At 48.9% G+C, this 71,226-nt stretch overlaps 1 protein-coding gene across 1 annotated transcript; it reads left to right on the top strand.

Annotated features, from left to right (window-relative positions):
- Window positions 1-33,258: 33,258 nt before the first annotated feature.
- On the top strand, window positions 33,259-47,926 carry ZC3H12A (zinc finger CCCH-type containing 12A). The gene is made up of 6 exons (XM_015410905.1): window positions 33,259-33,369; window positions 33,813-34,374; window positions 42,996-43,135; window positions 43,821-44,055; window positions 44,929-45,035; window positions 45,159-47,926. The coding sequence occupies exons 2-6, from the start codon at window positions 33,992-33,994 to the stop codon at window positions 46,163-46,165; spliced, it is 1,872 nt and encodes a 623-aa protein (XP_015266391.1). The 5' UTR covers window positions 33,259-33,369; window positions 33,813-33,991; the 3' UTR covers window positions 46,166-47,926.
- The last annotated feature ends 23,300 nt before the right edge of the window (window positions 47,927-71,226 follow it).

Below are 71,226 nucleotides of genomic sequence, written 5' to 3'. Positions count from 1 at the left end.
CGCGCCTTCTTGTAGGCCGCGGCCTCCCTGAGCGCCTTGTCTAGGTCCAGGTCGTCCTGGCTAACCAGTTTCCTCCGAAGTTTGGGATCCTGGAGACCCAAAAGGAACTGGTTTAGCAGGGCATCTGCCAGGTCAGGAAACGAGCACCTGGTGGCCGCCCGCCGGAGACCGGCCAAGAATCTGTAAGCTGGTTCATCTGGCCCCTTGACCCGCGCGAAGAAGTCCATGCGCTTGGCGAATTTCGTTGGCTTTGGGGCGAGATGGTCAGTCAGTGCTTTGACCAACATGGTATAGGACTCGTCCTTGGTCTGCTTAGGCGCAATTAAGTCCTTGAGCAGCAAGATGGTGTCTATGCCACAAGATCGGAGGAGGTGGGCCTTCTTCTTACCCGGGTCCACGATGTCATGGCAGTTGAAGTAGCTCTCCAGAATCTCGATCCAGGTCTCCCACTGTGCGGGGTGGGAGATGTCGAATGCGGCGATGCTTTCCTGCGAGGTTGCCATTGTTCTTTCCCAGGTTGTAGGTAGCTTGGGACGGAGGCAGCGGAGGCTAAAGAGAAGCGGGAAGTGCCGCTGCTCTCGCGGTCAGCATGCGAGGTACGGAGCGATGAATGGAGCGATGAGCGGCTACCGGAGACCAGGCTCGAAGCAGAGCGGCGGGCGGTCTCAGTGTCGGGGCTCGATTCGAGGCTCGAATCTGCGTCCAGGTCGTTGTTCATGGGAGGTAGAATCCCACCTTCGTCACCAGTGAAAAGTCCTTAGACTAACGCAGTGATTCAGCTCTAAGACTTTATTAAAGGTTCGGAACAAGACAAACTAACCAGCTCGCAGGCTGGTTTATATGTGCAACAACCCCACACCCAAAACACACCCACACACAAGTGATTGGCTATTTACAGTGGCCGAGAGTTCCATAGGCTCTCGGCTGGGAGCCTAGCCTACCAATAGGCGCCGGCTAGGATCCGCTTGTCCCATTGTTACTGCGAGCGAAGCTCAGCCGCTTCGCATGACCGCGTGGTGAATTGGCCACGCACGCGGTCTGAGATGGATACATTACAATAAATCAGGTATATGAATGAATAAATGAAAGGCACATCCATTGAATAGAGCAGGAGCTGGCAGGGCAGGAGCCAGCCTTCTTTGCTATTTGGGGGTGCTGCATTTTCAGCTGTGGCCACCCCCCAGCCCCCAATTAGCATGCAAGAGATGAGAAGCAGCAATCTCCTTGTTGCCTAAAGCAGAAGAGCCCACTTGATTAGAAGTGTTTGGACAGATGGCACGAGTTCTGGCTCGGGGACATCTTGGCCCCTCGTTCCCAGGTTCTCTGCTTCATTCGAAACAGCTAAATAAATTTCAGATCCTTTTTTCCCTCTTGTTTCTTTTCCCTGTGATTGCTGCAATCACCGCCTGGCTCTGAACTGCCTCCTGCATATGTAACTCCTGAATTTTTGCAGGCACGAAACCATCATCAATGAGAATGATTGGAGTTGATTCAGTCTCTTAGAGTAATTCAGGACAGTTTGGTGCAAATCCCCCACAGTGAGGCTAACAACTCCATCTAATTATGCTTAAGCTGCAGTTGAGCCCCAAGCCGCTGGAACATCAGTTTCCAAGGCAATGCGAAATACACAGGTGAGGAGGGTGGTTGCAAAGGGGTCCTCTGATTTTGCTTGGCCTCCTGCTCACCTCCTCGTTCTTAATCCTTTTTTTCTTGCAGTGCTCAGTTGGAGCCACATTTGTTTGGTTTTTTTAAAATGTACCAGATTGAATTGGCAATGAGACGTACATCCACACTGAGATATCGACTTGTGTCATCAACAAAAAAAAAAAGTGATAAAAATTCAGATTTACTGAGATACCACAAGATTCTGAAGAAGGCACACCAGCAAGCTGTTTTTACGTTATCCCCCTCTGCTATCCTTCAAGCAGTAAAGTGCAGAGAGAAAACTTTTGCTGTTTTTTCCCTAGTTTTGCCCCCAGTCTGAAAAAATATTGGCTCTCCCATAATCTCTTAGATGGGCCAGGGAAGGTGGAAGCCACTGCTTCTCGGAAAAGGCAGAGTAGCCGACTCTTTTAGGCTTGCTAACCTCCAGGTGGGCCTGGAGAGCTCCTGGGATTACAACTGATCTCCAGGCGACAGAGGAAATAGCGGCTGTGGAGTGTGAAATGCCTGCTGTGGAGGGTTGACACTTCTCCCCTGGCTGGTGGGGGGGCTAGGTTTGCCAGCTCCAGGTTGGGCAGTTCCTGGTAGGGCTGCCAAGCCGCGGCGGGGGATCTATGCGTCTTCACAGGATCCCTGCCGTGGGGGACAGCGATACGCGTTGCAACGTGTATCGCTGTCCCCCGCGGCAGGGATCCTGTGAAGACGCACGGATCCCCCGCCGCGGCTTGGCAGCCCTAGTTCCTCGAGATTTGGGGGTGGAGCCTGGGGAGGACAAGGATCTCAGTGAGGTACAGGGCCCTAGGCTAGAGCCCACCCTCCAAAGTGCCCATTCTCTCCAGGGGAACTGATCTCTATAGCTGGGACATTAACTGTAATACTGGCCTCCATACAGCTCCATACAGTGGATCCAATCACACATTTCCAAAGACATCAGAGCACCACCACCACCACCACTTCTTCTTCCTCTTCCCGGATGGCAGTTTCTGCTGATGAAGAAGAGTTGGTTTTATACCCCACCCTTCACTACCCGAAGGAGTCTCGGAGCGACTTACAATCTCCTTCCCTTCCTTCCCCCATAACAGACACCCTGTGAGATAGATGGGGCTGAGAGAGCTCTGAGAGAACTGCTCTTGAGAGAACAGCTCTGAGAGAACTTGTAACTGACCCAAGGTCACACCAGCATGTGGAGGAGTGGGGAAGTTCTCCGGAAGAGTCCGCTGCTCTTCACTACTACACCAACTTAACTACTACACCAAACTGATGCCCCTTCCCACCACAGCTCAGTGACTTCCTCCCCCTCCCCCAGGCTGTTCAGGAGGGTCAGCAGATCTGCAGAAAAGGCATAGTAGCCTTCTATAGCAGCAAGGAGGAGTGGAAGGAAATTGCCAGAAATCTCACTAAGCCATCATATGGACACTCTGTGAGGGGAAAGTTGGCATAGAAATGTCCGAAATAAAATGAGTAAGGGAGGCCATACAGGCAGGCCCGTAGCGCCAATAGGGGCCCGCCCCCATCCCCGCGGTTTTTATGGGCCCCCCTCTAATCCTCGGCTCCCCCTCCCGGGGAGACAAAGGGGGCTGGATGACGGGCGAAGGGGGGGACACATAGAGGCTGGGAGGGAGGGGAGGAGGGCAGCAGGCAGGCAGGGCAGGGGCTCAGCCTGTGCGGGGGCTCGGGTGGTGGCAGACGTGAGGTGGCTCTGTGGGGCTCGGTCACCGGGCCATGAGGGTGTCACACTCTGGGCCGCAGAGAGAGGGGAGGGGGGCTCCCTAGGCGCCCTGCAGACAACACAGCCGGGTCCCTCGTGGCCAGTCGCCGAGAGAGGTGGAGAGAGAGAGAGAGAGCCCCAGCGTGCTTGCAAGACCCAAGGGCTCGTCCACGGTGCCAGGGCTGTCCCTGCTGTTGGTGGCGGCACTCTCCTCCCCTGTTGGTTGCAGCTCAGGGCTGCCTTAGGAGTCCCAGCAACTAAATCGAAGTTAGGAGACCCAGCAACTAAATCGAAGCCCCCTCCCCAAAAACTCCTTAGCTATGGGGCTGCATACAGGTGAAAATATACTGTGTGGTGGGAAACCAGCATGGTGTAGTGGTCAAGAGTGGTGGATTCTAATCTGAAGTGCCAGGTTTGATTCCCTGCTCCTCCTCCACATGAAACCTGCTGGGTAACTTTGGGCCAGTCACGTTCTCTCAGAACTCTCTTGGCCCCACCTGCCTCACAAGATGCCTGTTGTGGGGAGAGGAAGGAAAGGCGATTGTAAGCTGCTCTGAGACTCCTCAAGGTCTCCTCAAGTGGGGTATTAAAACATGCTCTTCTTCTTTGTTGTTGTTGTTCAGTCGCACAGTCGAGTCCGACTCTCCGCGACCCCATGGACCAGATCACGCCAGGCCTTCCGGGCTTCCGCCGTCCTCTGAAGTTTGCTCAACTTCATTTTCGTTGCATCTATAACACTGTCTAACCATCTCATCCTTTGCCATCCCCGTCTTCTTCTTCTACTGAACTCCATATTCCAGGGCCATGGTTATGAGGGGGCACGTCGTGTCTTCACCAGTGACCCTCTGCTGGCGAGGCTAACTAGAAGTACCAAACTACAGCTCTTTTCTAATTTCCTCATGGAACCATTAATCTTTTTTTCCCCTCCCTTGTTCTGCCTTCATCATAAAGTTTCTTTATAGAATGCCAGCAGGTGTGTAGTGCTGGGGTGGAGGCGCTTTGAAAGGCTTTGAAAGAGATGCCTCTGTTCTCCCCTCCCTTTTCTCTCTTGGAACAAACCAGTCCTTCTCTCAGCATCCTCGCATTTAATTTTGCCACACACTGAATGTCAGTCTCCTGTTAATTGCTTTTCTGCTTGTCTTTGTGCATTCCATTACACCATAAAGAATGCCACACATACCATTTTAATTTTAAAAGCCAACTTGTTTGTTTTATATTGAAATTCTCCAGTCTGTTTCGGCCTACAGAAACAGCTGCATTTCCACTTCAGCTCTTAAAAAAAAAAAAACCTCCTTTGTGATGATAAAAAGGGACAGCAGTGAGATAAAGACTGCAAAGTGAAGGAAATTCCCCGTTCCATGAAAAGGAAAAGAGAAATCCTCTGAACCAGCTCTGTTCTCAGCCCAGTTGGTATTTTTTTTTACCTCATGTTCAACATTGGATTTTTGTTGCACAACGTAAGAATTTTGAGCTGAGGGGATAATTTTTTTTCAGTCAGCCCCAGATCTTGAGCCAGTGAGTGCAGTCCTCTGATGAGCTGCACCTCATTCACGAGCCCCCAACACCAGTCTGTGGAGGGGCTGTCTCAAGAGTCCCCAGACTCCCCAACTAGTCCAATCCTGTGGGTACCTTTGGAATTATGACACAGGGTGCTGGGTGCAATTACAAAATGGCTGCCTCCAGAGGCAAAGCCAACTGCAAAATGGCTGCCACAAGAAGGGGAGTCAACCAAAGAATGTCAGGGAGTTTATTTGATTCATTTATATATCCTGCCTTTCTCCCCAATTGGGTGCCCAAAGCACCTAAAATAATTCTCCTCTCCTTCATTTCATCCTCACATAGGGCTGCCAAGCCGCGGCGGGGGATCCACATGTCTTCCCAGGATCCCTGCCGCGGGGGACAGCGATACGCGTTGCACCGCCGTCGCCAGGATGTGACGCTACACGTCACTCTGGCAACGGGGCTGTAGCGTCACATCCTGGCGACGGCGGTGTAACGCGTATCGCTGTCCCCCGCGGCAGGGATCCTGTGAAGATGTGCGGATCCCCCGCCATGGCTTGGCAGCCCTATCCTCACAACAATCCTGTGAGGTAGGTTCGGCTGAGAGTGTGTGACTGGCCCAAGGTTACCCAACAAACTTCCATAGCACAAGTGGGGATTTGAACCTAGGTCTCTGAGATCCTAGTCCGAAACTCTTAACCACTACATCACTATGGCTCTCGTGAGGTCATGCATAACTCCAATAGTGACTCTTCAACATTTTAGGCAGAAGCTGTGTTTGACAAGACGCCTTTTTAAATGAATATTTTCTTGCATATACACATAGTAATGTAGTGAAGACCCTCATGCTGTGGTGGCAGCTGTTGCTGAAGCCAATCAGACTTCCAACGGCCAATCAGAAGCCCCACTGGGCAAAAGCCTCACCTCACCCCACCCACTTTTTAAAAACACTTGGCCGACACCAAGAAAGGTGTTGGCAGGCACCACATTGGGGCTATTATGAAGGTACAGAAAGAAGGAGAGCAGTCCTAGAGTCTGTGTCCCAGAAGTCCAAATGTCCTGCTCACCTCTCCGGGTCTGACACAGACCCCTGAGCACAGGGAAGTCACTGAATTCTATGCCCTTTGCCACAACACAGGGCAGGTAATATGCTACAAACAGCTACTCAAACAGCACACAACTAAACAAACTGTGCACGCAGAGCATCCTGCCCACCAGACACCCTTCCCTGATAATCTCCACAGTTTCCTCTTTGGGCTGCTCCTCTGTGCAACCGAGGAGACCATAATGGGCTGGTGTTTGATACCCTCATTTGTCTTCTTCTTGACGTAAAGCCCGTGTCCCCTCTCTTCTCCTGGTGGAGTTTCAGTATTCTTTTGAAACCTGAGCTGAATGACTGCTTAGTTCAGCAATGTTCCTCCCACCCACTGCCATTTTCAAAGGTCATTTAATTATTATTACAGAGAATTTGCTGAAAGACTGGAAACTGTCCACAAGTTATAAGCAAAAGAGGTTATGAAGGTGAGGTTATGAGTGCATCTTCTTCCCCAGAGATTCTTGTTTCTGTGTTCCTCTCTGCTCTCATTCTTCCTCCATCAAAATTTAGGTTGTAAGTTCTGTGGGGCAAAGTTCTCTTCTTCTATGTATGTTACACGAGCCCTGTTCAAAAGTTACAGTGGATGCCCACAGAGCCTGTGTAATGTATCCAGTCCAGACCGCGTGGCCAGCTCGGGCTCCACGTGGTCAGACACAAACGTCGAGCTTCGCTCCAAGAGACAATGGACTATGCGGATCCTAGCCCGCTCCAATCAGGGGGATAGGTTCCCGGCCGAGAGCCTATGGGACTCTTGGCCACTGTAAATAACCTATTGGGAAGTAGGGGTGTGTTTTGGGTGGCGGTTTCTCGGGGGATAGAAGCCGGCCTGCGAGCCGGCCAAAGTCATCTTGTTCCTAATTGAAGTACGCTTTGCTGAAATCACTCTCCATCTGCGTACTTTTCACTGGCGACGAAGGTGGGATTCATCTCCCTTGGAACAAACACCATGTCCCGGACATCGCCATGAGCCGCCGCGCCGAAATCGTCACCACCGCTGGCATTGACCGTCTTCGAGAAGCGCCACTCACCACACCGATCCCGAGCTCAAGCATCGCACCGCTGACCCCGAGAGCAGCACCGCACCGCTCCGTCTCTCCGCAACGCCAAGCATCGCCCTGCTGACCCTGAGAGCAGCAGCACTCCCTGCTTTGCTCCAACCGCCGCTGTTCCCAAGCTACTCACACCACGTGGCTGCAGCTCGATGGCGTCCTCCCAGGAAAGCATCGCCGCTTTCGACATCTCCCAACCCATGCAGTGAGAGACCTGGCTCGAGATCCTGGAAAGCTACTTCGACTGCCACGACATCGTAGACCCGTCTCCTCCGGTCCTGTGGCATAGGCACTGTCTTGCTGCTAAAGGACCTCATCGTGCCAAAGCAGACCAAGGACGAGTCCTATGGGGAGCTGGTGAAAGTGCTGACCAACCACCTTTCACCAAAGCCCACCAAGTTTGCTGAGCGCATGGACTTTTTTGTGCGAGTCCTGGCCCAGCACATTGAGGTTTCTGTCGATGCTCCAACAGACAGCATGACCGGGCCCCGAGAAGCAGTGCTGCCAGCACCACGGCCGCCAACTCCGCCCATCTCCCAGCCGAGTGCTACGGTGTCACCTTCCGCCCCGGTGCCAGCACCTCGCCGCTCAACGAGGCCCCGTAAAGCACCCTCCTATTTGCAGGACTTCATGTGTGGGTGACTTTTGGACCAAGGGGGGGAGGGGTGTAATGTATCCATCCCAGACCATGTGCGTGGCCATTTCACCACGTGGTCATGCGAAGAGGCCGAGCTTTGCTCTCAGTAACAATGGGACAAGCGGATCCTAGCCGGCACCTATCGGCAGGTTCCCTATGGAACTCTCGGCCATGGTAAATAGCCAATCACTTGTGTGTGGGTGTGTTTTGGGTGCAGGTTGTTGCACATATAAACCAGCCTGTGAGCTGGTTAGTTTGTCTTGTTCTGAGCTGAAATAAAGTATGAGAGCTGAAATCACTAGTAAGTCTCAGTACTTTTCACCCTTAAAGAACACTAGCAGGTTAGTGAGACAAGATCTTCCCTTACAGTACACATGCTGAGTGGCTTCTGGTTTATGGCGACACACAGGCAGACACATCTCCTGGACGTCCCGGGGATGTAAACTGCACCCCAGCGTGTGGGAGGGGGGTCCAACGGGTCACGACCCCCCTGGAGCCTTGGTAAAAGGCTCCCAGCCAGGGGGCTTTTGAGGGGCGATCTCTTCGATGGCCGAAAGCCGGAGAATTGAGGCGCCCCTACACCCTGAAGGTCCTGCTGCTGAGTGACCGCATGGTACAAGTGCTGCTGATCGGGACAAGTGTTGGAGATCGGGCGAAATAAATGATGACGAGCAAGGCCGAATGGCCAACAACAAACTGTGAATCAGGTTGAAGCGAACATAAAGATATAAAAAGTAGCTGCCCCCCCCCCAAGAGCGACGGGAAAGCGAGTGGGGGAGGGATCCCTCCCAAACGCATAGACGAAACACGGAAGGAAAGAGGGGGGAGCAGAAAAATAAGCAACTAAAACTGTTTTAAGAGACTTACCAGAGCGCAGAAAAGCATTTGGGTGAATATCAGAGACTTTAACAACTTTTTTGAAAAGTAAACAAATCCAAAAAGATGGCGGGGAAGAAACCGGAGAAAGAGAAGCTGCTGAAATCGAAACTAGGGGCCAGTCCTCGAACGGATGAGGTCACTGAGCTCTCAAAACTCTTGGCTGACTCCCTGCGCTCCCTGCTGGACGAGATCACTGGCATTAAACAATAACTGTCAGTAATTGGGCAGAGTGTGGCAGAGCAGCAGATGCACCTGACACAATCCTTAAAAGCAACAGAGCAAATGGGAGAAAAGGTGAAGGAAATGGACGTCACTACTAAAAAGTTAAGAAAAAGGTGTAAAAGCTGGAAATGAAGCAAGCTACAGAAGAGCTACGAATGGATAAAGCAAATTTAGTCCTCAAGGGGTCCCGGAAATTGAAGGAGAGAATGTGAAGCAACGGCTGAGTGAAGCAATACCCCAATGACAGATTTAACAGTGGAATACCTTTGCAGCGAGATGGATTTGGTCTACAGGTCCTATTCATCGTCATAATCTGCCTGGGGAAATAGTGGTCAGATTCTCGAAGAAACACATGAGAAACGCTATTTTAAAAGCAAATTCGGGAACACCCTTGAAAATTGGGGGCAATAATATCAGGATTTTAAAATATATTCCATTTGATATAAGACAGAAGAGAAAGAACTATAAAGAATTAATCCTTTTCTTACAAACAAATGGCATCAGTTATAGGTGGTTAACCCCAGAAGTCGTCATTTTCAAGATTAACTATAAAAAAGAAAAGATTGACTCTGTTTTTAAAGCACGTGAATTTCTGTGGACATCTGCGGACACAGCTTGGGGAACCAGAAGAGGGCAAAGAGGAGGAAAAAGAAAGCAAATCTGATGGTGAGTTCAGACAAGGACTCCCCCTCTGAAAAGGGGGTGGCTTCCCCCCAAAGCCCTTATAAACTGAGGATTAGAAAGGATAAGAATAAATAAGGGCTGAAGGACTCTGAGTTGTGCCTGAAAAAATGTTGAAATAACTTGGGGATGCTCTGGGAATTTCTTTAAACAGTTAAAGGGATGGTTAAACGATAATTAATCTAGCATAACCGACTAAATTCATTGTATTATTAGTAGCTTTTTGAAAATACCATGGTGTTAAGCTGATGTATGATCTCCTACTCTTGGGTTTTTAGTTAGTTGTGGGTCTTTTTTCTTTATTCTCTAGATGTAGTTCCCTTTCCTATATTTTCTGTTGTAGTTTTGTAGTCTGAAAAAAAACCCCAATAAAAACCTCCCAGGGGGTTGAAAAAAAATAAAAGAAGAACCCATGCTGAGTCTGCTTCAATAGGTTTTGTTCATCTATGTGCCTACTAATTCTTTCCTTAATAATGGTTTCCACCAATTTACCCGGTATCGACGTCAGACTGACTGGCCTGTAATTTCCCGGATCTCCTCTGGAACCCTTTTTAAAGATGGGAGTGACATTAGCTACCTTCCAGTCCTCAGGAATGGAGGCAGATTTTAAGGAAAGATTACATATTTTTGTCAGGAGATCCACAAGTTCACATTTGAGTTCTTTCAGAACTCTCGGATGTATGCCATCTGGGCCGGGTGATTTATCAGTTTTTAAGTTGTCTATCAGTTTTAGGACCTCCTCTCTCGTCGTCACCTCAATCTGAGTCAGGTCTTTCAACACCCCTCCCGAAATCAGCGGTTCTGGAGTGGGCAAGCACCTCTCATCTTCCACAGTGAAGACGGAGGCAAAAATGCATTTAGCTTCTCAGCCATTTCCCTATCATCCTTCAGTACTCCTTTTACCCCTTGGTAATCCAAGGGCCCCACTGCCTCCTTGGCTGGTTTCCAACAAAGAATAACTGAGCTGGTGCCTCAAAATGCAGTAACAGGCGTGTCGAATGCATTTCTTATGAGGGCTGGATCTGACATAAATGGGACTTTGTCGGGCCAGGCCATGTGTGTCATAAAATGTAATGCCAGGTACGAGAGATATAAACTTTATGAGTAGAGTCAGTGCCAGGCACTGAGTTGCAGGGAGCAGGGGCTCCAACAGAGAAGGCCTCAGGCCTTCCTGCCCCCCTGTCCTGCCCGACCTCTCTTCAGTACCTGAGCCACTCAGCCAAAGACAGCTGCAAGCTTCTGTGCAGCACAGCCAGTCTCTGCCACCACAAAGTCCCAGAGGGCTGAGCAGGCAGATAGGCCTTGGACTGCCTGGTGGTTTGAAATCAGACACAAGTTGGCCCCATCAGTTGCTTCATTTCTCCCTTCATTGAGCATCAGTAAGAAGCAAAGATTTCTGCGGCACACCAGAGGCACCCAGTGGTTCCTTTTGCCACTGCACATTCCTGGATCTGTCTACACTCTTCATCGCAAACCACATATTAATATCTTTGCCATTAGCAAGTGTGACAAGAAGAAGAAGAGATTGGATTTATACCCCACCCTTCACAACCCAAAGGTGTCTCAGAGCGGCTTACAAACTCCTTTCCCTTCCCCTCCCCACAACAGACACCCTGTGAGGTAGGTGGGGCTGAGAGAGCTCTTGACAGAAACTGCTCTTTTTTCAAGAACAGCTCTTATCAGAACTACGGCTTGCCCAAGGTCATCCAGCCAGGTGCAAGTGGAGGCGTGGGGAATCAAACCCGGTTCTCCCAGATTAGAGTCTGCGCACTTAACCACTACACCAAGTGGTACACCGAGTGGTTAAGTGGTAGACTGGGACCGAGAGAGGAAGAGGAGGAGGAGGAGGAGCAGCAGCAGCAGCAGCAGCAGCAGCAGCAGCAGCAGAAGAAGAAGAAGAAGAAGAAGAAGAAGAAGAAGAAGAAGAAGAAGAAGAAGAAGAAGAAGAAGAAGAACCAGCCTTCAAGTCACAACCCCATCCATGGGCCATTCCTGACATGAGCAGTAATTTGCCATCACCTTCCTTATTGTAGAAACCCCTGTTTACCTTGATGGTGTCCCATTGAAGTACTGACCATGGCTGACCCTGCTTAGCTTCTAAATTCTCACAAGCATGGTCTAAACTGGGCTATTCAGCCTGCTGGGACCAACGAAACACAGGCTCATATCCCTGCTTGCTGTGAGACATGCTGAACGACCTGGACCACTCTGTCAGCATAACCTGGCTCACAGTCTTCTTGTTAGGATACAATGGAGGACCATGTATGCCGTTCTGAGGTCTTTAGAGGGTAAAAAGATACTAATAAAATAATAAGTCGGTTTTGGCATGAACAAAGGCCGGGGAGCCATTTTTCAGTGTCACTTCCTTATTACTTTCTGGGTGGCGGGTAGGAAGTGTTTTCCTTCTTTGTGAAATCAACAAGCATTTTGCTTTTTTGCTTTCCAGCTGTATCTTTTCTGGGCACAGGTGGCCTGTTTTGGAACAGCATCTTGATGGCTGGTTTAAGTGAAGGACCCACCCGCTGAACTGAATGGAAGCTGCCAAGGTCCATGTGGAGCACACTCTTCCAGGTGACTCTTGTCAGACATGATTCAGAAGCCTCAGGCCTCTCATTCACTTTCCTGTATCATGTTGGATCAGGCCAGTGGCCCATCCAGTCCAGCACTCTGTCACACAGTGGCCAGAAATACCAGGTGCCGTCAGGAGGTCCAGCAGTGGGGCCAGGACACTTGGGGTGGTTGCTGGAGGAGGAAGGACTGGATACCCCGTAGCCTGCGTGAATGAAGGTAACTGTTTCCCAGCTGCTAATAAAGATGTCTGAGAACCGCTTAAGTGGATGAGTCTAACATTGCAGACCCATAGACAGATTATCCCTGCCCAGGTTGCTGCAGCCAGCGATCCTGCTGGTAAGCTGGATGCACCAACCCCACATGACAGACACCCCGAACTATTTGGGGAGGTTGCATTGCTGGTATTGTATGAAAGTAATCCCTCGCCCCAATCTGGGTAGCCCAGGCTAGCCTGATCCCATCAGATCTTGGAAGCTAAGCAGGGATGGCCCTGGTTCGTACTTGGATGGGAGACCACCAAGGAAGTGGAGGGTTGGTACGCAGAGGCAGGTCATTGCAAACTACCTCTGCTCCTCTCTTGCCTCGAAAACCCTACACAGTAGTTGTGAGTCAGCTGTGGTGATGGCAAGAAAACAAGGAGGGAGGGGTCCTGAATAGGTGGCAAAGAAATTTTCTGAGTAAATAAATAAGGCTATTAGAGTGTCTTCTTGCCTTCATTTTATCTTTTATTTAAACAACTATTAGCATTGTTAGCAATGACTTACAAGGGCATGATAACACCATCCATTAATTCTACATAGATAATTAAAGGAGAGCAATTACATGAGTAAAGTCATCAGGCAAGGAACCTCCTTCAAGAAGAAGATGGGAATCAGTTCAGACTGTGTGTCTACGTATATGTTTTCAAAACTACTTCTAACAATGGCTAACTGTCCCACTAGATATCTTAGAATAGAAGAAGAAGAGGAGATTGGATTTATGCCCCGCCCTTCACTCAGAGTCTCAGAGCAGTTTACAATCTCCTTCCCTTCCTCTCCCCACAACAGACACCCTGTGAGGTAGGTGGGGCTGAGAGAGCTCTGAGAGAACTGCTTTTGAGAGAACAGCTCTGAGAGAATTGTGGCTTGCCCAAGGTCACCCAGCAGCTGCGTCTGGAGGAGTGGGGAATCTGGTTCTCCCAGATTAGAGTCTGCGCTCCTAACCAGTACACCAAACTTCAAATACTATACATCTATGTTTACATATCTTCCAAAAACTTATCAATACATTGATCATAACCAAGAATATCAAAAATACTGGTTGCAAGTTTCTTATACATATGGTTATCAGCCCCCAACCCATAAACCCCATATTCGAACTACATCTTCACTTCTGTCTTTCACTGGACATTCTCAGATGCTTCTCACAGTTGGGCACCAATGCCTGTCTAGCGATATGAATTAGACTCTTTCTGAAACGATAGAGGACATCCTAGGGACAGAAGATGGCATGGTACAGCCAGATCTCATCAAATCTTGGAAGCCAGGCAGTCACTCTGCCATGAAAGAGTTAACCATTTTGTTTATGTAATGGTTAGCTGGTTAGCTTAGGGTCCATAAGCTGTTGTGTAGATCTTTCCTGCCAGAGAAGGGGAGTGTTATTCCTAATAACATGAGCTATCGAGTGACTATTGGCTGAATCAATGGTGCATGCTGTTTGTCACGTATTCTTTCATTCAGGGTTATACTCCAGAGTCTACACTCAGGAAGATGATCTGGATGAGCCAGGGTGTGCCTGGCAGGAAACGTAGGACTCACTGTGTGGAAGGGATCTGGCACACAGCTATGCCAATAGTCCCTTCCACTTCTATATTCTTTCTAATTCCCCTTGAAAAAAATGTGCAGCAAGCCACGGCCAGGGCAGTGGGTCATCCCATGGCAGCAACAAAGGATTCCAAAAAACCCAGAGCTGCAGCATTCTCTTCTGCAGGGCCATTTGTGGGTTCGGTGCCTTCTTTCTGTGTCCTTAGCAGGACACATTTTAAAAATAGTTTTGTCAAAGAGGTTCTGGAACTCTGTTCTGGCACATTTCCCCAGAAAAAAAGCCCCGGTGGCACAGAACCACCAATACTTGTTCACTAAAACGTTTTGGATGCATCCATATGAGTTCAGTACATCAGATGTGTCCATTTTCACAATTACAAACTACTTTCTTACCACTACCCAGCACCTGCTGCTGTTATTAAATCATCTCTAATTATTAAAAGACCCACAGTTAAAAGGGAAAAATACTGGAGATTTTTTAGTTGGACTTACCACTTAGGTGTAGTATCTGTGTGCCTTTACTGTATGCCTATGAAGCTAACTAAGCTTTTGACCAGCTCTTGCGATTGTGAACACATACAGAGATGTCAAAAGCACACAATGAATGCATCAGATTGCGCAGGCACAAAGAGGAGATTCTGTGCTTGAAAAGTAGGTCAATTTAATCACTTGGCCATGATCGAAGGAGGGACATGCTAGAGATAGCAGTTTTGTTCATGGAGTGTCCAAATGTGGTACACAAATTTATTATTACCAAAGGCACAAGTGCAGGTGCAAAGCTGTTTGGCATGGCACACCAGAAAAATTTCAACACAAAACAGTGAGTTGAACTGATAAGAAGCACCCCTGTTGTGTGATGAAGTTCAGTTAAAGTAAGTTCATCTGGAGAGCATTTCATGTTGAAATCCTCAGTTTCCCAAGATAGAACTTGTTTCAGGAAAGGAAAGGAAACCAGACAGAAAGCAGGACTCCTATAACAGGCAGCTGTGGGAAAGAAAGCACTCTGGCAGATTTTCATGGGGTGAGATGCAATACCAGGCCTAGTCCACGAGGTGGCAGCCTCCCAGTATACTGTGAGATTTTTAATTTCCTTGATTTTCAAAATGAAAAACTATTTATTTATTTATTTATTTGACTCCTAGCCCATCCTCCCCCACAAGCAGGCTCAGGGCAGGCTATACGGTTCCCAACCTCCAGGTGGGGCCTGGGGATCTCCCAGAATTACTGCATCTCCAGACTAGAGCAATTAGTTCTCCTGGAGAAAATGGCTGCTTTGAAAGCTGGATTCTGTGGCATTATATCCTGCTGAGGTTCCTCTCCAGGCTCCACCCCCCAATCCCCAGGAATTTCCCAACCCAGAGTTGGCAACCTTAGCAGGTTACAACAGTACAATAAATAACATAATCCAAATTTAAAATAGCATAACTATTTCTTTGCAAACATCAAGGACCTGTTCCCATGGGTTTTATCTTAAAGCAGAGTCATTGCCATTTAAAAAAAGAAAATCTGCACCTGTAAGTACAGCCTGACCCTCAGAAAAGGTACACAGAGGGTATTTTCCCCACATCTCCATGCCCCAGGAAAAGTATCACCTGCTTTAGTTCTTGTGCCATGATGTTGTTATTCAAGAGGCGATAAGAATCTTAGTTGCATACAGACATGTGCAAAAGGAAGCAAACCCTTTCATGTTAGCAGGGCCTCCTCCTGGTCTCAGCTTCACTGCAGAATTTAGATCCCCCAGAAGTTCACTTGGATCCACCATGAGTCGAGATGGGGGGATGCGTGTGTGCAGGTACCTTCTGTTTCTCTCCCAACAGCTGCAGCTCTTAAATCCCACCTTATTCCCCCCAACGATAGTTCTACTACACTGTCCCAAAGGCTGATGGAGCAGCAAGTGTGCGTGGTGGTGGTGGTGAGGGAATCCTCTTCTCTCCCCTTTTCCTGCAACTTTTTTGAACATGCAAGGGAAACCAGTAAGGAATGGAGCAGATGACAAAGATATGAGAAATCTCAGGGACACTAGAACTCAGCCCTTAGCCCTAGAAGAAGAAAATGAGCTGGGGAGTAGCACCTTTGAGCCTGGGCAAAGTGCAAGGCCCCAGAACCTGTTTGCTATGTCAGGGACTTAGCCCACAAAATGCTAAGGGGCTTTTCCCTCAAGTCAGCTGGCCACCCTGGCAAGGGCAGGTGGTGGTGGAAAGTGCCACCCAGGTGCAGCCAGTTTAAGGCAACTCTGCAGACTTTTTCAAGACAAGAGATGTTCAGAGGTGGCTTGCCATTGCCTTCCTTTGCATAGCAACCATGGAATCCCTTGGCGGTCTCCCGTCCAAGTACTAAAAAGCTCCTTAGCTTTTGAGATCAAGCTAGCCTGCTTCTTTATTACATGACTGATTCCTTCTGAAGAACTCTGTACCACAGATATACTGAATGATGCTGAACTAATCCCTTATTACTGTGTCACAATGTCTTATAATGACATAAACATGACAGAGTGCATATACACGTTTGTCTTCTACGTATCTGGCTTGCCTTACAGCTTGTGGGACCTGAAGCCATCTGCTTGCACAGTCTGAGCTCCCACATACTTCCTGCAGCATTTGGAGTGTGGACTGGGGTGGCCTTGCCCTTCTCTTCCAGACCCCACCCAGGGTAGGATTTAGGAGACCTGGTTTCAAATCCTCCCTGTGCCATGAAGCTCACTGGCAGTGCAATCCCAAAGAGAGTTACACCTTCTAATTCCAGTGAAGTCAGCAGGTTTATATTTAGGATTGTGCTTTAAATGACCTTGGGCCAGTAACTTTTTCTCAGTCTAACCTACCCCACAGGGTTGTTGTCAGGATTAAAAAAGAGGGTGGAAAAACAACATACACTTCCAAGAGTGGCTTACTGGAAAGGCAGGATAGAAACTGACAGAACAAATAATAATCCATTTATGCACAGGAGTGTATCTCCTAGGGGAGGGCCTGGGGCTCAGTGGCAGAGCACCAGCTTGGCCTGCAGAAGGTCCCAGGCTCAGCCCCTGGCATCTCCAGTTAAAAGGACCACACAGTAGGTGACGTGGAAGACCCCTGTCTGCCTGAGACCCTGGAGAGCCGCCATCAATCTGAGTAGACCATACTGACCCTGGTGGACCAAGGATCTGATTCAGTGTAAGGCAGCTTCATGTGTGTTCATCTGTGAATTGTTAGAGGGGTTTTTTTTGGGGGGATGAGCACTCTGTCAAGAGGTTTGCAAAACTGGAGGGTGCACGCAGCCAGCCCAATTGAATCTGATGATTTTGCCCCATTTGTAATGATAATTGGTGAAGGGGAGGAATGATGTTTGAATTCTCTGTCCCAGGAAGCAAGACGTAGTAGGCCAATCTGATTAGTCAGGATGGGAAAGTGTTGGGTGACCCTCAAGAATACTAGCTTTGCTAAAGAAGGGGCTCTTGGTTGAGGAGCAGGGGCCCCAGAGTCCCACCTTCCATCGCCACAGCTGTGCACTGCACGGTCCATGGAACTGGGCTGTTTGCACCTTGCTCAATTCTCCAGTCACCAGGCACCCCAGCTCAATGGGACACCTTCCACCCTCAACAGAACAGAGGCTGCCCTGGGACTGAGGCGCCGGCAGGTTGAAACACTATCCCGTGCTTTTTCCTGGGTCACTCAGAGCTACCCCTTCCAGGGTTGCCAGCCTCCAGGTGGGGCCTGCAGATCTCTCAGAATTATAACTCAGTTCTTGACTACAGAGATCAGTTCCCCCAGAGAAAATGGCTGCTTTGGAGGGTGGACTCTATGGCACTATGCCCTGTTGAGGTCTGTCCCTCTAAATCCAGCAATCAACAGGCTCTACCCCCAGAAATCTCCACAAATTTCATAACTCTGAGCTAGAAGAGGAGTTATTTTTTATACCCTGCTTTTCTCTACCCTGAGGAGGCTTACAATCACATTTCCTTCTCCTCCCTACAACATGCTGAGAGAGCTCTAAGGGAACTTGTGACTGACCCAAGGTTACCCAGCAGGCTTCAAACTCAGTTCTCCAGATTAGAGTCCTCTGGTCTTAAACACTATTCATTATTATTATTATCATCATCATCCCCTGGAGGACACGGGGCAGTGTACATCATAAATTAATCATGAACAATTAAAAACAATAAATAGAAAATAATACATGGTTAAGACAGATAAAACAGTATAATTCTTCCAGATAATAGATGGTGTGCCAGCAATGCTAGCAACTCTAGCTGGTGTTCCTTTGCATTCACTTCCCATTTTCTTGCACAGAGCTTGCAAACGCCCCACCCCCCAGGCTTGGATTTGTGACTTTGTGCTTTGAGATCAGTCCTTTTAAGCTTGCAATGCCAGTGGCACCGGGTTCTTCCTTGGCACTCTGTGATGCACTGGTACGGCTGGGCACTCTGTACATTGTACTGGTTCTGCTGGGCTTGCAAAAATGCCCCCTTGCTTGCTTGAGCTGGCATTGCCACATTGGCACTGGGATCTGGTGGGCACCAGTACATTACACGGGCTCTAGTGGGCTTCCACACTATCACTACCACTTGGATTGTAATTCTGTGCTTGACATCAGTCTTGTTGAGCTGGCATTGCCACATTGGTACTAGGTTCTGCTGGGCATTCTTTGATTGCACTGATACTGCTAGACTTACACACACACACACGGATTGTTATTCTGTGCTTGACATCAGTCCTGTTGAGCTGGCATTGCCACATTGGCACTAGGTTCTGCTGGGCACTCTTTGATTGCACTGGTACTGCTGGGCACTGTATGTTGCACTGGTTCTGGTGGATTTGTAAAAATACCCCCATTCAGTTTCTACTGCAGAGATTCTCTGGCTTGACCTTAGTCCTATTGGGTGTGCACTGCCACAGTGGCACTGGTTCTTCTGGGCACATTGCACTGGTTTTACGGGGCTTGCAAAAATGCCCCCCCCTTTCAGTTTCTACTGCAGAGATTATCTTGGACTTTGATTCTGTTCTGCTGGGCTTCTATTGCTCTTGTGGGGGTTTTTTTGCTGTCCCCCCCCTCCATTGGAAACGATGGAGGATGGGACATCTTTGGGGTGGGGCATAACTCGGACTGTTGATCCAATCCTCACCAGACTTGGAGGGCAGGTAGAGGAGAGTAATCAAACATCCTCTGTGAATTTGGTGACTGTAGCATCCTACTGCGTCATGAACCTCACAAGCCGAACCAGTTTGTTTGGGGGATAAAAGTTCATGATGGTTCATGGCTCACAAACCAGGCATATCACGAACCATGAACTGAAACAAACTGCATTTCCCAGGTTCCTGCCCATCCCTAGTTCTGTGTTTCAGTCTCTTCCTATGGATCTATTTATTTTACAGTTAGGGTTAGGGTTTTTAAAATGGAAATGACTGGATTTACTAATGTGAGCCATTTCGGGGGCTCCTAAAAGTGGCCCCCAATCGAGTAAATAAATAAGAGCAGGGCTTATGTGTGCATTCTGCAAAAGGGATTTCTTTCCAACAGCCTGGAGCTGATGAATGTAAACTGTCCTGTGCGGTGGGGCGAGGAGATGAAGAAAAAAGCAGGCTGCAAAGTCAGGAGGTGTTGCCTGCTACCCTGCAGGTGGGACTATCTGAAGAGGGTTGGGAGAAGAAGAGGCTATAGCCATTACTCTTTAAAAAAGGTTTTCTTACCCACAGTTCAGATCAGGAAACAGAACTGCTATAGATGTAGCAGACTGAATAGCCCAGTTTAGCCCAAGATTGTCAGAGTTTGGAAGCTAAACAGTGTTGGTGATTGCTAGTATTTGGATGGGAGACCATAAAGGAAGACTGAGGTCGTTATGCAGAGGAAGGCAATGGCAAACCACCTCTGCTAATCCCTGGCCCTGAAGCCCCGATGGTGGGGGTTTGCCATAAGTCAGTTGCAACTTGAGGGCACACTTTACCTTTGTTTACTACCTTGGATATCGATGCAGCTGATGTAGAACAAGGCATATCCTGTTCCAAAGGCCTCTGGTCTCTTTAAGAAGTACCACTGACATTCTTATCAGCTGGCCTGTAGGAGAGCCAGTGTGGTGCAGTGGTTAAGAGTGGCCGACTCTAATCTGGAGAACCAGGTTTGATTCCCCACTCCTCCATATGAAGCCTCTTGGGTGACCAGTCACCGTTCTCTCAGAACTCTCTCAGCCCCACCTACCTCACAAGGTGACTGCTGTGGAGATAGAAAAGGAAGCCACTTTGAGACTCCTTAGGTTCAGGGGTATAAACTATGGGGGGGGGGGCAGCAAGGCTTAAGACCTCCTTCCCCCAAGACCTCTCCCTTAAGACCTCCCTCCCTAAGTAGGGCTGACCCTGGCAAGTATTTGGATGGGAGACCTCCAGAGAATACCAGGGCCAGGAGGTCAGAGGCAGGCTATTGAGTAGGGTTGCCAGGTCCCATCTTCTCCCCAGTAGGGGGATTTGGGAGACATTCTGGGAGGGGGAGGGGCCATCCCCAATGTGATGATGTCGTGCAGAGTGATGTCATCGCATCGGAGACATAGCGTCATGCTGCATGCCTCCCACTTTCCCCCATCCATTTAAAGGGAACCTTTAATGGGGGAGAAGTGTGCCTGTGCACGCCTGCCCTGCAAGCCACAAATTCACAGTTTGCGAGGCAGGCGTGCATGGCACCTGCTGTTTTCAAGTGGGGATGTGGACAACTGTTGGGGGCAGGGCTTCACTCCTCTGGCCAGCTGGACGGCATCTGGGGGAGCCTCCAAAACCTGGGTATTATGTTCTGAGTTATTATGTTCTGAGTTATTTCTAAGATGTTATGGTTTGTGCTAAGGTATCCTAGCTTCCTCTGTTGTGATTGGCTGCATAATAAAGACCTTCTAGTGGTCCTAAAGCCATACAGAGTATCCTATCAGAAAGCTCTGCTTAGGTCCAATCAGACCTCACGAAAGTAGTTACATTGTATATAATTCAGTTTGGAACAGTATAAGTTTGGATGCCGCTCTTCACAGAGTCAGATTAGAGCTGAGTAATGTTCCGAATAAAAGCCTTGTATTGATAATCGTCTCCCGCCTTTCAATGGCTGAGACGTTGAATGCATTTTTTGCCTCTGTCTTCACTGTGGAAGATGAAAAGTGCTTGCCCACTCCAGAACCACTGATTTCGGGAGGGGTGTTGAAAGACCTGACTCAGATTGAGGTGATGAGAGAGGAGGTCCTAAAACTGATAGACAACTTAAAAACTGATAAATCACCAGGCCCAGATGGCATACATCTGAGAGTTCTGAAAGAACTCAAATGTGAACTTGTGGATCTCCTGACAAAAATATGTAATATTTCCTTAAAGTCTGCCTCCATTCCTGAGGATTGGAAGGTAGCTAATGTCACTCCCATCTTTAAAAAGGGTTCCAGAAGAGATCCTGGAAATTACAGGCCAGTCAGTCTGACGTCGATACCAGGTAAACTGGTGGAAACCATTATTAAGGAAAGAATTAGTAGGCACATAGATGAACAAAACCTATTGAGACAGACCCAGCATGGGTTCTGTAAGGGAAGATCTTATCTCACTACCCTGTTAGTGTTCTTTGAGGGGGTGAACAAACATGTGGACGAGGAGGATCTAATACATATTGTTTACCTTGATTTCCAGAAAGCTTTTGATAAAGTTCCTCATCAAAGGCTCCTGAGTAAGCTCAAAAATCATGGGATAAAATGACAAGTCCTTTTATGGATCAAAAACTGGCTAATTAATAGAAAACAGAGAGTGAGTATAAATGGGCAATTCTCTCAGTGGAGGGTGGTAAGCAGTGGGGTACTGCAGGGATCAGCACTTGGTCCACTGCTTTTTAACTTGTTCATTAATGATTTGGAGTTGGGAGTAAGCAGTGAAGTCGCTAAATTTGCGGATGATACAAAGTTGTTCAGGGTGGTGAAAACCAGTGAGGATTGTGAGGCACTCCAAAGGGATCTGTCAAGGATGAGTAAGTGGGCGTCAACACGGCAAATGGGGTTCAATGTGGCCAAGTGCAGGGTGATGCACTTTGGAGCAAAAAATCCTAAATATAAATACACATTGATGGGGTCTGAACTGGCAGAGACTGATCAAGAGAGAGATCTTGGAGTTGTAGTAGATAACTCCCTGAAAATGTCAAGACAGTGTGTGACTGCAATAAAGAAGGCCAATGCTATGCTGGGGATTATTAGGAAGGGTATTGTAAACAGATCAGCCAATATCATAATGCCCCTATATAAATCAATGGTGCAACTTCATTTGGAATACTGTGTGCAGTTCTGGTCACCACACCTTAAAAAGGATATTATAGCTTTGGAAAAAGTGCAGAAAAGGGCAACTCGAATGATAAAAGGGTTGGAACACTTTCCCTATGAGGAAAGGTTAAAGTGCTTAGGGCTCTTTAGCTTGGAGAAACGACGACTGAGGGGTGACATGATTGAGGTTTATAAGATTATGCATGGGATAGAGCAGGTAGAGAAAGAGGCACTTTTCTCCCTTTCTCACAATACATGAACTCGTGGGCACTCAATGAAATTGCTGAGCGGTCGGTTTAGAACGAATAAAAGGAAGTATTTTCTTCACCCAAAGAGTGATTAACACATTGAATTCACTGCCACAGGAAGTGGTGGCGGCTACAAGCATGGACGGCTTCAAAAGGGAATTAGATAAGATTATGGAGCAGAGGTCCATCAGTAGCTATTCGCCACAAGGTATAGATAGCAGCTCTGGGGCAAGTGATGCTCTGTCTTCTTGGTGCTTGGGGGGGGGTCAACAGTGGGAGGGCTTCTAATGTCCTGGCCCCACTGGTGGACCTCCTGATGGCACTGGTATTTCTGGCCACTTTGTGATACAGAGTGTTGCACTGGATGGGCCTTTGGCCTGATCCAACATTGGCATCTCTTATGTTCTTAATACTTAAAACTGGCGATGAGGATGGGATATCAGGCCTAACCAAATTGGGAAATCACTATTGCCTGCCCAAACTGAAATCACTGAGGGCACCTAGAGCTAAATCACTATGGGCATGGCATCCAAGGGCCATATCGAACTATTCGACCCCAAGGTTGGGAACTGGGAATCCTACCTTGACCGTTTTAAATGCTTCCTTATAGCAAGCGGTATTGAAGGAGACTATGTCTGCTGCACCACTTTCTTGAGTACCTGCGGCCAGGCGGTATTTGACATTGCTCGGGACTTAGTAGCTCCGTCCAAATTACTGGAGACACCTCTCAGCATCATCAAGGCATGACTCAACAACTATTTTATGCCTAAAATGTCTGCTGCTGTATACCGATGTGCTTTACACCAACAAAGCCAGAAAGATGGCAAGTCTGTCACTGAATACGTCGCCGCGCTGCGAAGGGCTGCTTGTGACTGCCAGTTCCCAAATTCAGATTAAGTCCTGATGGATCGTTTGCTCTGCGGCCTTAGAGTCAACAGCATCAGGCGAGCACTTCTGTTGAAAAAAGAACTCACGAATTGGCACTCTAAGAAGCGCTGAGAGTGGAGGCCACCAACATTTCTCTTTGTGAACTGCGATAGGGTGCTCAGAGTCACACGTCATGCCGCACCGATGCTGTTCACCACGGCGTTACCACAGACTCATCTGATTCCAGAGAGAACCAATCAGAATCATCTGATGATGGAGTCCACAGAACAGGAGCCAACCAGAAGTCGTGCCATTCTCAGAAAAGCCTGGAAGAGGAGTGTGTGCTGGTTGCAGTGGTGCGCACGCTCATAGAGACTGTCAGTTTCGCAATGCTAGCTGTCGTTCTTCTGGAAAGATGGGCCACATCGCTAAAGTCCGTCACTCATCGCACAGTCATCCTGCACCTGAAGTCTTTCGGCGTCCGGAAAGATCTTTGAGTAAGTCTCATCACTCATCTTGTTTTACGTCCTCTTGTTCGTTCAGTTGGCTGAAATATAGTAATGAAGCAAGAGTGTCAGAGGACTACACCAATCGCCTATACATCCACCAAGGTCTTTACATATGTCCCAAGGTCAAGGTTACTGTCTTCCTTAAAGGTTGCGCTTGTCAGATGGAGGTTGATTCAGGTTCCGCGCTGTCAGTTATCTTGTGGAACACATTTCAACAAGTCTATCCCAGGTTCTCTGCACGCCGTCTCCAGAAGTGCAGTCTGCAACTTTTTGATTTCCAAAGGAACCGAGTTCCTGTCATTGGTATCGCCTCCGTCCAAGTCAAGTACAAGAAATTCAACGGTCGTCTTAATTTACTTGTTGTTGAAGGTCGTCGCACAAGTCTTATTGATCTGGTTTGCCGCCCTCGGTACTGAAATTATCAGCGTCAACAACGTCAGTCAGTCGGGAGCTGCCAATTTTGTAGAAGAGTTCCCTGATGTCTTCAGTTCAGAACTCGGCTATTATAAAGAGCCTCTGGTTTCTTTTTATTTGAATCCTGCAGTTCAACCCATACACCTCAAACCACGACGAGCACCCTTCACCCTCAAGCCTTGCATCGATGAGCAAATCGACAAACTGCTAGCTGAGGGCATACTGGAACCAGTTCCCAATGCCAAATGGGAAACCCCGATCATCACTCCAATAAAGCCAGATGGCTCGGTTCGCTTGTGTGCGGATTACAAGTGCACCCTTAACAAGGCCCTGCAGGAGCATGCGTACCCGGTTCCTGTGATGAGCCATCTTCTAGCATCCATCTCTGGGGGCCAGGTGTTTGCCAAAATGGATTTGGCACAGGCATACCAACAACTGCCTGTCGACACAGCCACAGTCGAGGCTCAGACCATTGTGATGCATCGAGGCGCCTTCAAGGTAAACTGATTGCAGTTCGGGATAAGTGTCGCCCCTGGGATTTTCTAAGAACTGATGGAGCACCTTCTTAAGGATTTGACAGATGTCATCCCCTATTTTAATGATGTACTGATAGCAGGAACCTCAGATTGGATTTATACTCCGCCCTTCACTACCCAAAGATGTCTCAGAGTGGCTTACAACAGACACCCTGTGAGGTAGGTGGGGCTGAGAGAGCTCTTGACAGAAACTGCTCTTTTTCAAGAACAGCTCTTATCAGAACTATGGCTTGCCCAATGTCATCCAGCCAGGTGCAAGTAGAGGAGTGGGGAATCAAACCCGGTTCTCCCAGATTAGAGTCCGTGTACTTAACCGCTACACCAAACTGACTCTCAACTATGTGCGGAGGGGATGGCCACCCGGGAAGCTCGAGGGTGAGTTCCAGCCATTCCAGTTGTGCTCAGCAGAATTGTTGGTGAGCAAGGGATGCCTCCTTTAGAGGAGCAGAGTCATGGTCCCTCCCCAACTGAGACGGCGTGTTTTGGATGCTCTACATGTGGGGCACCCTGGCATCGTAAAAATGAAGGAGATAGAGAGGAGCTATGTCTGGTGGCCAGAACTCGACCAAAAAATCGAGCGCTGGGTCCGAATGTGCCAGCCCTGTCAGGAGTCGAAGCCAGAAGCTCCCTTGGTCGATCCATGGGAAAAGCCATGGGGTCCATGGTCCCGTATCCACATTGACTTTGCTGGCCCATTTCAGGGCAGAACACTCCTGTTGATGGTGGATGCATACTCCAAATGACTGGAGGTGTTTCCTGTCACTTCCATGACTACAGCAGTGTCACCCGCTGCCTGGACCGCCTGATTGCCACTTTTGGCCTACTGGACCTCCTCGTCTCGGACAACAGAGCTCAATTCACCTCCCCCGAGTTCCAGAGGTTCGTGGACAAGAGGGGCATCAGACACGTCACCTCAGTTCCTTTTCATCTGGAGACGAACGGCCAGACGGAGCGCATGGTTAGAACCATGAAGGACTCACTCCGAAGGCTCAGCGGAGGGAACTTCCTGACCAAACTCACTGACTTTTTGCTCCACCAACACTCTACACCCCACTCAGCTACAGGAAAGAGCCCAGCAGAGCTCCTAATGGGCTGCCAGCTGTCTACCAGGTTGAGCCGCGTTCACCCGGACCTTGCACCAGACACTAGTTGCGACCCCATTGCCTCCGGGAGCACGAAGACCTTCGCTCTAGATGACATGGTCTACGCCCGGAACTATGGGGAAGGTCCACACTGGGTCCCAGCGGTCGTTCTCCATTCTATGGGGCCCATCTCGTACGAAGTGCGGGACAATGCAGGGCAAGTCTGCCACCGCCACCTGGCCCAACTCAGACGTCACTGGCCAGCTAGGGGTGAGATATGGCAACACACCCCAGTTCCTGTTCCCTGTCCGGGAGTTCTCCCATCGGAGAGCACTGTCGGTGCCTGGGAGATGCATCCTTCCAAGGACCTGCCGCTGTCATCTCCAGCCTGAGAGGCTGATGGTCAACCTAGGGAACCATTTCCCATCAGAACAGCCATGCGCATTCAGCTGCCCTCACCTGCTGTGCCTGCTCTTCGCGGGGAACTGTCTCCTGCTCGGAGTGCTGTGGTGTCCAGTCCACCGGTTGAGTTGGCACCTTGCCAAACTAACTCGGAACCCGTTCAGGACTTTGCTGGAGCTGATGGGCCCCCGGACATCATGGACTCTGGCCGTTTCCAGGGCACCCAACATGACGGACATTCTCCGGAATGTACGCTGCTACCGTGACAGTCTGCCCGAATGAGACGTGCTCCTACCTACCTTGGGGACTATCTTATTTAAACCAAGGGGGGAGGAGTGTTATGTTCTGAGTTATTTCTAAGCTGTTAGTTATGGTTTGTGGTAAGGTATCCTAGCTTCCTCTATTGTGATTGGCTGTGTAATAAAGACCTTCTAGTGGTCTTAAAGCCATACAGACTATCCTATCAGAAAGCTCCTATCAGAAAGCTCCAACCAGACCTCACTAAAGTAGTTACATTGTATATAGTTCAGTTTGGAACAGTATAAGTTTGGATGCCACTCTTCCCAGAGTCAGATTAGAGCTGAGTAATGTACCTAATAAAAGCCTTGTATGATAATCGTCTCCCACCTTTCAATACTTAAAACCAGGGATCCCTTGCCCCTACCTGGGGACTGGCATCTCTACTATCAAGCCACTTCTCTGAATGTCCTCCGTGCCCCAGTAGGAGTCGCCAGAGGTCATCATGACTTCCAGGCACGGACACACACACACATGCAAAAGTATCCCCCCAAAAAAGAGATGAACAGAGAGTGAGGCAGCTGTAGACTCAGACCCAGCTCCAGCAGATCCCGACAGGGAATATTTCTGTCTTTAGCCATGTTTCCTGGGGGGGCAGGGGGAGAAGAGGCGTGTGATTTAAATGCTAGAAGTTGAGATGGTTTTGGTATCCTCCTGAGACTTGCAGTTTTAGAGAAAAGGAAATGGAAGATATGGTAACAGCCTTTTCTTTCTTCGTTCTTCTTTTGCCTCTGTGCATCTTTACAGGGGGGATTAAGCGGGTTCCACCAAATATGGAAAGTGAGGTGATTTTGCTGTCCTGGAACCTACTTCAACCAAACAAATGCTCCCATAATTTCAGATCAGGGTATCTGGGAACCCAGGATTTACTGTAGATTTACAGTGGATTCTGAGATGCATTTGGATATTCATATTGAGTAGCCAGTATGTGAGTAGTGTCGTTGTTAGAGTGTTAGTGTAAGACTGGGGAGGCTGAAGTTCAAATCCCCACTTAGCCATGAAGCACACTATGTGACCTTGAGCCAGTTACACATTCAGCCTAAGTTATGAGGAAAAGAGAAAGGGGCAGGAAGTATTTCCTTTCATACACAAATGAAATATTTATTCAAATTGTCTCAGTGATGGAGTTTTGTGATATCCTTCCTCACACAGAGTCTTCTTTCTTTGACTGAGATTCAGACTATTACAAGTAAAAAAAATTTTTTTTAACACATATCTAATTGATGGCATATGTTTTTGGCATAAATTGTTTCATGTTTAAATAATTTCATATCAGTTAATGAGTGGGCCTGGACCAGGTTCAGTACTGTGCCCCCCATCCAGGAAATTGAGAAGTCTACGCCCCTGCTTAAGGTAGAGAAAAGTGTGGTATAAAAACCAATTTTTATTTCTCTTCAGGAAGGAAGACCTTGAGAGATTACAATGGGACGTCAGCAGTTTCCACCTCATTACCAGTCTGAGCCTGTATCAGGCCACAGCTGTTTACTTTCACTATATGATGGACACAAAGGCACCACCTTAAACTGCAAACCCACTGACTCTTCGATTGTGTACACACTTGCAGCCACCATCCAGTGCACACATAAGAACATGCACCAAAAGATTTACATCTTGTAAATGGGTATATGCCCTCTGAACCAGATGGCCCAGGCTAGCCTTGTCTCATCAGATCTCAGAAGCTGAGCTGGGTCAGCCCTGGTTAGTACTTGGATGGGAGACCACCAAGGAAGTCCAGGGTCACTACGCAGAAGCAGGCAATGGCAAACCACCTCTGAATGACTCTTGCCTTGAAAACTCTATGGGTTTGCCATAAATTGGCTGCAATTTGACAGCAAAAAAAAGGGGGGAAGTGTCTATGCCTGCCAACTGCAGCCCCTCTTCATGCTTCTGGCTCATGAAAATTTGTGCCGCAATAAAATTCGTGCCACAATAAATCTGATAACCTTCAAGGTGCCAAAGGTTCACATTACAATCAAATGTAATAAATATTAAGACTCTCTCATAGGGAAGAACCCTGACCTGGGTAGCTCAGGCAAGCCCGATCTCATTAGATCTCAGAAGCTAAGCAGGGCCGACCCTGGCAAGTAATTGGATGGGAGACCTCTGAGGAATGCCAGGACTCGGGACACAGAGGCAGATAGTATCAAGCCACCTCTCTGAAACATCCAAACCCCACTAGGAGTCACCAGAAGTCACCATGAGTTCCAGGCACACAAGCACACACAGACACAAATACCCACCAAAAAAACAAAACACCCATAGACAAGACTGCTTTAGTTTCCACAGGTAATTATGTGATGCCACAAGTCCAAATACCCTGACCTGGATGGCTCAGGCTGGCCTGGTCTTGTCAGCTCTCAGAAACTAAGCAGGGTCAGTCGTGGTTAGCACCCGAATGGGAGACAGAGGCAGACAATATCTTGCCTTGAAAACCCTACAGGGATGCCGTAATTCAGAAGTGACTCAACAACACACAACTCACACAGAAAAGTCACAACAATGCAAGGACCCAGGTAGTTGCAACCAAAACATGAACAGGCCCTGCAAAGAGATGGGGAACAACAGAGGAAGGGCTGTAATGGGGCAATATGGTTCTCACACACACACCCCACACACACACCCAGGTGAGGCCTACAGAAACCAGCAGGGGAAGCTTAGAAATGAGAACAACTGCCAGCCCCAGATCAGACCTCTTCCAAAGCACAACAGTTGCAAAGAAGAGCAGAGGAGCTAGCCAAGTGGTTGCTTTTCTCTCTGCAGGAAGGGGCCACTCCGGCTTGAGGGTTTTCCCCCCCCCAACTCAGCAAACAACCAAACAGGCAAGCAGAGCAAAGTTTCCCTGGGGCCAAATGGAAGAAAAGAGAAGCCCCGTTCTGGTTTAGCTCACTGCAAAATCCTCCATTTGCCACCATGATCCTGACTAGAAATCAGCAATCTTACACATAAGACACACAAAGCTGCCTTATACTGAATGAGAACTTCAGTCTATAAGGGCAGTATTGTCTGCTCAGACTGACAGCGGCTCTCAGGCACAGTGTCTTTCACATCACCAACTGCCCAGTCCCTTTAACTGAAACTGCCGGGAATTGAACCTGGGACCTTCTGCATGCAAAGCAGAGGCTCTGCCACTGAGTCACAGCCCCTCCCCTCTCCTTCCTTCTCAACAAAGAGCCTCGCTCCTCCAACCCCTGCTTCCCCCCACCTCCACCCCAAAGCTGAACAGCCCCAGCAAACCCTCCTCTCTAGACCAAAGGGTGCCTGGCCTGGCCTTGGGAGAGAGAAACCAGGAAGGAGATGAGGCTTTGGTGAACAGGCAGATTTTCTGCATAGGCAAATCTTCCTCATTGCAACAGCAGATTTGCATGTAGGCCAGGTGTTCTCAGAAACCCGAGCCCTGCCCCTGCCCTCACCAAGAAGCTGTTTCACAACCCTGCTGGGTGCTGGAAAGAGACAAAAGGAAGTGGGCCCATGTGAATCCAGAAGGCAGTTTGCTGCCTGCCAAGGAAGCCTGATGTTGTTTCGAGAAGAACTCACCTTGCCCTGGGGGGGAGGGGGGGAAGAGTATGTGGTATGGCATGTGTGTGTGTATAGTATGAGTATGGGGGAGGGCTGTAACTAAGAAATCCTACACAGCTCAGTCACACAAGGCAATTTATTTCAATGAGGCCACGCCAAGCTGTGGGCTGGATAGCTCTCATTCCAAACAACCACTATCAAAGGTTTTTGGCAGTAGAGCTGAGAAACCACTCAAAGGCCCAATCCACTTGGAAGGCCTCTACCCCACAGAAGGTAGTGGGAGCAGCTGGGCAGGCCTGTCTTGGCTGGCTAACATACCTTTCAGGGGATTGTGCACAGGAAAATGTCCCAGGGGGCTGTGCCCTAAATTCTTTGGCTCTCTCCAGGAACCTAAGTGGAGAGTGATGGGAGGTCCAGCAGGAGGATTTTCCCAGTGGGAACAGCTGCATGGGATTATCTGAAAGGATCAGGGGTGTTGACTGCTGGAAACAGCCACCTATGCAGGTTATTTGTATGTATAAAATGTCATCCAGTCACAACCAACCAGCCCTGACCTGGATAGCCGCCCTAGGCAAGCCTGATCTCGTCAGATATTGGAAGCTAAGCAGGGCCGACCCTGGCAACTACTTGGATGGGAGACCTCCAGAAAATACCAGGGCCGGGAAGCAGAGGCAGGCTATCAAGCTACTTCTCTAAACATCCTCCATGTCCCAGTAGAAGTTGCCAGAGGTCGCCCTGACTTCCAGGCATGGGTGCAGACACACAATACAAAAAGTCACAGCCAACCTATGGAGACCCCATAGCAGCCCCGTAGCTAAGGAATTCTTTGGGAGGGGGCCTTGGGGGGGCCGCCAGCTAATTAAATGGAAGTACAGTGCAGGTGGTAAGTTTGAGCACTTTGGGGGCAGCCCTGGAGGGAGGGGGCCCAGAAGAAACACAAGGGGGGCGGGCCCCATGGGCCCCATGTTAGCTACGGGCCTGCCCCATAGGGTTTGCAAGGCAAGTGTCCAACCAAGGGCCCAACAGAGACTATTTCCTATTGCTAACCTCTATTTCCTATTGCTAACCCCAGACTAACTTGGTAGTTTCCCATCTAAGTATTTACCAAGGCCAACCCTGCTTAGCTTCTGAGATTTGGTAAAATCAGGCTAGCCTGGGCCATCCAGGCAGGGCTGCCAACCTCCAGGTGAGGCCTGGAGATCCCTGGCTTTTACAACTGATCTCTAGACTATAGAAATCAATTCCCCTGGAGAACATTGTTGCTTTGGAGGGTGGACTCGGACACTGCACGCTGCTGAGGTCCCTCCGCTCCTCAAACTTTGCCCTCTCCAGGCTCCACTCCCCAAATCTCCAGGTATTTCCCAACCCAGAGCTGGCAACTCTACATCCAGGGCTGGGTGGCACAGAACTCTGCAAAGGTATTACTGTACCCAGAAAGCTTGACTTGATTTGTCATGGGAATCACTGCAGTCTATTTTAGAGTACAGAATTGCCTTTTTATCACACACACACACACTCCTTTGCATTCACAGCTATTCATTCCTAACTCCAAATAAAATCCAGGCAAAGGTGAAGTTTCAGGCCAGGTCTTTCTAGCCTGCCCTCTCGCTGAACGGACTGTGTGGTGCTGTACAATGTAACAGCATCTGCCCAGCAAAAATCAAAGGAGCTTGACAGGGATTCAAGTGTGTTTTTTTGTATGCCAGTGTGAACACACCACAGACTCTCTGCAGCCTGAGATTAAAAATCACAGCAAGAGGCTCAAAAAAGAAAAACCAAGATGGGGGGGGGGGAGGAAAAAAGAGATGGAAGCGGCAGTAGGGTCTGAAATTGCCTTGCACTGAAGTGGAATCAAAATGCACTGACTTGGGATTAATTTTTCAGATCCTGGACGGTGATCTCATTTTTGCAGTTTGTTTCTATAAACTCTGAAGCTTGCTCATTTGAACCAGTGATCCAGTGTGGTGTAGCACTGGGTAAGTGTGCCACTCTAGGATGTGGGAGACCCAGGTTTGAATCCCTACTCTGCCATGGAAGCTTGTCAGGTGATTTTGGGTCAGTCACACACCCTCAGCCTATCCTACCTCACAGGGTTGCTGTGAGGCTAAAATGGAAGCAAGGAGAATGGTGTCAGCTGCTTTGGATCCCCCATGGGGGAGAAAGATGCAAATGAAGAAAATAAACAAACAAACATGATGCTGGGTTAGGGAAGAGGACTCACGTGTGGATCTTTGCATTCACATGCAATTTCAATGAAACTAGGCCACTCTTACCAAAACAGCTACTCAGCACATGCCATGGCTCTGAACTGTGCACGTGCCATGGCTCATGGGGGAGTTCCTTTTGCACTGCCAGCATATTTAAATTGAGCTTTACACATACACATGCAAGTGTGGGAACGGCTTCCCTTTACATGTGGCGGCTGCACAGCTGAGGATATCCAAATTAGGTGTGTCTCTCCCGCCAGTCAACAGGGTGCTGCTTATGTGGGAAGGTCCACAGACTCCGTGCAGTCCTGAGGATGCCTTCCTGGGAGCAACATGGCACTTACTTCTGAGTAGACCTGTTTATGATTGCTCACACAACACTCAGTGGGCCTGTGCAACGGAGAGCAGAAACGAGGCCAGAGATTTTACCGAAGAGAAATGCATGACGAAGCCAAAAAAGGCACTTGTGTACTGAACACTTCTGAAATTTACAGTGCCCAAATCCTGCATCCCACGCTAAGCTGAAGCATGACTCCTGCACCCAGAAGACCAGTGGTACCAATTTATTTATTGACTTAATTTATACCCTGCCTTTCTACCCAATGGCAACCCCAAAGCAGCTGCATTATCCTCCTCGCCTCCATTTAGCCTCACAACAACCCTGTGAGGTAGGTCAGGCTGAGAGAATGTGACTGGTTTTAGGTCACCCATATTGCACTCTTAGCCCCACGCTCTTGACTATAACACCTCTGCTGGCTGGGCTTGGGTTGCAGAGCCTCTCAGGTTAGGTCATAAAAAACCTCAGATACGATTGTGATTTGATGCCAAGTCCTGATTTTTAAATGCGAGAGTTATCTATTTCTTGTTTGCCTAAGAGGGAAAATGTTTGCATAAGAGGCGGGAACAAGGAAGTGGCGGTCCCCAGAGAGCACACAGCCTTTCTAGGCGCTTGGAAAAGCTCGCAGCCTGCTACGTGGAAGAAGCGGGGTCAGTCACAGCGCTAGGCCCGAGGGAAGGGGCCGACGAGACACGGGCGAGCTTCCCTCAACAGGGCGGAGGCTCGCTGGCTCAGTCCCGCCCCGAAGACGGAGCGGGAGGCGGCGCTGCAGGGACGCCAGCCGGGCCCAGCGGGCGGGTCAGGAAGCGGCGGCTGCTTCCGCCTCTTCTAGGCCACCTGCCCGGCCCAGTATAAAGCAGCGGGCGCGGCCAGTTTACCCTGGACCCCCATGGAGGAGCGACTGCGGTAGCTAGGTATGGGCCCTGCGTCGGGGCGGCGGCCGGCTCGGCTTTTGGGGAGTTTGCGAAGGGGCGACCTCTGTCCTCCGGCCCGGACTGGCCGCCTCCTCGACGGAGGACAGACGGGCGGGTGGTAGAGGGTAGCTTGGCCCGGGGCCGAGGGCAAAAGCCGCCCCAACCTCGGGCTGGGAGGAGAACCAGGGAATCTTCTGTGGGCCGGCATCTTGTGCCGGACGGGCTGCTCGGTGACGCGCTAGCCGCGGGGTCCGGCCACTAGGTCGGGGAGGAGGAGCCTGCGGGGTTTCGGCTGGCCTCCGATGCCGAGCCTGCCCGCCCCGGGTCGGCGCTCTTTGCGCAGGTGCGCTCTCGACAGCTGGCTCAGGGGAGCGCCTCCGCTGCGGGGCGTTTCGCTCCTGCCAGAGCAGCGAGAGCTCAGCGCCCTTCTCTTTGGCTTGCAGGTGGCGGGTCTCACTGAGGAAGGGGGGAGGCCATGGATCGGTACCGCAGCAGTCCCCGCGGTCCGGGGCGTTCCTGGCTGGAGTGACCCTGCGCCCTCTCTCCACTGGAGCATCCGCGTCCACCGAAGGAGGCCCGGGAGAGCCCGCCCTTGGAAAGCGGCTACCCCAGCCCGAACGTCATGCCCTGTGCCCGGGGTAGGAACCTGGAGGAGCATGGCGCATCCGGCCTGACGGACCCGGAGTTGCCAAGCTGGTCTGAGCAAGACCACGTGGAGATACAAATGAAAGTGGACTTCTTTCGCAAGTTGGGCTACTCCTCTGAAGAGATCTTGGTCGTCCTTCAAAAGCTGGGCTTAGATGCGGACACCAACACAGTCCTGGGGGAGCTGGTGAAGCATGGGACTGCGATGGGGGACCGGGACCCCACCGACCCCCCTCAGGAAGCCCTGGAGCCACCGGTGGCCCCCCAACACAGGAGCCCTGTGCCTGCCCTGCCCTTGGAGGGGAAGGAGGGCGAGAACCTGCGGCCTGTTGTCATAGATGGAAGTAATGTAGCAATGAGGTATGACCCCCAGCTGTCTCACTTCTCCTTTGAGCACAAATCCTTCCCACTTTGTTCCCAGGCATTGGGGGGGTGGGGGCTCTTGGAAAAGCCGATAAGCTTGGTTTCTGTGGACTGCTTCTCTTTGCCAACTGTGTGACTGGCTGTCTGTGGAGAGCAATAGACCACATCCGCAACACACAGTTCTATTATCTGGCACAATTCAACCCTGCTGTGTTGCCTAATGCTTTTATGTAATGGCAAGTAATTTCCCTCCAACTGTCTTTAAAGGGGGTGTCAATATCCGAGATGGCTGATAATGTTATGACTTCTCCACAGAAGTGTGGGCTTCTGAATTGTGGTCATAAGGCTGCATGTAAGGGAGGGTTCAGACAAGTAATTTTCTTACAGTACAAGCTCTGTTTTGGCATCGCTTCCCATCAGAATCCATGTGGTCTGAAGTAGTGCAATATGTGGGAAGGAATCTGAGAGTCAACCAATATAGTATAAATGGTTGTACTGCTTAACTAGGACTGGAAAGGTGGTGGAAAGTGCTATCAAGTAGTGGCTGACGTACAGTGACTCCATATGGTTTTCAAGGCAAGAAACATTCAGAGGTGGTTTGCCATTGTCTATCTCTGTGCAGCAGCCCTGGACGTCGTTAGTCTCCCATCCAAGTCCTGACCAGGGCTGACCCTGCTTAGCTTCTGAAATCTGAGGAGATTGGGCTAGCCTGGGCCAGCACTGGGGTAACCCAGGTTCAAATCCTTCCTCTGTCAAGCAGCAAACTTGCAGTGCAATCCAGCGTGGAGTTACATCCTTCAAAGCCCATAGAGTTCAGTGAACTTGCAAGAGTGTAACTCTGTTTAAGGGGGACCTACACCAGCTTGCTTCATAGGGCTGTGGGGAGAACCGGGGAAATTCCCCCAAGGCTTCTTGGAGTAAGGGCAGAATAAATGTGTGAAGAAGGCACTGTGGGGGAAGGTGAGCAGTGCCCTGAACGGGTGGGGTTGTTCTCTTGCCTTGCAGCCTTGACTTCAGCTTGCATACTCTTCCTCTGGCTTCCCGTGGTAGGTCTCCGATTTGGGAGCCTGAAGGGAATTGCTCCAACTGGCTCGATTTCTCGTCTCCCTCTCTCTCCAAACCTGCAAAATGCACAATGCAAATCCTCTCTATCCATGAGAGCCTCAAACAAACACAACAGGATTCTGCTTCCCACTGTGCCATATGCTGCCTGGAATAAAAGCATTTTTACTTTTTGCAAGCTGCCAAAGAATGAGAGTGATTGACGTTTGGATTCCTGCACTGAGCAGGAGTTCTATAAAACCCATCCAGTGAATTTTATGCCCCTGACACACTCCTCCTCTCCCCTCCTCGCACTCCCTGACTTGGATGGCCCAGGCTGGCCCGATCCTGGTCAGCTCTAAGCTCAGCAGGGTCAGCCCTGGCTAGTACCTGGATGGGAGAGCAGCCAAGGAAGCACTGAGTTGCTACATGGAGGCAGACAATGGCAAACCACCTGGATCATCTCTTGTCTTGGCCCCTCCCCTGCACGTGCCTGGGATTAGAGGGCAGGGCTTTCAGGCTGTGGTTTCCAGATAGGCTTAAACCTTGACACCTCTCCCTTCAGGAGTTAAGCCCACACTCAGTAGAGGTCTGTGCCAATCTTTAAAATGTAATTCCCGTCACAAAGTTCTGTGACACTGAGAAGAGAAAGCTGACCCTTTCTCTCTCCCCACCCCCAAGCTGGGACATGTGTTCGATTCTGGGATAGAGACCAGCTAAATTCAAGTCCAGGAGCACCATAGAAACCAACAAGATTTTCAGGGTAGAAGCTTTCGAGAGTCAACGTTCCCTTTGCCAGACATGGGCATCTGCAATGGAAGCTTGCTGCGTGACCTTAGGCCAGTCACACATACTCAGCCTAACCTACCTCACAGGGTTGTTGTGTGGGTGAAACGGAGGAGAGGAAAATGATGTAAGCCATTTTCAGTCTCCATTGGGGAGAAATACGGAGTATAAATAAATAAATGTGGTGACCCGTCCAGGGCCAGCCCAAGGCAGACAATGACTTTGTCACCCATTTAGTCAAGCACTGCATGGGGCAGGGAAGAGTAGAGTGTGAGGCGGATGGCAGTGTTCTCGGCTGCTTTGTGTTTAGATGTTTCAAATACAGCTGTGGGGCTGACAGTATCCCCTCAATCTGGGATCTTGATTTGAGTCTCTGGGTCACTCCAGCCGTTAGCAGAGTCACTTCTGGTGTGATCACAATCTCTGTACTTGCTGGGGATCAGTTTGAGCTGGGGGGGGGGATCTGATGGGGGTGCTGAACAGCAGCTACCTTTGCCAGGAGTGTGTGAAGGAAGCCAAATGCTTCCCAAAACGAGATGCTGTTTCCCTCCTTTTTCCTGGCCCCTGGGAGGTGTTCTTTGCCCCAGTCGGGTCTGTAAGTTCTGCCCAATTCCTCCAGGATTCCCCCCTTCCTTTTGGCTCTGGCTTGAACAGAAGGACACGGGAGGCTCATCTGGGGCCAAGCTGGATGTTTGCTGAGCCAGCCTCCCTCCCTCCTCTCCTTTTGCTCTGGAGGGGAATTTTTACTGGGTAACTTCCGGCAATGAGTACAGTGAGAAAAAGAGTCCTTATGGATTCCCCTAGGATTAATCTTCTGCAACAGCATGCAAATCATGGCGGGGCGTGTCTTGGGGAAAATAATTGGTCTCCACTTCCTTCTAAGGGAATTTTTCACAGTTGTTGCCACATCGGATGGGCCTGTTCACCTCCTGTCTTGTGGCTTCACGGGGCTTGCAGAAAGCCTAGTATGCAAATCTTTCTTCTGTGTGTGTGTGTGAGAGAGAGAGAGCGTGCTTGGGGGAGAGAAACCCATACTTCTGCCTGGAGAAAATAGTTTCAGCAATGGGATACCCCAAGTGTGTGTCTCAGTAGTGGCTTCCCCTCTTTCAGGAAGTTCTGCTTTCATACAGTTTGGGGGAGGATGATGGAGCACAGGAAAGCTATTGTCTTTTAAAATCTGAGAAGAAAACTGAGCTGAGCTAAGCTGTGTTTCTGGAAAACTCATTTGGTTCTCTTGACACTAGTCAAGTGCTTGCTTGGCAATTGCAACCCTTTGGAGCCATCTGGCTTTGAGAGAGACCCCTTTCTGAGCCTCTCCTGGTCCAGCTCCTCTGTGCTTGCATCGAAGGCTTGTCCTGCAGCATATAGCTCAGCTACATTTTATTTTTCTTTACCAGTTGGTCATTTTGGGTCTAGTACTTTCCCTGTGGGCTTTGCATGTGTTGGCTCCGCTTCCTACCCCCTCTGTAAGGCTGGCTGGTATTGTTACAAACCACAATTCACAGAAGGTGTTATGTGGACTGTGTTTTGTTCTGGGTTTTTGGGGCCAGAAGAGCTGCAAACAACTTCTGGTATTGTTAGACGGACAGAGTGACGTGCCTCCGGTCTGTGAATTCACCGGTAGTTTTAACTAGCAGTTCTAGGCCTGACCTACATGCAAGTCTCAGCTTAATCCCAGCTCATTGATAGGCCTGCAAGGTGTGGGGGGGTGTTACTGGCCCTGCTCCTGGATGTAGAAATTCAGCAGGTAAAGCTTTTCTCTGACAGGGGGACACTTCACATGCCATATTGCTTCATGTTGGAGTGCTTTTAAGGCATAGAAGCAGACAGTCAGTGGAAACAAACAGCTTGTGACCTTGCCAGCGAGTTCAAAGCTGGGCTGAGCTGAGACTTGACTTCCTGTCTAGGGGCCAGCCCTTGCCCACTGCATCGCCTGCAGAGGAAGCAGCCTTGCTTTCAGGGTGGAGAAGAAGGTACCATTCTTGTGTGAGTGGAGAAGGGCACATCTCTTTCTATTCCTGCCCTAAGCCCATCCTCCTGTGGCCCAGGGAGGGGAGGGCTGTTGATGGATTCCCCTACTGCTGTCAAGGCCAAGGACACGAGACTGAGAAAGCTCTGAGTGGAGAATGAAGAAGCGCCCCACTTTCTGGGAGTGGCTTAACCCCGCATGGCTTATTCAGTGCTGGCGGATGAGCCCCTCTTTTGTGAGAATTTTACGGTGGGCTCATGGGGCCTTCACATAACTAAAATACCAGGGTTAACAAATGGGGGAGGGGCAGCTGGAGTGATCTGAGCCCTGTCCAATAAAACACTGCATTAATGGCACTAAAACCAAATCCAGTCCAAAGGCATCAAGAGAGAAAGGTGCATTTCTAGTGGATCTCTGCAGAGCTTCTCTGCAGGTTTATTTCAAAAATGAGAGGAGCCACGGTATGGACCGCAGCTGTTTGAAAAGAGTTGTGAGAAGTGTTGGGGTGAGGGTGGCAGGTGAGTCTGAGAGCCAGTTTGGTGTAGTTGTTAGGAGCGCGGACTCTAATCTGGGAGAACTGGATTTGTTTCCCCACTCTTCCACATGGAGCAGCTGGTGTGACCTTGGGTCAATCACAAGTTGTCTCAGAACTGTTCTGGAAAGAGCAGTTCTGGAAAGAGCTCTCTCACCCCCACCTACCTCACAGAGGGTCCTGTTGTGGGGAGGGGAAGGGAAAGGAATTGTAAGCTGCTCCGGTAGTGAAGGGTGGGGTATAAATCCAATCTCCTCTTCTTCTTTTCACATGCTCAGACTATCGTATGGTCCCATCATATGCTTAGGGGTGAGCTCTGTCTTGCATTACACCTCTCTGCAGGGAGTCTGATCTACCGCAGGGACACTCACTAAAATTGAGCAAGATTCTAGTCCAGTAGCACCTTAAAGACCAACAAAGGGAGCTTTGACTCTCACAAGCTTATACCCTGGGAAATCTTGCTGGTCTTTAAGGTGCGACTGGGCTTGAATCTTGCTCTTTTGCTGCAGACCAGCACGGCTGCCCACCTGAAACTCTCTGTGAGTGGACTTGGGGAAGGGAGCGGCTGTGATGTGCACTGGCAGCAGTTCCTGGTAGCACAAGGGAAGGGGAAGAGCAGGAGTTGTTTTTTACAGCCAGGGGCACCAGCTGCTTTCCTGGAGCTTCTGAGCTGAGGAAGGAAGGCCCGCCACTTCCTCCCAGCGTTCTGCAGCTGAGGCTAGCAGGTAAAAGTGGGCGGCAGCCATTCTGAAACAGAGTCATCTACAATCAGCTAGACGGCTGATGTGCTGTCAAAACACAGCAGGCTTGCAGGTTCCTGCTGGGGGAAGGAGGGCAAGGTTCATTTGGAGCTGGGATTCCCCAGGGACTGTGTTCCATAACAGGCTGTAATGCAAGAAAGGCTCCCAGCTGTGCTCAGTCAGGCCTGGGTAGCTGAACCAGTGCCACCTTTCTGGCATTAGGCAGCAGACCAGCAGGTCATGAGTGGTGGTTTCGGAGCAAGCTGCAGCCTACCACTGCAAGACACAGAGAAATTGCCTGCTTTTTAAAAGCTGTCTGTAGACTCTGGCTGGTTTGGACAATATTTTGGCTGGGGCTTCTGAATCTCTTAAACTCCCCAATGGAGTGACAGGTGAGGGGGCCCATGTTCTTTGCCCATCTGCCTTCCCAGGGGTCTGTGATACAGGCCTCTGCTAAGCCTGGCTAACCAGGGATTTGAAGCTGGGAAAGTGGGACGATTTGGCTTCCAAGGAGCCTCTGGGCTTTCCATTTGTTTCAAAGGGCAAGTTTCTAGAAGTCACAGTTGGACTGAAAAGCCCTGAAAAGGGCCTCCATTTCTACTGATCAACAGGAGGCTTTCTTAATAGAATATTTACTCTGCAAATGCAAATACTTTATTAATTCTCCTCAAAAGTAAAAAGGCACATTTTGAGCTGCTGTTCTGTCCCTCTCCTCAAAGCCTTTTGGAATGAAGATGATTCCAAAGGCAATTCCCCCCCCCCAATCAAATCGAACCTGTGTTATGACAATCCCAGAAGGTTTTCAAGGTAGGAGATGTTCAGAGGTGATTCACCATTACCTGCCGCTGCATAGCAATCCTGGACTTCCTCAGTGATCTCCCATCCAAGTACTAATCAGGGCCAACCCTGCTTAGTTTCCAGCCAGTTCAGGGCTAAATCTACAACCCAGGTATCTCTTATCAGAAGAAATGAGCAAATTTATTCTGTGAAGATGCGTTTTGGATTTTTGTGAATTATATGTGAGGAAAGATCAGCCTTCTAATTTGCCTCTCCCGTCATGAGCCATTACAGCTTGGCAAGACTCCATGGTGTGGGTGGCAGTGCCAGTTTGCTATTGGTGCACATTGTCATTATGCAGCAGCTGGCAACAGGAAATGAATTTCACCCTCTGATGAAATTGCAAGGGGAATTTGAACTTGGCTGGTACAGGATAATTACCCAAATGAGCTTCTGACCCACCTTCCTTAAAAAAAAAAATCTCTCAAAAAGCTGCTCCCTAATCCAAAGATGCTTCACTGGGCAGGGAGGGGTGTGGTGGCTGCTGTCTCTCTTGGGGGCAAGAACAGAATCCCTCTGGAGCTTCCATAAAGAAGTGGAAGGGCTTCTCTGGGGTCCTGGGGTCAGTAAGTTGGTACACCAGATGGTGAGCTTATTGATACTGATGTTGCCCATTAACTGGAAGTGCTGGGGATTAAAAAGTACCATCAAGTTGCAGTGGACGTATGGTGACCCCATAAGGTTTTGAAGGATAGAGATGGACAGAGGTGATTGGCTGTTATCTGCCAGTTTGGTGTGGTGGTTAAGTGCGCGGACTCTCATCTGGGAGAACTGGGTTTGATTCCACACTCCTCCACTTGCACCTGGCTGGATGGCCTTGGGCAAGCCGTAGTTCTGATAAGAGTTGTTCTTGAAAAAGAGCAGTTTCTGTCAAGAGCTCTCTCAGCCCCACCTACCTCACAGGGTGTCTGTTGTGGGGAGGGGAAGGGAAAGGAGTTTATAAGCCACTCTGAGACACCTTTGGGTAGTGAAGGGCGGGGTATAAGTCCAATCTCTTCTCTTCTTCTTCCCTGACGTAGCAACCCTGGACTTCCTTGGTGGTTTCCCATCCCATCCAAGTACTATCAAAGAAGTTTTTGCTTTGACAACCTCTCACTTGAAGAAGCACTGCTCAGGCAGCTGGCCTTCAGTCATGAACAGAAAGGCATCCTGAGTTTTGAAAACTTGATATTGCTAAGTTAATGGACTTGGGGGACTTCTCTAACCCCCTGGAGTGGAAGGAATAAATATCTTTGGCCTTGGACACATATCTCCCTGGCAAAATAATTTCTGTGTTGTTACCTGCCTTTAAGTCTCCAGGGGTGCCTCCACATCAGGGTGGTTTTTTTCTTGGCTGTCTGGTTGCTGATGCAATTCTGCGTGAAATTACCCTTGCAATGGAGATTTCAAACAGTCCAGCGTAACCCATTTATTTTAGTCATGGCTTCCCTTTCACATCTGGTGCATGTTGAAGCCCCCTCCACTATGTTGTCACATGAAGACCCTCAGGATTCTCCATCCACCCTGTTTTAGTTTTTTTTAAGGAGAATGGGTAATGCTGCATAGAAATAGTGCAATATCTTTTTTTAGAAAACTTGAAACACGTTTCCAGAGACACCTTGAACGATCCCCTTCCTCCTAAAAGACAGGCTGAGTTGAGAATGATTATCTTCTGGGAGAGGAGGGTTAACCCACAAGCAAAGCTGGGTAGGAATAATGCAGTGCCTTTACATCCTACAACAAAAATCTCTTCTGTTAATTTCTGCAAGGGATACTATCCCCTTAAAGTAATCAAGACATGAAAGAGTAACACTTTGCCAATTATACTGTTTCCCTTTCAGACACCAGACTGCTTGTGCCCATACCATCCTGCCCAGAGTTTTTTGCAAGTTTTAAATAAAGCAGATTTCTTTGTGGAGGAACAAGCTGTTAACAGTCTGTGCACAAATGGAGGACAATATCTTGTGAAACATTTTTTAAAAAAGCAAAACAGTCAGGTGGCTAAACTATGGGAGATCCTTGGTATTTGTCTTCTGTTACCTGGGTGTTTGCCAGGTGAGAAGTCCCTCTTTGTCAACACCTTTCTGGAGATGTAGGCAAAACAGTACGTCTGCTCAGAGGGTTTGAGAAGAAGTCAAGCCAGGGGGCCTGGTCAGCAATTTAGTGTAGCCCAGGCGTGGAGCTGGGGGCAGGAGTTGTAGCCAGGGACCCACCCCAGGAAATACCCAAGCACCAGGCCTTGTCACTGGAGATGTTGTATTTCTTGCTTACGGAATTGACAGCTGGGAGGGAAGATCTCACTTGCTCACGTGTGCGCATGAGTGGTGGTAATGAGTTGCCTAGCAGTTACTGGCTTCTAGCTAAGGGGAAGAATGCATTGTGTTGCTGGCTGAATGCGTCTCTCCCCAGGAGGAGGAAGCAGGCTAGGCACCAGTCTTACAAGGGCCCCAGAGACAGGTTGAGCTCTTTGTGGTTCTGCAGGGTGGGGGGAGTTTGCACATGTGATCAGCCAAGGAGGTCCCGTTGAAGCCCCACCAGCTGATTTAACAAAATAATGTTTGGGGCTGTAGCTCATTGGTGGCTGAGTGTGGGGCTTTCCAGGTGGGGCCTTCTTTGGAGAGGATTGCGTCACCCTCATGGCATGACATTTCCTATTTCAAGTCTATGAATCCATAGTAAGCCACTCCAGTTGGAACCAGGGCCCTGAGCCTGTGAACCCTTCCTTCCTTCACAGCCATGGGGATAAAGACGTCTTCTCTTGCCGAGGCATTCTGCTGGCCGTGAACTGGTTTCTGGACCGAGGACACACGGATATCACTGTCTTTGTACCCTCTTGGAGAAAGGAGCAGTCAAAGCCGGATGTTCCCATCACAGGTAAAAAAAATATCTGGCCTTCTGCTTTCATGGGGTTTTGGCAATTCAGGTGATTCAGTAAGTGATGCAGATGATTGAGTGCAATAGGAAAAGGGTGTGTGTCGTCTGTTTTAATTTGGCCTCGGGGTGATGATTGAGTAGTGATGTATTACTGCCATCTGGAAAGTTCAGAGCAAATTTTCCTTGGTGCATTTGCCAAATGCCTCCTCCGCTCATGGTCACGGTGACCTCCGATATCTCACTTGCCAGCCTGTGCCTTTTCCATTTGTAGGGCAGGTTATATTAGAATTGCAGAAGACTTGCTTCAATCAAGATGGTGAATTCATAATTTTAAGGGGTGTATCTTCTGATTTGGTTTGGTTTTCCATGTTCTCTGCTTCATGGCAGAAGAACAGGAAGGGTTGGAAATGTAGATAAAGGAAAAGAAAGTGGAAAAAACCCTTGATCTCAGAGAGAATGTTTGAGAGAGAAAGTTCACAGTGGGGTGGGTATGAAAGGAAACACTGTTCAGGTGTTATTGACAAACACCCTCAGCCGGGTCAGGTTGTGCTGCTTGCTTTCCACTCCCCTGTGGTTCTGGTGACTGATTTTTCTCCAAGGTGCCCAGTAGCTTTGCTTGTTGTGTCAGTATCCGACTCTTAGAGGAGCCTTGGGTAAGTGGTGACTCTGGTGCTTCCTGTTGCAGATCAGCATATCCTACATGACCTGGAAAAGAAGAAGATCCTCGTCTTCACGCCTTCCCGGAGGGTGGGGGGCAAGCGAGTGGTCTGCTATGACGACCGTTTCATTGTGAAGCTGGCCTATGAGTCCGATGGCATCATTGTGTCCAATGACACTTACCGAGACCTGCAGACAGAGCGCCCTGAGTGGAAGAAGTTCATCGAAGAACGCTTGCTGATGTATTCTTTCGTCAATGACAAGTAGGTCTGTGGGCACTTGAGGGCAGGGAGATGCTGAAGGGGAGAGAAAAGAGTGTCCAAAAACCCCCTCTTTTCATTAAACTGTGACAAGGGGAGGAAGATTTTCAAGCTTGGTGGTGTTCAGGCAATTCCTGTTAACCTTCCAGGGGGTGAGGCAGTTCAAGAGGTGTCCAGGGTACTTGGTGCTCAGTACCCTGCAGCCTTGGGTTTCCATGTTCAGACACACACACGTGCACCCCCTGCTTCTGACGCTGCTGGTAAAGTTGCCAGGCAGTGCCTGACAATTGGCGGTAGGATTTGAGGGGTTTGACATCATCAAAAAAAAATTTAATGGTACATTGTGTACTTACTGGAAGTGACAAAGGGTAACTCTGGGAATCACCAGAAACTCTGTGGTATAACCATAAAGCTGCTGCTGATTCATTCCTAGAGCTACCCTTTGTTACTTCCAGTAAGTTATCAAAGCTTCATTTTTTTAAAAAATCACCACTCTGAGCGATAGCGGGCAACACGATTTGGAGTTGTAGAATTCTCCTTCCCCCACCTTCCACAACTTCTGGGCTACTCTAACCCTTTCCTGGTCAGACTGTGTGATTCAGAAAGCAGACACCATGAGTGGGGGTGGTAAGGATGGCTGCAGAGAAAATTACTCCAGGCTGCCTGGAGGACCTAAGGGAAGGCAGAGCCCCCACCCCACATTACTAGCTAGTCTGAAATGTCTTCCTAACCCTTAGCTATGGCTACCACTCTGACCCTGGCTACCTGTCGGTTTGGTGGCACACATGGGGGCAAAGAGTCAAAGAGCCAGCAGGGTGGGGTTTGTGGCCCATGGCAATGGCTAGCTGACCAGGGATCTTGCCTTTTTTCCTTTAGGTTTATGCCTCCTGATGACCCGCTAGGGCGCCATGGCCCCAGCCTGGACAACTTCCTGAGAAAGAAACCAGTGCTTCCCGAACTCAGAAAGCAGCAGTGCCCTTATGGTAAGGCCAAGTGGTTTCCAATCTTCTTGGGGGGGGGGGAGACTGTTCAGGCCATAGCTGCCCCCGTTGGAGTGGCCAGAAGGCTCCCCATCTCACGTTCTGCCCTCTTTCTTTCCCTTGCAGGCAAGAAATGTACGTATGGGAACAAGTGCAGGTACTATCACCCTGAGCGCCTCAACCACCTGCAGCGCTCCGTTGCCGATGAGCTGCGAGCAAACGCACGGCTGTCCCCTACCAGGAGTGCTGCTGCTGCTGCCGCCAAGGAAGAGGGGCTGGCACGACGCCCTGCCCAGGCTGAATTCCTGAGCTCTGTGCCCCTTGAGGGTGATAAGGTCCACTTGATGAAAGCCTCCATGGAGAAGAAAAGCTTGGCCTCTAAAGCGAATCATGGAGACATAGCACTTTTCTTGCCCAAAGGTGGAAGTAGCTCGGCAGGGACCCCTGCTGGTAGTAGCAGCAGCAGCAGCTACCGGCCTACAGAGTGGTACCAGCCACCCCCCCTCTCTCCCCACATGGACTCCCTGTCCTACGTGTCTCAGGACTGCCTTGACTCTGGCATCGGCTCCCTGGAGAACCAGCTGTCTGACATGTGGCCCAGCCCTTTGGCCAGCCACAGCCCGCATTCCCACCCGGAGCACCTGGGGATGACCACCCGTAGAGGGCAGCCCTACCATCCGCCTCCCGGCCCCGAGTCCAGCAGCTACGGCCACTATCAGCCCCACAGCTACCCCAAGCCCGTTTCAGCACCCAGCTCCAGCACCAGCTTCTTACAGTATAGTGCAGATTTGTCACACACCAGAGCGGCTCACTCCTTTCCCAGCTACAGCATGCCTCCCGACTCTGGCGCGTCTCTCAGTCCCAGGCGGAAGTATTGGTCCGAGCCTTACCAGCCTCCCCCTGCAGCACCTCGAGATCTGCCGAGAGCCCCCCAGGTGGCCTACAGCAACTCCTGCCAGTGGGCCTCGCCCGATCGCTTTGCTGAAGAACGCGCCAACGTGCACGTTAAGCTGTGTGGGATCTTCCATCCTCACCTGGTGGATGCTGTCATGAGCCGCTTCCCACAGCTGTTGGACCCCCAACAGCTGGCTGCTGAGATCCTCACTTACAAGTCCCAGAACCCCAGGGTGTGAAGCTCGGAGAGGCAGCAGTTCCTGAAGACGAGTGTCTCCTTCTAAGGAGTGCCCTGGGGGAGGTGGTTCCTGCCACCCCAGAGGCCTTGAGAAATAATTGGCCTCTTGAGATGTGTAACTGCTCTAAGATGCATTGCTAAGCAGCCTGGGCCATCACCAAGGGAGTCCCCAGCCTGTCTGTGGGTTAGGCAGGATGGAGCGGGCACTGTGCCAGTGAATGTCTCCTAAGGAACGGGCTTGCTGGTTTTCTTCGGACTTTCTCAAATGCGGTTTCTCTGCATCAGCCTGTTGCAGTTACTGAAACGAGGATGTTTGTGGAAGGCAAACTATGAACTGGCCCCACCCCTTGCAACAGAGTGAAAGGGTTAAGCTTGGGGGGGGGGGTTCTGACGTTGTTTAAAATCCTGGCTTTCTCAGTAAGTCATTGGCAGGTGCCATGTTTGGCCGACTCTTATGCAGCCCTTCTGCTTGCCGTGCATTGGAGATGGCACGTTGAGCAGTCGAGGCTTGGATATGGGCTTCCTCTTTCTTTTTCCAGTTTAGGCTTTCTAGTGCCCATGGCCATGGAGAAGATTTTGGAAATGAGTGGACGGTTTCTTTGTGGAATGTCAGAAAGAGGGCAAAGAGGGATTCTTGGTTCATTGCTTATGCATCTCAAGCCAGTCTCCCATTGCCGAAGTGCCTTTGGGCAAAGCCACAGAATTTGAATCCAGCACACACGATTCCACATTCCAAGAATCTCTGCTTTCCCTTCAAGTGACTTCATAATAATGTTTGCTTGAAAGTACCCAGGGAGACTTTCTCAGGTGCATCTGTGAGCACACACACACACACTCACTCAGGGTTGTAGGGCTGCAATAGTTTGCATCAGAAATAATAATAGTTGTGTGCTGTCAAGTTGCAACTGACTCGTGGCAACCCCATGAAGAAGTTCTTCTTCATTTGGTTTTCATGGCAAGGAGTAAGGGGAGGTGGTTTGCCACTGCCTGCCTCTGCATAGCAATCCTGGTCTTCCTTGCTGGTCTCCCATCCAAAGGCTAACCAGGGCCCTGCTTGGTGTCCAAGCTCTGACAAGATCGGGCTTTTCGAGGCTGCTCCTCCCCATCAGCAAACAATCTGTGTGAAGCAGACGGCTCAGTTTCAAACATCTGTTCCAGTTGTGCTAGAGGTTGCTAGCCAGGAGTCTCATCCATTGCCTTCTCTGGATACTGATCCTTGAAAGGCTCCTTTCTCTCTAAGACAGTGTCTGCTGGAAAACTTGACTTTTAAGAACCTCTGGGCTTTTAGCAGGGCTGGAGCGGAGGAGAGAGGGGGAAGAGTGCTCCTGGCCTGTGGCTGCGAAACCCTTTGGAAGGCACTCTCTAAAGCACCCCAGCAATTGTGCAGCTAACAGAGCACAACTGCAGGGCACTTAAACAGTATCACAGGGATAAAAACGGTTTTTCTTAGTTAGAGCTGGAAGCACAAGGGTGCTCTGCCCCACGAAAGTCCTTGCTTCTCCTGCCTCCTTCAAACCCACTCCACCTGTAGACTTTCTCCAGTACTGTAGAAAGATGCCTCTCTTGTTCGGAGAAGATGGATTTAGCTTATACTCCTGTTGGCTCAGTCTTGATGACCAGTGAGTCCACTACTAACAGTGGACTAAGGGTTCAGAGGCAGTAGACCTTTGAATCTTGGTGCCAGGAAGGCAGCATGAGGGGAAGGCTTCAGCCTCTATGCCCTTGTTGGCCCTCCATAGTGACCCAGGTGACCACTGTGTGAGACTAAATGGGCCACTGGCCTTATCCAGCAGGACTCTTCTTATGTCCTTATAAACAGTTAGAATTCTTTTTTTTATGACTTTTTTAGCAATTGATTCTGGTTCCTGCCCTTTTACAAATGTCCGGTTCACTTGCAGGCCAGGAGCAGTTGACCTGTTGATGCACATTGTATCCTTCTGTATACGTTACGTATTCTCTTAAACGGTCCATCCTGTGGTTGAAGCTGAAACTGTCCCAGGTGGTGCAGAGAGGAGGGAAGAGCAGAGCGTGCTCTCCCCTGAGCTGGTCTGTGGGATGCTGCCCCTTCCCTCCGCTGTGCGCCACGGGGTCAGATCAGCCACGCTGGCACTGTGTGCTGCGGGAATCACATGGACACAGAAAACGCTGTATGTCTGGTTAAGTATGAGAACACCACAGAACTGTGATGTTTCATGGTAGTAAGCAAAATGCTTTTGAAATTGTAAACCTTATAACTTCGCACCTTTTTTGTAAATTACAGAAGAGATTGTTTTTACTGGTATTGTATTATATACAAAAGCAGCCTCTGCCGTTCCTGGAATCCTTTTGTTCTGTTCTGGACTTGGCTGTCCAAGGTCAAGCTCACACCAGTTCAGGGCCGCTGTCCAGCAACTGGAGACTGAATTTAAATAATTAAAAAATAACTAGGACAATGAACACGTCTTGAAGCTTGATGTATCTTTTAAAGAAAGATTTTTTTAAAAAAGACTTCTGTCTCTCTCTGAAGCAATTTATAATTGTGTTGCATAAATAAAAAATGCTGGTTGCTTATGCTGTGTCTGAGGCCTTTTGTTCTGCAACGGGAACTCCTGAAAGGGCTGTAGAGATCATTCCCCACCCCCACCGCCAAGCAGAAGGGCCAGCCTGTTGTCCCGCCATCATGCCTGCTTGGACTCTGAATAGAAAATAGATTCTCCTAGCAGATGGTGAAAATGTTTGGGAGAACTCTAGGGAATCCGTGAGCAGAGAGGCCTGCGAGGGCTTCCTTGCTGAGCAGCTGTTCGCCCGGCCACAGGGCTGTCAGAATGACGTCTTTATTCCCAACCAGAGGCTTTCAAATCTGAAATGGCCACAAGTCATTCTAAGTTGGGGCTTTCGAGCAGTTGCTTGGCCGGCTGGTCCCCCTGCTCCCTGTTTGCACAGGAAGTGCCAGGAGCTGGGCTGCAAGCTCTATTTTTCAGGCTTTTGCTTAGGCAAAAGACAACAAAAGCTACAGAGGGGCTCTGACACAGTGGTAGAACACCTGCTCGGCATACAGAAGGTCCCAGGTACAATCACTGGCGTTGCCAGCTAAAAGGATTGGGCAGCAGGTAATGAGAAAAACTTATATCTGAAACTGGCTGCCAGTCTGAGTAGATAAGACTGACCATGATGGACAGGTGGTCTGATTAGTATAAGGCAGCCTCCATGTGAATCATGTACATGCAGAAGCCAGCTCTGGTTTTGGTCTCCTGGGCCCACCAAGGTGTCTGAGGCATCAAAGTTTTTAAGGGTCTCAAAATTCCTTAGGTTGCCTGTGCTCAGAAAAGTCAGAATGGGCTGTGAAGACAGACATGGCAGCCTGCTGGATGCCGGTCTCTTAATTTTTAAAAAAGTGAGAATCCAAACCAAAGGAGGCCGAGCCTTTTTGATGCCATAGAATTAAAAGAAATAGCACCACATGCCATCAGATGTCCCTGTCACCAAAAGTTGGGGAGGAGGGGGGCACGGGAAGACCATCCCTGTTTGTGTCTTTGCTTCTTGCATTGTAGGTGGAGTTTCTCAGCCTTGCCCTTTGCGGCTTTTTCATGTGACGCCCAGCCTTCTGGGGAGGGGGTGAGTGGGGAGGGCACCTGTACAGTTCTAGCTGAACTTCAGCTACCAGCTCAGTTTTGTGTTTGTTTTTTTAAATCCGAATCCATAAATAACCCAGTGAATTTTGCTTAAGGGGCAGGCTGGATCAGACAGGGAGTTTTGAAGAGTGGGAGATTTATTCTCCATCTCCTTCAGGAAGTTGGGGGACCATCTCTTTGTGTTTTGCCAGCCCTTCTCTATTTAGGTTTGCCAACTCCAGATTGGGAAATATCTGGAAATTGTAAGTGTGAAGTCTGAGGAGGGCAGAGTTAGGGGAGGGGAGGGACTTCAGTAGGATATACCTTCCAAAGCGGCCATTTTTTCCAGGTGAACTGAGAGCCACTTTGGTGTAGTGGTTAAAAGTGGTGGACTCTAATCTGGAGAACCCAGTTTGATGCCCCAATCTTCCACATGCAGCCAGCTGGGTGACCTTGGGTCAGTCACAGGTATCTCAGAGCTGTTCTCTCAGAGCTCTCTCAGCCCCACCTACCTCCCAGGGTGTCTGTTGTGGGGAGAAGAAGGGAAGGAGATTGTAAACTGCTCTGAATGGAGGGTGGGGTGTAATTTATACCGTATAACTCCAACTCTTCTCCTGCTGCTGTCACTTGGAGAGCAGCTGTAACCCCAGGAGATCTCCAGTCCCTTCCTGGCTAGCACCCTTCGCAGGGCCTCTGCGAGACCTCCTGCTGGGACTGAACTTTCGCTTGAACCCGGCCAGGGGTTTTCCCAGTGCCAGAAATCACCTGACTGAGAAGCAGCTTCCCGACGGCGGATGTGTGGGTGGAAAGTGGGGCTGGGCTTCTGGGGAGGTGGCTCGTGGGAAGCAGCGTTTGCTTCAGTCTGTCTGCGTCCAAGGCTGTGACCAGGGAGTGGGAGGCTATGTACAGATTTGCAGGCTGTGGGTGAGGCACAAACCCTTGAAAAAGGAGGGAGGGAGGGAAGCGGTCAAATCAGAAGCAAAGCCAGTTGCTAAAAGGGAAAAGGCTGAGAGAAATAGTTAACAATGGTGAAAACAAAGTGGGAAGAAATCACAACGAGCCAGGATTAAGTTGAAGGGGGAGGTGTTAATTCAATTTCCAAGGCTAAGGGCTGGGGGGTGGCAGCAGGCTAGGCTGCTCAGGCTGCCGGGGTAAGTGAGGATTTGAATTTGGGACGGCCAAATCCAACAGAGGCTGGTGGTTGGTTTGTTTCAGGAGTATATGCCCTGGGTCCTCTCTGCAAAATGACACACCAGAGTCCTCTCTCTTTGGTTTGCTCCCCCACTCACCTAGATGGGTGCCTCCCTCCCCTCGATTGCATTGCCTAGAGATGGCCTCGCCCAGACCAAGCCAAGGTGAAAGGGAAATCTCTGGAGCAAAGGTGAGCAGCTTAATTCCTGTGGCCAGGAGTCATGTGCTTCTGCCTATGTTTTGACCCCATGGCAAAGGGCAGAAGGTGTGAGCGTGGATCCCTCAATGCAGGGAGGTCTGCTGGGATCTTTTGGCCTCAGAAGCAACCTAGAGAGCTAGCCTTTGAAAAAGGAGCATGTTATGAGATGGTTAGGAAGCTGTGCGTGCATGCACACGAAAGCTTATACCCAGAATTAAACTTTGTTGGTCTTAAACGTGTCACTGCACTCAGACTTTGTTCTAACCAAAACTGAGGCATTAATCAATAGTCTCCAATTTCAGTGTGCCAACACCTGCAAGTTGTGCTGTTTCCATTTTACAGATGAGGAATAATGGAGATCTGAACTGAGAACTGAACCCAGTTTGGGGGGGGGGGATCCTTTACAAGTTCCAAGAGCAAAAAATATCTTGAAACGTTTCTCATCCTGGTGGCTGTGAAGGGAAAAACTCAGCAACTGGAAAACCGACTGGCAGCAGCACAAATGGATGGCAATCTGTGTATTGCTCCACTTCAAGGAAAACACTAGAGCTTTGAGGCTGATGTGTGTGTTAAGTACCCCCAATTTATTGTGGATGAAGTCCTAGAGTAGGTTTGGGAAACCTTGCCTCCTTTCTAGTGACCCCTTAGAGGACAATTTCTTCAGAGCCAAACTGCCTGTCTCTAGCTATGGGGAGTTCCTATTGCTACCCAGAGGCCATTCTGAAGCACAAAAGGGCTAGTCTTTTTTTCCCCATTTGGCCCATTCAAGCCAAGCTCCATCCTGCCAGCCAGCACTGCGCATGTTGATTTGCAGGCCTGTCCAAAAACATTCTGAGAGCTAAGCCTAGGACAGTCCTAAATCTCAGAGACGGAAAAAAACTAGAGTTCTGGATTTAATCTGAAAGTTACTACTGGTCATGATTCTTCAGCTGTGGTGGTCTTTCTCAGTCCCCGGCCTCCCTCTATGCCTTAAGAGAAGGTACTACCTAAACCCTGTGGGGGGTATCTCAGGTTTGTTCATTTATTACTTTATAGCCCAGCTTTCCCCCCACTGGAAACCTAAGGTGGCTTACATCGTTACCCTGTGTTGGCAGAGTGTAGATACACAATAAAGCGGAACACAAGCTGTTTAAATAATAAAGTCAGTTTATTAAGAAGAGAACAAACTTTGTAAGAAACAGGAGAGAGAAAGAGAAGACTAACTGGCTAGGAGTCAGGAGCTAACAGTTCTCAGCAGGAGCAGGAAAAACCCCAGTTGAGCCAATCAGAAGATAGGAAGGAGACTATTTGAAAATAGTAAAATGTCCCTAATCATACTGTGCTAACTAGCCTGCCCCCTCTGCTGCCTCCTGCAGGATGTTCTTGTCATCTCTATGAGGAGGCTGAAGTTGGTTCCTTATTCACACTTCCTTATTCATTCCTTATTTGTTACTTATTTGTGTAGTCATTCAGAAACACTAAGGAGAGTGAGTTGGAAAGCTCTGAACCCCAAAATAAGGTCTGGACCACCACATATCATATACCCCCACATTCACAGGACTCTCCCCTTCGAGGGGACATATGCTGTATCCTGGTCCAAAGCACGATTCTGGTGCCAGCTGCTCCAAAGTGCAGTGCCCCTAGGACAATCACACAAACAGACACTGGGGTCAGGCTGTGAAGCAGGCATTTATTATTCAAATGACTCTTTGACCATATAAGGGAATTGTTGCTGGTCGCATTCCAGCCAATAGGGGCAGAAGCAAGCTTGTTTGTTTGGGGCAGGAAAAATAAACCTTAGTTAGTGGAAAATTCCACTGTTATGATGTAAGATGTGACGTGTAACCTTGTTGCTGTATAAATGTCTGTAGCCTGCGTTGCTCTGTGTTCAGTCTGTTTAAAGCGTTCTTCGCTGTCTGAACCTGGCGCCATTAAAGTTTCTTCTCCTCCTGTTGATCTGGTGGTCTTTGCTTGGGCTTAGGCCCCTTTCGCCGTGCTGCATTTCTGGTTCCCTGACCGAGAAAGGGGGGAGCACCCAACTAAGGCTGGGTTGTTGAGGCCCTCCTGAGCCATGACTTTGAAGTGAACCGCACTGGCTGAGGACCATTTGGCAGCAAAGGCGCCATTTTCGATTTCAAAAAGCCGATCGTTCGCTCCTCTCCAGGACTGATTCTCATCAAAGCTGCTTGCTCTGCGAACCCAGCCAGGAGGAGAACATCAGGGAAGACTCCAGAGTCCAGTCAAGTCAGGTAAATCGGTATCGGTCCCCTTCAGTTGAAGGGAAGAGGAAGCCTAATCACCTTCCTTATCAGGTCAGTTTCTGTCAGGCAGGCTAGGAAAGCCTTGGCTTTCCTACGATCAGGGTGGGATCTGTGCTGAAGTGAATGTGAGACGTGTGACTGTGAAAAGGTGGACCTCCTGTAGTGGGAGAAAGTCAATTTGAGAGTAGACACCCTATGCTTACAGTTCTCAGCTGGGAGACCCCGTCTGAGTCGGGTATGGGTGAAAGCAACTGTGGTTAAGGCCTCACTTTTGTGTCAGGAGCAGCGGACCCCTTACCACTCTCCCTGTTTAACCCACCCTCTGTATACCCAGCTGTCTGTCTTTTGTCTGTTCAAAATGGGAGGGAGTCAGGCGAAGCCCACCACCCCTCTCCAGTTTATGCTTAAGCACTTTGAGGACATTTTCAACACTGCTGACTATGGAGTAGACTTAACCCCAATCTGTTTGCAAACCTTCTGTGAAATAGACTGGCCTGCATTTAGAGACGGTTGGCCACCAGAAGGCTCCATGGACCTTACTCTGTTATGCAGAGTCTATATGGCAGTTACGGATCCCCGAGGGGACCATCCAGATCAGTTCCCCTATGTCGACTGCTGGTATGAATATGCTAGGAAAAATCCTGCCATAGTCCGGCGATTCCAAAGCTGACGGGACTCTAACTCCACAGCTGACAAGCCCATAGTTCACCCTACACCAGGAACAATGCCTGCAATTTGCCTGGCTGTAGGTGCTCTAGAAGATAGGCTCCGAAGGCTCCAAGTGACTTGCCTGCTGTCAGAGGATGATTGGCCGCCACCATACTCTGCTGGGCCACTGCCACCACTGCCTCCTCTAACTCCGCCTCCAGAGGCAAGGGTGACTAGATCGCAGACTGTGCAGGCCCGTGCTGCCCACGAGCTTGCCGTCCAAGAACAGCTCCCGGAACTGCAAATCAGTGAAGAGCTCAGCCCTTCGGTGCCAGTCCCCACCATTTATCTGTCCTTAGTAGACTGCTTGGCTTCTGCCTCTACTCCTGAACCTGAGACCCCCACCACTCCCATACCCAAGACAGTCCTTAAGAAAAATCCGACAACAGGGACCTGGAGCCCTTCCACTCATTGAAGTCCTACATCAGGACTCAGTGAAACGAACCTTTTTAAAGAGCTTGTAGGCAAATCTCTGGAAACCGGCAACCTAGCAACAGTCTGTCCTCTCCACCAAGTCCCAGCGGGAGCGGATGGGATCATGAGATGGGTCTATTCTCCTTTCAGTACTGTCGATCTCTGTAATTGGGGAACACAGACGACCCCATATAGTGAAGACCCCCGACCCATGACAGACCTGTTTACCACAATTATGGCTACACATGCCCCCCCCGTCGAGATTGTAGCCAGTTACTTACCGCTTTATTAACTTCAGAAGAGAAGCGGAAGGTCATGGCAGCTGCTAAGAAAACTGTTGAAAACCGAGTCCCTGCTGACCAACAGCCTAATGTGGCTGATTGGGTTCGTGTCCGCTTCCCAGATACAGACCCAAATTGGGACCCCAATGTAGATGCTGATAGAGGAAGATTAGAGGAATACCGAACTGCCATCCTCTCAGGTCTCCAGGAAGCAGGAAAGAAGCCCATGAATATGGCCAAATTGAGAGAGGTCATTCAAGAGCCAACTGAGCCACCCTATACCTTCCTTGAGAGACTGTACAAGGCTTATTGCCTCTACATTCCTTTTGACCCTGGGGTCTTTACCTTGATTCAGTATGTAGATGGCCTGTTACTTTGTGCCCCTGACCTTCATCGATGTTCCCAGGGCACCCTTGATCTTCTCCGTCTCCTCGATGCCTGTGGCTATAAAGCCTCATTCAAGAAGGCCCAGATCTGCTTAACTTGGGTCCAGTTCCTAGGATTTGAAATCTCCAAGAATCAACGGTCCCTCAGTGATGCTCGAAAAGAAACTGTGTGTCAAATACCTCTGCCCCAGAGTCTCAAAGACTTGCGAGGCTTCCCAGGTGCCGCTGGCTACTGCTGTCTGTGGATCCCATCCTGCGCTCTGTTAGCCAAATCCTTATATGAAGCCACCAAAGGGGGGGACACAGGAACCTTTTGTCTGGGGCCCAGATCAAGATGTTGCTTTTAGGACCCTGAAACAACGGCTCATTGATGCTCCTGCTTTAGAACTGCCAGATCCAGAAAAACCTTTTTCCCTTTGTGTAGATGAGAAGCAAAGTGTTGCTTTAGGTGTCCTTCTCCAGAAACTTGGGACTCACAATCGGCCTGTGACCTACCTTAGCCAAAACCTGGATGCTGTAGAAGCCATTCTACCTCCCTGCTTACGTGCTGCTGCTGCCTGTTGTCGACTTATTGAAGCAGCTAACAAATTCACTTGGGGAGCCCCACTCACGGTGCTTGTATCACATGGAGTTAAGACCATCTTAGAAGCTCGTGGCCACAAATATCTGACAGTTTCGCGCATGGCCAGGTACCAAGCAGTTCTCCTCAAGAACCCAGGTGTATCTCTAGCTCCTGTCGTCAACATAAATCCAGCCACCCTGTTACCAGTACCATGTGAACACATTGAGCATGATTGCCTGGTAACCACTGACCAGCTGTTTGCTTCTTGTCTCGATCTTCGTGACCTTCAGCAGCCAGACTTAGTATTGTACTGTGATGGTAGCAGTTTTATCAATCCCCAGGGGCGTCACAAAGCAGGCTATGCTGTTGTAGATGACCATCAGGTGATCCAGGCAGAATCTCTACCTATCGGAACATCTGCTCAACTGGCAGACATAATAGCCCTGACAGTTGCCCTACATCTAAGCAGAAATGCAGCTGCAAATATATTCACCGATTCAATGTTTGCTTTTAAGGCAGCCCATGCACATGGAATGCTGTGGCAACACCGAGGATTTATTACAGCCGCTGGAAAGGATATCAAATATGGGCCAAATCTCTGTCTTCTGCTAGAAGCCATTAATCTACCAACTAAGATTGCGATAATCCACTATCGAGGACATCAACGGAAGTCTGACCCAATTGCAGAAGGAAATGGCCGTGCTGATAAAGCAGCTAAGGAAGTTGCAGAAGGAAAACTTTGTCTCCGCACTCTGGTTCCCAGTCCGCCAGTCATAGCCTGTCCTGTTTTCCCCACTCCAGTCTCAGCCTGGATGCCTCATTACACCAAGCATGAACACTATCTCTGTGACCAGCAAGCAGCAAAGAAGAATGAGGAAGGCTGATGGATCTTGCCAACAGGAAAAATCTGGATTCCAGCCTTCTTAGGCTATGAAATAATGAAAGCCCTTCATGCCAATACCCGTTATGGATCTTCCAGTCTTGTTAAAGCCTTAGACCGCTGGGCTTATCTGGAATGAAAGACAGCTTTAGCAGATCTCATGTGCCATCAGTGTGTTACCTGTGCCCGAAATATTCCTAGAGAAGGTCCCCGGCGACCTCCAGGAATCAATACCCCGGGACCAGCCCCAATGACTTCACTCGTTGTTGATTTCACCGAAATGCCAAAAGTTGGTTGACATCACTATCGACATTGGTGTTTGTCTGTACACATACAGGATGGATAGAAGCGTTTCCAACTGCCACTGAAAAGGCCTCAGAAGTTGCCCGAGCCATGTTAAGGGATCTAATTCTAAGATTTGGATTACCTACCTGGATCTGCTCTGATAATAGGCCGGCCTTTGCCTCCGAATTAACTCAGCAAGTTGCCAAAGCCTTAGGAATCATCTGGAAATTACACTGTGCCTATCATCCCCAGAGCTCAGGAGCAGTAGAACGAGCTAATAGAACACTTAAAGCCTCCTTGCAGAAGTTCACCCAAGAAACTGAACAGCCATGGCCTAAAATTCTACCTCTAGTGTTATTCCGACTGCAATGCCTCCCTTCCAAACGAACTTCAGTTTCTCCTTATGAGGAAATGTTTGGCCGTCCTCCCCCGCTGACCATGGGGATCCATACCGATGCTTATGGGTTTCATCAGTTAGTCGCTACAGCAGAATTACAAGCTCTTGGACGTCAAGTTGAGAAACTCCAAAGACATTACTCTGCCCATCTCCCAGTTCCCCTGTTTGATTCTGTATGTCATGTCAGTCCTGGAGATTCAGTATGGGTTAAAAATTGGAGACCAGAGCCCTTAGGGCCACGGTGGGAGGGTTATTTAACTGTTTTACTCAGTTCCCCTACGCTGTGAAGGTTGCTGAGAGGAAACCCTGGATCCACTGGACAAACTTGAAGCTTGCCCATACTAGATGGACTGCTGAGCCAGGGTCTAATCCCACCACTGTGAAGCTTAAACGGGTCGTGCCTGGTGATCCAGCAAGCTCTGCTTCTCCTGGGCCCTCGCCCCAGGAGGACACAGCTGAACATTAACTCCAGAACCCCTGCTGAGACCTCCCGGTAACGGTCTCCCTGTGCACAGGTGAAAATCAGACCTTCGTTGGAAGTTCAGGCCCTGCTCTAGTCACTCTGGAGGCTGACTAGTCTACGCACAGGCCCAAGATGTGGATGCTTCTGTTAAATTGTGGTTTTGTACCTTCTATGATCTGTATCCCAGTTATAGTACTCCCTGCTTGTACCTCTTGCATTACTTCCACTTTTCTCACAAACCCTCATTTATCATTCTGATTTTGATTGTATTTCGTCTGTAGTTACCCAGTGTTTTCCTGAGGGCATATCTTACAGTGTTTGTGTAAATCAAGGGAAATTTATTTGCTTTCGACCCCAGTCCAATGCGACTCGGGCTTGTGTTAACGTTTATGCCTACATTAGTGGATGGTACACAAGTCCTGATACATTCATCTCTTCCCGTTTAGCATTCAATGTTATTTCCAAGTCTAGTCAAAGTATGCAGGTCTGTTTTGATATATGTCATGCCATCTCTCGAAGTCGAAAGTATAATGCAGGGGAAATCAGGCAAATGTGTGGAGGGCTAGCTAAGGAGCAGAGCTATGCCAAAGAAGGAAAAAGGTTTCTGTCATCAGATTATGAGCTTGAAGCATGAGTCTGGTATGTCTCCAGTGATGGTAACGTCTCAGATGGACCTCAAGGTGGAATAGTGGCGAGAGGGAAAACCCACCCATACTTTAAGCTATCCCAGGGAACTAGTTTAACCCCTTGCAGCCATAACTACTGTACTCCCTTGTGCCTACATTTTCGGGCATCTGAGAACCAGGGAATAAAGAAACTCATGTATGGGGTTGGTATAAACACTGGTGGTCAGAGAAGCCCCTATGGATGCATTGTCATAGAAACTGTTAGTTCAAAAATCCAAAGCACTGAAATGAAGGTTCACACAACATTTTGGTCGGAAATGGGGAAGGTAATAGAAATCCCCCCAGTGACCAAAAATTTATTTATCGCTCTTGCGAGAGAATTGCGGGAGAACTATCAGTTAAGAACTGTTATGTCTGTGGAGGTACTAATATGGGAGAACAATGGCCCTGGGAAGCCAAAGAGGTAGAACTTAATAATATCTCCTGTGCTTTCAACCTTTCCTGGAATGATATCAACGGCCCCAGTAGATGGATCCTGAAAAGGCCCTTAGTTGGTCATACTTGTTTTATGTGACAGGGAGCTCCTTTTAACATTTCAGTGGGATCACTAGATTGTGAAGAAGGATGGCTCTGTAATGGCACTCAGCCTAAAGCCTATATCAATTTTGAAAATCCTAATGTCACTCAGGCCCCACCTTATGTCAGTATGGATCACTTACAAGTCCTATGGGACGACCCATGTAGCACTTCTAAGGAATGGAGAGCTCCAGACTCCTTATACTGGTTATGTAGTTCAGCAGCCTATGTGACCCTGCCCCTCACATGGAATGGTGCTTGTATATTAGGCACTATAAAACCTAGCTTCTTTCTCCTGCCCCTCACTGTCGGAGAATGGTTAGGAGGCCCAGTATATGATGAGCTAGGATGCTCAAAGCGAGAAATACGGGGATTAACTGTAGGTAACTGGAAAGACGATGAGTGGCCTCCAGAATGTATTGTTTAAGTTTATGGTCCAGCTACCTGGGCAGCTGATGGCACATATGGTTACAGAACCCCCATTTACATGGTAAATCGCATAACTAGACTACAAGCGGTTTTAGAAATCATAACCAATGAAACTTCCCTGGCTTTGTCTGTATTGGCCGAAACTAACACGCAACTTTGCACTGCTGTTTACCAGAACCGACTTGCCTTAGATTTCTTGCTAGCAACTGAAGGTGGAGTTTGTGGAAAGTTTAATCTTTCAAACTGTTGTTTGCAAATTGATGACAATGGTAAAGCTATCGAACAAATTACAGAACGCATGCGTAATTTAGCTCATGTTCCGGTCCAAACCTGGACTCTAATCTTAGATACTGAAGGTTGGTTTGGAAACTTATTTGGGGATTGGAAACGTATATTGTTCTTAATGGTCTTAGCTTTTGGTGGTCTGTTACTTCTTCCCTGTTTGATACCTTTGGTTAAGAATGTAGCTACCAGGACAGTTAATGCAATGTTAGCTCAAAATGATACTGTTAAACTTTTATATTTGGTTACTGCTAAGAGAAACAGGTTGAACAATAATGCACAACCTCTTCCACAGGTAGAATAAGAAGACCCCCACACTTCATACACCCCTGTCTTCAGCGGACCCTCCCCTTCGAGGGGACACATTCTGTGTGCTGGTCCAAAGCATGGTTCCGGTGCCAGTTGCTCCAAAGTGTGATGCCCCCAGGATAAAAACACAGGCAGACACTGGGGCCAGACTGCCCCCCCAAATATTTGGACCACCCCAAATGACACATCCCCACGCTCTGGGGACTGTGTCCTGCAAGGTGACATACAGTGATGCCCGGTCCAAACACCAGTTCTGATGCCACGAGCTTCTGTTTGCAGGGCTTCCCCGAGGCCTGTATTTCAAAATATTGGGGGGGGGGGCAGTTTGGCCCCAGTGTCTGCCTGTGTGTTTGTCCTGGGTGCACCGCACTTTGGAGCAACTGGCACCGGAACCGCGCTTTGGACCAGCACACAGAATGTGTCCCCTTGAAGGGGAGGGTCTGCTGAAGACGGGGGTGTATGAAGTGTGGGGGTCCAAACCAATGTTCCCTCTAAGCCGTGGAGTCTTGTGAGCAAAAATTCTACTTTGTGAGCTACTGGCATTAAAGTTGTGAGCTTACAATTTGGCTACTGCATAAATTAGTTTGCTCTGGAGCCATCCTTCCTGAGCTAAGACAAAAAGGTGTGAGCCGGAGTCTAAAAAACTGTGAGCTAGCTCACACTAACTCAGCTTAGAGGGAACAGTGGTCCAAACCTTATTTTGGGTGCAGGGAGCACTTCCTTATTCAAATTTCCTTTGAAATACAGGCCTCGGGGAAGCCCTGCAAACAGAAGCTTGTGGCATCAGAACCGGTATTTGGACCGGGTATCACTTTATGTCACCTTGCAGGGCACAGTCTCCAGAGCGTGGGGATGTGTCCTTTGGGGTGGTCCAAAGATTTTGGGGTGCAGCCTGGCCCCAGTGTCTGCTTGTGTGATTGTCCTAGGGGCACTGCACTTTGGAGCAGCTGGCACCAGAACCGTGCTTTAGACCAGGATACAGCATATGTCCCCTCGAAGGGGAGAGTCCTGTGAATGTGGGGGTATATGATATGTGGTGGTCCAGACCTTATTTTGGGGTTCAGAGCTTTCCAACTCACTCTCCTTAGTGTTTCTGAATCTGTGTGGACTTGATTCTTTTTCTGGGAGAAATGCACATGGAAAATGAAACAAAAAAAATATTCAGCCATTGGTGGAAGACAACAATTGTGGAAGACAGATTAATTTTCCTGAGGAGGGAGTTCCAAACTTTGGGAACCATGAATGAAAAGGCCCTTTCTTGGATTGCTACCCATCAAGCCTCAGTTGGGAGGGGCAGCCAAAGCAGGAGTAGAGTGGATAGAAGAAGGTAGTCTTTAAGGTATACTGGCCCCAGCCGTATAGGGCCTTAGAGGTCTGTACCAGCATCTTGAAAAAGGACATGTTCCCTGCCCCAAGGGGGCTACAACCTTCATTTCAGCTGGGATGAGGAAGAGACGGCAAGATATGAGGTTGAACACAGTTACTGGAAAGGCCCACTTGTCACTGCGGCATGCCAGCAACTTGTCCCCAGAGCAAGACCAGCCAGTTGTACCTTTGGCAGTTTGTTTATACCATTGCAGTTGTGCCCTAGGCCAGCACAGTACTTCTCGGCATCACCTCCCTGCTTGTAGGGCCTGCAGCTCATCCCATTCTCAGCAGCCACCCACAGAACGAGATACTTCATGCCCTCTCATGACTCACCTGTTCTGGGCCTAGAGGAGGCAGCTACTCATAGGTTGCATCCCGCCCTGCCTCTCTGTTGTAGATGACCCAGGCATGAAGAGATTGACATTTCCTCCCTTCTTAGAATTGGCCGCGTGCCTGTGTGTGTGTGTGTGTGTGTGTGAGTGAGAGAGAGAGAGAGAGAGAGAATTAGCTAAGAAAATCACCCCAGAGCCAAAGCAGCTGTTGAGTAGTGCTTTAAATCCACCAAGAGGGCTGAACTGAGTTTGGTGCTGGCAGGGAGAAGTTGGAGTGAGAGGATCTGGAGGCAGAGAAGACATTAGGCTTTGGGGCTGAATTTAACAGAAGAAGAGGAAGAGGAAGAGATTGGATTTATACCCCGCCCTTCATTCACAGTCTCAAAGTGGTTTACAAACTCCTTTCCCTTCCCCTCCCCACAACAGACACCCTGTGAGGTAGGTGGGGCTGAGAGAGTTCTTTCCAGAACTCTCTTTGAGAGAACAGCTCTGACAGAACTATGGCTTGCCCAAGGTCATCCAGCAGCTGCAAGTGGAGGCGTGGGGAGGGGAATAGGGTTGCCAAGTCAGAAACTTACCGGAGTGGGGGACTCCTGGCCGTCGTCTTGAGCGTGCATGCGCCGCATCCACGTCACCCGGAAGTGACGCAGGTACGCTGGGCACGCTGGGGGCGGGGCCAGGACCATCTGAAGGGAAACCATAGAGTTTTCCCTCGGATGGTCCTGGCCCTGCCCCCCGGGGGGACTTGGCAAGCCTAGAGGGGAATCAAACCCAGACCGGTTCTCCCAGATTAGAGTCCGTGCACTTAACCACTACATCAAACAGGAGTGTTAAATATTTAATTCAGGGTGTGTGTTTTTCAAAATAAATCTTGCTCTTGTTCACTTTTAAAAAGAAACCATCTCATGCTGGTCAGTTTTACCTCAGCAATTGTTCCAGGCTTTGGTGGTTTATACTCAGGGCCATATCCAAGACCCTCAACCCTGATTTATATTCTTAATTTCCAGATGGGAATCCTGGAGTAGTGGGATAGGCAAAAAAATTGAATGGGACGGAGGAAAAATATCCTGTGTAAGTTCTGAGGTGAGGCCTCTGGATATCCGTCACAGGGAGTACGTAATTACTTTTTAGGGAGCCAGTCGCCACCACAGACTTAGAGTATGTGCAGACTACATTTATCTATTTGCTCATTTCTTATTATTTATACTCCACCTTTCTCCCCAATGGGTACTCAAAGGAGCTTACATTGTTCTCCCCTCCATTTTATCCTCACAACAGCCCTGTGAGGTAGGTCAGGCTGAGAGCATGTGACTGGCCTAAGGTCACTCAGTGAACTTCCATGTCAGAGTGGGATTTGAACCTGGCTTTTCAAGATCCTAGTCCAAGATTTTAACCACTACACCATTACATAGTCATAGCCCACCCACTCATAGTCAGTATATAAAGGTGGACATTTGTTTAAAATAGAACTGAGATTATGAGGGCACGTGACCTTAGAACATTCCCATGGAAACTAAAAGCCTCTTTGGGTAAATTAGAGCAACACACTAACTTCTAAAAATCACTACCACATTATAAGTGAATATTTCTTTGAATATTCACTTTTCACAGGACTCAGCTTCTGCCTTTAAGGGAAGGCCAGGTCTGTTATTTATTTCCCAGGTTTATTGAAAGATAATCTAATAACTCTAGCTACAATTAGGTGAAAGATTACTAGTGACATACAGAAAGCCTGGCATAGAAAAAGGCAATTAAAGTTATATGAGGACGCATGACATTTCTCTGCCTAAACGGGATCTAAGGATGAATTAGACTGTTAAGCCTCTTACACAGAGTCTTTGTTTTAAAAAGAGAGAAAAGCAGCTTCACTGTATTCCAGATCTGAGAAATTCCTACGCCAAAACTTACATTGTGTGTGCTAACATGTAAAACATCATGCCTCTGCTGAATCACCTGATTTCTCACCACCCAAAGCATGACAGTCCTCTGGGCATGCACAAGGTACCCTAAGTTTAATACAAGTAACCACACACATCATTCTTTCTTCTGGAGTTTATTTTGGCAGAAGACCAAACTGTTAGTAAGAAACAACAGAAACTTGTTTTCACTGCCTGAGTGACTGTCTTTTCTCTCAAGGACACTATCTCTGTGTACTGGAACACTGAGAAAGCTGCCTGCTTGTAACTTTTCAGGGAATATCACAAGCTGAGACTATAAGCGACTGCAATTTCAGGCCTGCTTATGCTAACAAGAAAATCCACCCTATGAAAAACACATACATCCTGTATAGCATAGGGCTGCAAGGTCCTCCCTGGTCACCGATGGGGGACGGGGAGCTAGGGTTGCCAGATACAGGTTGAGAAACTCTTGGAGATTTGGGGGAGACAGGGATCTCAGAAGAGTAGAAGCCATAGGCCCCACCCTCCAAAGAGTCTATTTCTCCAGGGGAACTGATTTCTGTAGTCTGGAGATTATCTGTAATTCTGGGGGATCCCCAGGTCCCACCTGGAGGCTGGCATCCATAAATCACATTCCATTCCATGGCAGAATAACCTTTATTTACAAAATTTTGTATGTTGTCTTAAGTTCACAATTCCTCCAACAGTTCTGTCTGCCATATGCCTATAATTTCAGTGCATGAGATACCCAAAGTTAAACACAATTAAAGTCTTATTCGTTTCTTATTCATTTCATTTTTTCCATGGAAGCTTACAGGACTGGACTTTTTAAACATTCTTCATTTGGCTGAATTGTACTCTTTGTTTATAAAGCATCCATCCTAGGTATAATCCTGTGTGTGAGGGAAAAAAAGATTGTTTTAATATTTTAATTAATATTAATTTTAATTAAATTATTTTAATTAATATTAATTCATAAAATACAATAAATTAATATTAATAAATTAATATAAATGAAGTAAATACCTAAATATTATTGTATTATTACCAAGCCAATAATAAACTGATAATAAACTTGCCCTTTCCCTGTTAATAGTTTTATTTAGATAATATTTCTATAGCTAACCCCACTTTTCTTCCCAATGGGAACTCAAAGCAGCTTATATTATTCTCCCCTCCTTGACTTTATCTTTACAATGACCACCTTTTGAGGGAGGTTAGAAAGCTAAACAGGGTTGGCCCTGGTTAATACTCAGATGAGACACCACCAAGAACATTCAGGGTTGCTACAGAGGCAGGCAACGGCAAACAGCCTCTCTCCTTCCTCTCTTGCCTTGAAAACCCTATGGGGTTGCCATGAGTCGGCTGCAGCTTGATGGCCCTTTCCACCACCATCAGGCTGAGCAAGGGAGAGAGGCCCACGGTCCCCCAGGGAACTTCCCTGACAGAGTAGGGGAACTGAACTCAGATAGCCCAGATCTTCGGCTAGCATACTAACATACTAGGGTTGCCAGCTTCCAGTTGGGGCCTGAAGAGCTCCTGCTATTACAATCGACCTCCAAACAACAGAGATCAGTTCCGGGGTCCTCCACCCCCCAGATATTTCCCCACCCAGTGCTGGTAAGACACTCTTTTGGCCCTTTCTCCAGCACTTACCTTTTCCTCCCCAGGGGACTGGTTTCAGAATGCAGGGTCATTCTCTCCCCCAGTCCTGACCCCAACTTGGTTTCAGCCGAGAGGACTTCCTGAGGCACCAAATGGTTGGGGACAATCACATCAACCTACCCTGCCATCACACTTTCCTTCATAGAAACCCACAGTTCTTTGGCCCAGCTGTTCCAACAGGCCTGCCAATGTCCCCGTTGAGAGCTTTGGTCCTTTGGCCAGCTTGTTTCACATGGGCACATCCTGCCTGTCCCAAGCTTTGTTCCCCACAGCAGGCAGGTTCTGACTGGCCCAGGAACTCTGTGTTGGTGGTGGAATGATAGGGACATGAAGGGTCTTTCAAAATGCACAACCTCCCTGAAAGAGATGTGTAATGTATTGAACGTGTTACATGAATCACTCCATTGACATCCCATGTTAAGCTTTAGCCGAACAAAGGCTCCTCTGAACTGAACTCCTATTGGTCGCTCTGCAACAGCGACCAATCAGAACTGCCACTATTCCCTGCGAGGGAAGTAAGCTCATTGGTCTTTATCCAAACAACCTCATTGGTTGATTATTGTAAATAGGTGTGGCTATGTTAGCCCGGGAATGTTTAAAAGGAGCCTAGCTCCCAATTGTTCCTTGTTCTGGTTATGAATGCTTGTTCGATACTTCAATAAAGCTGAATCACTTCTTTGCTGAAATCACTCTCCAGTCCTTTGTTAGCGGCGATCTAACAAGATGGAGAGCAAACTTTAAGGCAGTGCGTAGTTAATCTATGGAGCTCAACACAAGATGAAGACTGTGAGGACCAATTATTTTTAAAGAGAGTAAAATGAAAGGTGTCTTGGGTTCTGCAGGCTAAAATGTTCAGAGAGAAGATGATTCTGAAGCCCTGATCAGAGCAAGAGTATCATGTAGCATGACTGATGGAATGAATGTGCCCACACAAACGATACTTATTTACTTTGTACCCCACCTCCATTTTGTCTTCACCACAACCCTGTGAAATAGGTTAGGCTGAGCGAGTGTGACTGGCCCAAGGCCCTCCAGTGAGCTTCCATGGCAGAGTGGGGATTCCAACCTGGGTCTCTCAGATCCTAGTCTGACTATCCTAGCCTGTCCAACTTTAGACTCGGTGGCAGCAGGAGGAGTCTGTTGGGCTATGTTTGGCACAAGGCAAGTGCTTGACTGACATGGACTACTGCTCTGATGCTGAGTCAAAACCTCTCCCAGGGAGATTCCTTCTACACACCAAGACCATCTTCCAGCTGCCTCACACCTCCTGTGGAGACGGAACAGGAAGTCAGAGTGTCCTTCGTCATAGAAACAAACCTCTACCCCCTTTCATGGTTTCACCAAAGTTTCATTCTTGTCCCATTTCTGACGTAGCACTTGTTATTTGGACAGAACTTCACTGTATTCATTTGATTTATCCTTACAACAGTATTTGTGCTATTCTAGATATTACAAAAACGTGCTGCGGTGGCTCAAGTGGTTAAGACACTGAACTGCAGACTGGAAGGTCGTTCGTTCAGCAGTTCAAGACCCGAGTGCCGCATGACGGAGTGAGCTCCCGTCTCTAGTTCCAGCTCCTGCCAACCTAGCAGTTCAAAAGCAAGAAATTGCAAGTAGATAAATAGGTACTGCTTCGGTGGGAAGATAACAGCATTCCGTGTGCTTCGACGTGACCATGGAAATGTCTTTGGACAGCGCTGGCTCTTCAGCTTGGAAATGGAGAGGAGCACCGCATCCCTAGAGTCAGATTTGACTGGCTTTCGAGCAAGGGAAACCTTTACCTAGATATTACAAAGGTCACTTTAACTTTCGCCCAAATGTTTTTCCAGTTTTTAAATTTCTTCCCAGAATATTTCCTCATGGTGCAAATTGGCTCCAAGCTATCCAGAATTGAAATCAATCTGATTTTGGGATACAGAGCAGTTTGCAAGTGGAGGAAATTTTAATTCTTTTAATTCTCTCTTGCACCCAAACTGTATATGCAAAATGCTCAAAATTTGCCATGCATGCGAAGGGGAAAATATTAGCCTCCCTCCCCCACCTGGAACTTTCCCCAGAAGCAGGCTAGACTTGCTGCCTCCCCATCAACCCCCACAGTGTGAGATTGCCTGACCCATTTGGCAGCTGCTTAGCATGAATCAGATCAAAACTTTGGAATAAAATGTGGGTGCCACCTACTGGCAGGATCCCCCACAACACCAGGGAACCAGCGATAACTGGAACAATGGGTAAGCAGAGGGTGCTGTAGGGCCTTGATTCTGCACAACAGTGAAATTCAACCTTTGCAGGGACTTTCCTCCTTGCTGGTGTTGGCCTCCCTTTTTCCCACTGCCACAGACCTTCATATTCATAGCATGGTCCCCAGGAGGGCTCTGAAGATGCACTTAGCATTCTGAGAAGTTTTGATCCTCAGGAAAGATTATTCTTTGGGGGCGCCACAAACAGAAGTGGGGTTTATGGGGACCTAAACCCCTCAGGGATATTCTGGGCCTGCTGGTTCAATCTACTGGACTGCAGACTGAGCATTTTCTGTCAATTAAAGGGATGTATTGTTTCCCAAAATGTGTTATATGTGTGAGCAAATGTATAAACTGCAGTGCTCTCATCTATTCCGGGGTCATTTCGTAGAAAAAGAGCTAGGGGGACTCATTAGCATAACTCATTAGCATATGCCACACACCCTGACATCACCGGAAGTGTGTCCTCCCCACAGCCGGCGGCGACCTCCAGCGGGCACCAGCAGGGAGCTCCAGGCCCCGCCCTCCCGCACCTCACCCGGGGGGATGGTGTCCCCGGCGTCCCCCCCCCCAAATGACCCCTGCATCTATTTGATTTATGTGCCCTTTTAGCTCAGTCTCTTTCTCACATCATGCTTGTGGCAGAATAAGAAGTTGGATTGTTGGTCTGTTTTTGTGCATGGGTGGGACATGTAAGCACATGGAACAGCTGTGCCTCTTAGATGAATTGTATGTTTTCTGTTGGCCTCACCCATAACCCATCACCTGTACCTTGGGCACTTGATAGGGTAGCCAGGTTACATCCCATCCTCAAACTTTGTCCGCCGCCCCCCCCCCACTGTTCAATAAGGCAGTGGGGAGAAATGGGGGGAATGGCATCCTGCCATGACATCACTTCCAGCTGCATAACCAGAAGTGATGTCACTGCATCACGGAATGCCCTAGAATTCACCTATGGTGTTTACCTTAGAGTCTCTGTGAATCCTAGAACATCCCATGGATGCAGTGAAATCACTTCCAGTTACACAGCTGGACATGATGTTGTAGGAATCCACTTGGGTAAATCCCACCCCTGCCAGTCTCCCAGGGCTGGCGACCCTAAGCACATGTTCTACAACCCTGTCAAATTTCTGCAACTTCCAGGAGGAAGCAACCCTACTTCTGAAAAGTTGACAAGCATTTAAATTGAGATTTTCACCTGCAGACATAAGAATCCTCTGGCCACCACCTACTGCATAAAGTAGAGGGCATCATTGGACTTGGACTGTGATGCAAATGTTGTTCTCAGGGCCAAAAAAGACTCATGCACTTCCCTGGACGGTGCCTGTGTTGAGATTTCCATCAGCTCAGCCTAGTAACACCCTTAAAAGGGGAGAATGAGGACTGCAGAGGCCACAGGAATTTCTTTTGCTATGGATGAACACAGCTATGTCTGATGTATACGGTAAATTAAATGTGGGATACCTGTATTCAAACTACTTACTTGACTAGGAAGCACTGTGAGCCTGGTACCTGTTTGGTCCATTAAATGACCCAGAACCTCAGCTTCCATTATTAAAACAAAACAACAAGCCTCCTAGATTTGGAAGCCAGATGTGAAGACAGTGTCCTATAGCAGCATCCCCTTCCCGCCCCCACCTGTTTTTGACAACCAGCTGTCTTATTAACCCATGTTGTCCACCAGAGCAGAAATAAACCAGCCAGGGCTTTCCTTGCCAGGGCTAAAAGCATCTTGCCCCAGGCCTCAGGGGTAGGTATCCGGGGGGGGGGGGGCTGCAGGCCTTCCCATAGAATCCCTGGAGCAGAATGAGCACAAGCCGAGCAGAGCTGGAGGGGACAGAGCTCTTGGAGGGCAATCTCAGCCCTGACTGTACAAACCACTGTCAACAGAGGTTCCTTCCCTAGTAGAGTTCACCCCACTCTTTATGCAAATCTACAGCTGACTGTACACTGTGCATGAATGAAGTCACCACGGAGTGTGGGGAGAACCACATTCTCAGCTTTAGCAGCCTCATAAGAAGTAAATGTGAAACCCATAAATGCAGGGTTGCCACCCTCCAGGTGACCCCTGGAGATCACATGATATTACAATTGATCTCCAGACAACCAAGATCAGTTCCCCTGGAGAAAATGGCTGCTTTGGAGGGTGGACGTTGTTATTGTAGCCCACTGAGGTCCCCCCCTTCCCCAGACTCCACCCCCAAAATCTCCAGGTATTTCCCAACCCAGACCTGGCAACCTTACACAATCACCCTGAGCTTTGTGGAAAACAGCCAAGCTACAGAAAGACCCTGATCACAGTCCCCCCCACCAGTCCCTTTTGTCACAGACACACCTGTCTTCTCAGGCAGGCCTGGCTCCTAATGACGCAACTGGGCCTGCTGCTGCCTGATGGGCAGGACAGCACCTCCTCCTGGTGATGGAGGCTGCTCCCCTTTACCTGCTTGCCCCCTTTGCAAGGCTGCTATAGGGCTGCAGCAAGGAAGCCAGGCTGGGTTTGCCACTTCCCCAGCCAGCCAGCTGCCTTAAGAGGAAAAAACTTCTGCTCAACCAAGAGGATCAATGTAACAGGAGAGAGAATGGGATTAACCCCCCCCCCCCGAATGTTAAACCAGCAGTGGCATCCTGTGTGACTATAAAACCTACATCCACAAATGGCTTACTTTCAATAGGCGGGTGTTTATATCCTGTGAAAACTCTCAGTGCAAAGTTCCAAGGGTTCAAAGTGTTGAAAAAGACAGCCAGCAATTTTTTTGGACATCAAGTCACAGCTGATGTATGGTGACCCTGTAGGATTTTCAAGGCAAGAGATATTAGTTTGCCATTGCCTGCCTCAGTGCAGCAATTCTTGGGTGGTCTCCCATCCAAATAGCGACCAGAGCAGACCCTGTTTAGCTTCTGAGATCCAGTGAGATTGGGCTAGCCTGGTTTATCCAGGACAGGGGCAATCTAGCAGAGCCCAAAGTAAGGGTCTGCTACAACCATGAACACTCCCCTCCCCCAATACACATGCCCAAGAGAGAGGACTCTCTGGTTCCCTCTCACCTCAGGATAAGAACATAAGAGAAGTCAATGTTGGATCAGGCCAATGGCCCATCCAGTCCCAACACTCTGTCACACAGTGGCCAAAAATACCAGGTGCCATCAGGAGGTCCATCAGTGAGGCCAGGACACTAGAAGCCCTCCCACTGTTGCCCCCCCCCGCCCCAAGCACCAAGAATTCAGTGCATCACCTGCCCCAGCCTGTGAGTTCCTATCTATACCTTGTGGCTAATAGCCACTGATGGACCTCTGCTTAATATGTTTATCCAGTTCCCTCTTGAAGCCGTCCATGCTTGTAGCCGCCGCCACCTCCTGTGGCAGTGAATTCCATGTGTTAATCACTCTTTGGGTGCTTCCCTTTATCTGTTCTAACCTGACCGCTCAGCAATTTCATGGAGTGCCCATGAGTTCTTGTATTGTGAGAAAGGGAGAAAAGTACCTCTTTCTCGACCTGCTCTATCCCATGCATAATCTTATAAACCTCGATCATGTCACCCCTCAGTCGTCATTTCTCCGAGCTAAGGAGCCCTAAGCTCTTTAACCTTTCCTCATAGGGAAAGTGTTCCAACCCGTTTATCATTCTAGTTGCCGTTTTCTGCACTTTTTCCAATGCTATACCATCCTTTTTGAGGTGTGGTGACACAGTACTACAAATGAGGACATACCATCAATTTATAAAGGGGCATTATGATACTGGCTGAT

The sequence above is a fragment of the Gekko japonicus genome, unplaced genomic scaffold (assembly GCF_001447785.1).
Source record: "Gekko japonicus isolate JY-2015 unplaced genomic scaffold, Gekko_japonicus_V1.1 scaffold99, whole genome shotgun sequence".
Taxonomy (NCBI): Eukaryota; Metazoa; Chordata; class Lepidosauria; order Squamata; family Gekkonidae; genus Gekko; species Gekko japonicus.
Note: the sequence above shows the minus strand (reverse complement) of the source record. Positions and strands in the feature narration are given on the sequence as shown.

Excerpts from the sequence above, each read along its gene's own strand:
- ZC3H12A (XM_015410905.1), top strand. The coding sequence starts at position 33,992 with ATGCCCTGTGCCCGGGGTAGGAACCTGGAGGAGCATGGCGCATCCGGC. Across the intron at positions 34,375-42,995 it reads GGAAGTAATGTAGCAATGAG|CCATGGGGATAAAGACGTCT; the intron begins GTATGACCCCCA and ends CTTCCTTCACAG. Across the intron at positions 43,136-43,820 it reads GCCGGATGTTCCCATCACAG|ATCAGCATATCCTACATGAC; the intron begins GTAAAAAAAATA and ends TTCCTGTTGCAG.